The sequence below is a fragment of the Chenopodium quinoa genome, unplaced genomic scaffold (genome assembly GCF_001683475.1).
Source record: "Chenopodium quinoa cultivar QQ74 unplaced genomic scaffold, ASM168347v1, whole genome shotgun sequence".
Classification (NCBI taxonomy): domain Eukaryota; kingdom Viridiplantae; phylum Streptophyta; class Magnoliopsida; order Caryophyllales; family Amaranthaceae; genus Chenopodium; species Chenopodium quinoa.
This window is the reverse complement of record NW_018745650.1, coordinates 5,551,890-5,623,978: the sequence shown is the minus strand read 5'-3', so window position 1 is coordinate 5,623,978 and position 72,089 is coordinate 5,551,890. Positions and strand designations below refer to the sequence as shown.

Sequence of the window (72,089 nt, the reverse complement as noted above, 5' to 3'; positions counted from 1 at the left end):
CAAAAGAGTATAGAACGAATTCACCAATACTCCACGAATTTGTGATGTGCCGAAAATCTAGGGGGACCAAAATTACTTCCACGTGCTTGAGGAGTGCTTCAATGTATGCTAGATGTTGAAAACTTGAAGAGGATTGTGCGAAATAGGGTTTGTTGTGAGGATTTGGGGAAGAATTTTGGGGTTAGGGTTTGCTAGAGAGAGAAAGGGTATGAAAGTGTGAAGGAAGATATAAGGAGATTGGGGAAATAAAGGAGAGATTGGGGAAAAAGTGATTTAAAAGATGCTTATTTCTGAGAATTTCTCGAGCAGCACGACCGTGCTGATTTTGGCACGGTCGTGTTGGCATGGCAGTGTGTTTTAGCTATTTGGCTCAACATATGGCACGGTCGTGCTATATCTGGCACGGCCGTGCTATTTTGCATTTTGGCACGGCCGTGCCAAATTTGACACGGCCGTGCTACTTGGCTGAGTACTTAGCATTTTTTCGCAAAATTTTGACACGGCCGTGCCAAATTTGGCACGGCCGTGTTGGCATGTCAGTAGGATTTTTGAGTTTTGGCACGGCCGTGTCAAATTTGGCACGGCCGTGCTGAATTTTTGCTGAAGAAGGCTTCTGATGGCATGGTCGTGCTGAATCTGGCACAGCCGTGCTGTCTGATGGAACGACCATGCTGTCTGCTGCAGCCTGCAGTCCTTCTTCTTCCTCTAAAACATGCATCACTCCCATCTTTCCGACTTCCAACTAGTCCTTTACCTACACAAAGACATACATATAGCACACGAAAGAGAAGCAAATTAGGAGCTAAACGAATAAAAAGGAAAACAAAAGAAACTACTCTAAGAAAAACCAAGAAAATCGGGTTTCCTCCCGGAAGCGCTAAGTTTAACGTCGATAGCTTGGCGTGGTCACATTCAACACTTGTGACCGCATTTGAATACATCAATCACACCAACATGGGCTCCTTCATAGTATATCTTCAATCTTTGCCCATTTACCACAAAAGACTGCAATCCACTCGAATCATAGAGTTCAACCGCCCCGAAAGGTAGAATCGCCTTGACGGTGAATGGTCCCCTCCATCTTGACATCAACTTACCGGGAAAGAGTTTCATCCTAGAATTGTACAAGAGGACCTTGTCCCCGACATTGAACACCTTTCGCTCAATTTTCCGGTCATGCCACTCCTTGGATCGCGATTTGTAGAGGCTTGCACTATCATACGCATCCATCCGAAGCTCCTCCAACTCATGAAGCTCCAACATCCGTTGCTCCCCCGCGCTTGCTAGATCAAAGTTTATCTTCTTGATTGCCCATTGAGCGCGGTGCTCTAATTCGACCGGAAGGTGACATGCTTTCCCATAGACCAAGCGATATGGGGTAATGCCAATTGGAGTCTTGAAAGCTGTCCGGCATGCCCAAAGTGCATCATCGAGCTTGTCGGACCAATCTTTCCTATTCTTCGCAACTGTCTTCTCAAGAATGGACTTAATCTGTCGGTTGGAGACTTCCGCTTGCCCACTAGTTTGAGGGTGATAGGTCGTCCCGAACCTTTGATGGACTCCATTCTTGCGAAGCATTCTTTGAAAAGCCCCATGCACAAAGTGTGACCTGTTGTCACTTATAACCGCTCTAGGAACCCCGAACCTTGGAAATATGATCTTCTTGAAGAGCTTCACTACCACCTTGTGGTCATTTGTTGGGGAGGCGATTGCTTCCACCCACTTTGACACATAGTCCACTGCCACAAGTATGTATTGGTTCCCACGGGAAGAAGGGAAAGGTCCCATGAAGTCTATGCCCCAAACATCAAAGATTTCAAGTTCAAGTATGGGTTGTTGGGGCATTTCATTCTTCTTAGAAACGTTTCCACTCCTTTAGCACGCATCACATGTCTTCACAAACGCCCACGAGTCTCTAAAGATGTGAGGCCACCATAGGCCACATTGCAAAACCTTTTGAGCCGTCTTGTTAGCCCCCATGTGACCTCCACAAGGATCGGAATGGCACATTCTCAGCACATTATGAGTTTCCTCATTCGGAACACACCTTCTTAGTAGACCGTCCACACCTCTCTTGAACAAGATCGGATCATCCCAAATGTAGTGTCTAGCATCTCTCCTAAGCTTCTTCCTTTGGTTCTTGGTGTACTCGGGAGGGAGCTCCCCACAAGCTAAGTAGTTTACCAAATCCGCGAACCAAGGCAGTCCCTTCTCCTTAATGAGGTACAAGACATCATCCTTCAATTCATCACAAATGGGCACCCCATCATCATCTTGTTGTTCCCTTTCCATGCGTGAAAGGTGATCCGCAACCACATTCTCGGCCCCCTTCTTGTCCCGTATCTCCACATGAAACTGTTGCAAAGAAAGGACCCATCGGAGGAGACGTGGTTTGGACTCCTTTTTCGAAATTAGGTACTTGATAGCGGCATGGTCGGTGTAAACAATTGTCTTCGAACCAATGAGGTAGTCCCAAAACTTTTCAAAAGCATGAACGATGGCTAGGAACTCTTTCTCCGTGGTGGTGTAATTCCTTTGTGCTTCATTCAAGGTCTTTGACATATAGTAGATTACGTGAAGCCTCTTTTCAACTCGTTGCCCAAGAACACCCCCGATAGCCGTATCACTTGCATCACACATCAACTCAAATGGTAGGTCCCATCTTGGTCCTTGCACCATCGGAGCCGAGATCAAAGCCTTCTTGAGTGTGTTGAAAGCATGTAAGCACTCTTCATCAAACTTGAAATCAACTTCCTTTTGCAATAGGGCATTTAAAGGCTTGGCTATGAGAGAGAAGTCCTTTATAAACCGCCTGTAGAAACCCGCATGCCCTAGAAATTGTCTTACCCCTTTTGCATTGACCGGTGGTGGTAGTTTCGCGATGACTTCGACCTTCGCCTTATCCACCTCTATCCCGACATTTGAGATCTTGTCACCAAGGACAATCCCTTCCTCTACCATGAAGTGACATTTCTCCCAGTTGAGGACCAAGTTCACCTTCTCACATCGTTGCAAGCACTTTCCCAAGTTCACTAAGCAATCATCAAAAGACGTGCCTCCAACTGAAAAATCATCCATGAAAACCTCCATCTCGGCTTCCAACATGTCCCCAAAAATGCTCATCATACACCGTTGAAAGGTGCCCGGTGCATTGCATAGTCCAAAAGGCATTCTTCTATAGGCAAATGTACCATATGGACAAGTAAAAGTTGTCTTCTCTTAGTCATCGGGGTTGATAGGTATTTGGAAAAACCGCGAATAACCGTCAAGAAAGCAATAGTACTTGTGCCTAGTTAGTCTTTCGAGCATTTGATCAATAAATGGGAGGGGAAAAATGGTCCTTTTTGGTAGATGCGTTTAGACGTCTATAGTCTATGCACATCCGCCAACCGGTTACTGTTCTAGTTGAGATGAGCTCACCATTTTCATTCTCAACCACAGTCATTCCCCCCTTCTTAGGGACAACATGCACAGGGGAAACCCATCTAGAGCTCGAAATGGGGAAGATGATACCTGCATCAAGGAGTATGGTGATTTCTTTCTTCACCACCTCCCCCATTTGAGGATTGAGTTTCCTCTGCCTCTCTATGGAAGGTCTCGCACCATCCTCGAGAGTTATGTGATGCATACATATAGCAGGGCTAATACCTTTGAGGTTATCAATGGTATAGCCTATGGCACTTTGATGCTCTCTCAATACATCACATAACTTCCGAGTTTGATCTGCATCTAAAGAAGAATTCACGATGACAGGGTAAGTTGAATTGGGACCAAGAAATTCATACCTTAGATGTGTAGGTAGAGGTTTTAATTCTACCTTAGGGGCCTCATTTACCTCTTTTGCAGCGGCTATAGCAAGAGCATACTTGGTTGTGATCTCCATGTGCTTGTGTTCTCCTTCATCTCCGTCAAGAAATTGCTCTTCCATGTCCATGTCCTCCTCGGTATCACTTGGCTCAAGATCATGGTTAGAAGAGAGCAATTATGTATGCATACTAGAAACAATCGAATCAATAGTGTCAATCATCATGCAGTTTTCGGAACTAGAACATGGATATTGCATGCTTTTATTCAAATCAAAATCAAGGACCTCCTCTCCTACCTTTAAAGAAATCTTAGCACTCTTCACATCAATGAGAGCACTTGAGGTAGCTAGGAAAGGTCGTCCAAGAATAATGGGTATATGATTATCCTCATCCATTTCCAAAACCACAAAATCAACAGGTATCACAAATTTCCCAACCCGTAGGGGAACATCCTCCACCTTACCCTTAGGAAATTTGATCGAACGATCAGCTAACTGCAGGGTAATGTTGGTAGGAAGAAGTTCTCCTACCCCTAAACGTTGATATACAAAATATGGCATAAGACTAACACTAGCCCTAAGATCACATAATGCATTATCAATTTTCATTTTATTAATAGCACAAGGGATTGATAAATTACCTGGATCTCCTAATTTAGGAGGCATTTTGTTCATAATATTGCACTACAATTCGTAGTGAGGTTAATAGTTTCCACCCCATCACAAATCCTCCTACCACTCAAAATATCTTTCAAAAACTTAGCATAGTTAGGCATTTGCTTTATAGCATCGGTGAATGGTATGGAAAGGTGAATTTGTTTCAAAGTCTCCAAAAACTTACCAAATTGGACATCTAGCTTGTGTCTCACGAACTTATGGGGGTAAGGAAGTTTTTCCAATAGATTAGGTTCTTTAACTTGTGTACCTTCCTTTTCTTTTGGGACCTCAGTAGTTTTATCATTCTCTCTGGTCCTCTCATCCTCACTTTCTACAACATTATCGGTGATAGGTGGAGTCATAGGTTGACTCTTTGGTGGTATTACATTATCGCTCCCTATCAAAGTCTTTCCACTCCTAGTAGTGATAGCATTCACATAATTTTTAGGGTCAATACCTTGAGGCGGGAGTTTTGAAACTCCAACCCCATCTTTTATAGCACTAGCCAACTGAGAAATCTGGGTTTCAAGCATCTTATTATGTGTCATCACTTCACTAAACTTTTTATCACTGGTGACCATGAAAGTGTTGAACATTTTAGACTGTTCTTCCATCATTTCCTCCAAACTAGCCCTCTGCGGTGGTCCTTGAGCATAGTAATTGTCATTAGGAGCTCGGGAACCACGCACATTAGATTGTTGGGGATTTTGATTTTGGAAGTTCCTGTTACCATTGTTATTCCAGTTTCCCTTGTTATTGGCATTCATTCTTTGATTGTATTGCCCTTGATTACCCTGATTACCTGCATTTTGTTGGTATTGATTTTGATTACCAAAGTTACCATGTTGATTATAGGATCCTTGGGGATTTTGGTCCCTTTGGTTCCTGTTTCCCCACTGGTTTTGCTGTTGGTTATCAAAATTATTACCTTGTTGATTATAATTGTCCCCTCTTCGATTTGGTGGTAAATATCTGTTATTGTCATTCCTAGGTCTATTATGATAAGACAAGGCATTGACTTGTTCATTATCACAATCATTACCATCATTACAATTAGATTGAAATTGGGAATCTAAGTTACAGGCAGAGGTATCATGATCATAGGATCCACAGTTTTCACATGAAGTGCATCCAGCAGGCATATTTTAGGAGTTAGAATTCGTACCTGCTCCCTTAGAATGGGATGGAAGATTTTGATGCGGTGGGGCATCGAGCTTTTCTTTGATAATAGACATCTCCTTCCCTAGATTGGCAATTTGCGATGTCAAATTTCCAATTGCGTTGAGGTGATCCACCGAATAGACCGCTCCTCCACTCTTGCTCGTAGCTTCCCGCTCTCCATCTTGCCAATCCATGTGGTGTCGTACCACATCTTCTATGATATCAATGACTTCTGCTTCGGTTTTGTTCATAATGAGGCCACCTGCTCCCGCATCCAAACTGGTCTTCCCTTAAGGACTCAATCCTCCATAGAATATCTGTAGCACCTGGTATGTTGGAATTCCGTGGTGCGGGCACTCTCTTTGGTACTCCTTGTACCTTTCCCATGCTTCGTAGATTGACTCCCCACTCCTTTGCCGAAATCCTTGGATCAAAGCTCTAGCATCGGCCGTCTTCTTTTGAGAATAGAATCTCCCCAAAAATACCGTCGTGACATCATCCCAAGTGTGTAGAGTGTTTGGTTTAACCTCCTTCTCTAACCATTCGAGGGCTCTCCCGATGAGTGAAAATGGGAAAAGCTTTAATCTCACGAACTCTTGATTCACCCCATTGACCTTGATAGTGTTGCAGTACTTCTCAAATTCATTCAGATGAGCCAAAGGGCTCTCATGCTTTGCACCACTAAACTGCCTTCGCTCGATGAGGGTGATCATGGCCGGCCGGATCTCGAAGTCATTGGCCTCAGTAGTGGGTGGAGCAATCTCACTTGAAGCTCTATACGCCTCAGGAGTTCCCAACTCCTTAAGGGGTCGTGGTGCTGGCCGATTAGGTCGCTGTGGAATGTCTGTCATTGGAACCTGTTGTGTGTTGTGTTCCTTTCCTTGAGAGTTTGATGACTTTGATCGAGATTTGCGATTTCTCTTCAAAGTTCTTTCGATTTCGGGATCGAAGGGTATTAACTCTCCCTGTTTAGACCTGCGCATACACACTAAACAAACCAGTCAAATAGCAAGGCTACAAGGGTAGCCAAAAGAGAAATCTTTTTGTATTATTTTTTTTATTATGAACTAGACTCAAGAAAGAAAAAAGCAATTAACAAACACCGCTCCCCGGCAACGGCGCCATTTTGACAAGCGTTAAATCGGTCGCTACAATCTAACTCTTAATCAAACAATACTTATACAAACATCCTATAACAAGTATAATGGCAAATAAAGGTTCGGTCCACGAAGAACGGGAGTAACTGCTAATCAATCCTAAAACCTAAGCTAGTTTGAAATCAATGGAAGATGGTGTTCTAAAATACTACTAATAAGATGAAATAATCAATAAACTAAGACACTAGGGAGAACGGGAATCCGCCTAACCATTGGTAACTAAGCAACAAGGAATCACAGAGACAAACGGGATATGCAAAGACTATATGTCTGATCAATATCATGTGGTAGGAAGACAACGAGCAGTACTAAGCTTGGATTTCTCATGCACTTAACATTACTCTATACATAATCAAACCACATTCAACCATGAAATACTCAATTCATAATCTCTTGTTCAAATCAAGAATATCATGCAATCAAATTCAAGATTCTAGGTTAGCTACTCCTATTATAATGAATTAACATGCAATCACATATAATCAATTTAATCACAATCCGTTTATCAAAATCAACCCTCAATTACATAGATTACCTAGGCCGGGTTTCATCCCGAAACCCTAGCTAGGAGACTACTCACACATATTCATAATCAAAGCAATAATGAATTCCAAAAGCATAATAGATCTAAACATGAATTCTGATTAAGGAATAATAAAGCTTGATTAATAAACAAGAATGAATAATACCAATTGTATTGATGCGAATCAATGACAAAGTTTGGAACTTTGATATCCGATGTCAATGAATAATACAAAGAATCCCAACGAATCTTGCTTCGAATCAATCCGGAAAACTACGATTAACTAGATCAAATATATGGAATCTCAACTACGGAAGTGCTCTCTATCTCTCTACAAAGTCTCTCTGAAAAATACGTCTCTAATCTCTCTCCAAATCTGTCTAGAAACAACCCTTATAATTGGGCCTTTTATATGTCTTCTAATTCGGAAAGTTGAATGCACGACCCTTCTTGAATCAGCACGGCCGTGCTAGAAGTGGCACGGCCGTGCAAACATGGCAGTAGCTGATCCGCAATATCTTCAATTTTGGCACGGCCGTGCTGAATTTGGCACGGCCGTGCTAATGCCTGGCACGGGCATGGAAATTGGTTGACACGGGCACTGGCCTGACTTGGCACGGCCGTGCTTAATCTGGCACGGCCGTGCTGATGCATGGAAAATGGAACGGCTGTGCTTCATCTCTGCACGGCCGTGTTGCCTGGTCAGAATTGCTGGGGCTGCCTGGCACGGGCGTGCCAAGTGTGGAACGGCCGTACTACTTGTGCTTCTTGTGTAAACTCTTGAAAAACCCCTTAGTTCCTCGTATACGACCAAGGTTGGCTCGATCACGTACCAATGGCTCGGGATCCGACTAAACTCGGTCAATTATACCTGAAAACACATCAAAAACAACCCGAAACCCGTGAAGCACGTAATACAAGGGATATAAGCATAACAAGGCAATAAACGACCAAAACGGTCCTAAATACGTCCAAAAACATCCTATTATATGCTCTAAAGCGCGCCCTAAAGTGCGCTTATCACCACCTTGTGTAGTTTTCTTTAAACCCACGACGAATTAAATAATCTTTAATATCATCTATATCACGATACCCCCTCGAATTATTACAGTCATAACAAGGACAAAGAATAATATTTGATTTATTCTTTGCTTGGTATTTTATGGAAACACTACTAAACTCTTCAATTCCTTGTAAAAATCTCGTAGAATTTTGTTGTGCATACATCCAATTTCGATCCATTTTCAACCACTAAATAGCAAAAATAATTTTAAGATAATGTGTATATTTTCTAACATATATATTTCCTTAACCATAAACAAGATTATAAGGGACAAAACATTTTCATTCAAAGTTTATCTCGTGTAAATGCAATGACATGATCCAATCAGGTCCTTATCACTCCAACCTAACACATTCTTGAATGTCCTATATCCCACTAGTAACTACTTGTTAAAGCTTTAGTTCTAAAGAAAAGCCGGTAGCATTTTCCTATAGTTCTCCAAGCACACGATGTATATAATCGAATATCTACATATGTACCCAAAGAAAGATCGGGAAATAGCGAGCCATGATCTTCTAAGACCCAAAAGTAGTTCAAGTAGTTACAACCTAAATGAGATAGAACATTCAAGAACAGTCCCAAACCGGGGACTATTCAAGACTTACTCCTAATGAGTAGGCCCTGAACGGGTATCTAGGCTAATGATGCAAATATTATTGCAATTCCAATCAATTAAATAACAAGTAGAAATCCAATACAATTCAAAATCATTACACCAACCACAAACAATAAGTTATAACTACAAAGAATGGTTAGAGTATATACCACAAGTGAAGACAATGTCGTATGCATACTACCACCTCAATCGTTTGTCCACAATGACTAACTTATGAAACTTCACGAATTCATTTTCGCATAATTGAGAAATCTGCCATATAAATTTACATATAATAAACCAACAAAATCCAATCATACTAAAAATTAGTTTCTAATAAACTAACATCATTTCTGAAATTTAACTAAGTTCTTGTTCAAGTTAAATGCTACATTCTATCTACTTTGAAAATATTGAAGATAAAAACAAGAAGCAATCTTACCTTGGATAAAAACAACTTCACAAATTCACCAATGTTGAGCTGTCAAACTTCAATTATTTTTGTTGTAATTTTCTCGAATTTCCTAGGATTTTTTTTGGAGCGAAATTTATCAAGTTTTCATTCGAAAATTTCAGTGATTGGTCGAATATGGGACCGGAGTTTTTGCTTGAGTTTTCTGCGGTTTTCAGGGTTCAAATTCCTGGGGTTTTGGGTCGATTATTTTGCTCGAAATAGGGGATTTATGCTTGGATTTGCTCAATTTTTCTAGGGTTTTAAGGGTTCAAAATTTTTAGGGTTTTTTATTTAATTTTTTGCTCGAAAATGGGGGTTTATTGCTCAGATTTGCTGGCGATTTTGGGTGTTGAATTTGCTAGGAAATGGGGGATTTTTTGGTCGAATTTGTTAGATTTTAGGGTCAAATTTGTAGGTATTTTTCTATAGAAATTCGTTGGGAAGGTAGGAGTAGCGAGATTTTTTTTGTTTTATTTTTATTTTTTTTAAAGGGTGGAAGCAAGGTTGAAATTCTGAATACTAACCTAAATACAATAGAGTTATTTGCATCGCTTATTTAATAATATGTGACGCAAATAACTAAAGTGTAATGTTGTAGATTATCTATATGTGTCGCTCATTAACTAAAGAAGTGACGCAATTTAGTCACTAACTCATTTGCGTTGTCACTTGCTAGTAAATGAGTGACGCAAATAAGATTATTATATGCGTCGTTCTAATAAATAAAAGCGAGCAAATAAAAGAAAGCTGAAATATATCTGACTTTTGCAACGCTTCTTAGCTAATGTTCGACGCAAATGACTTTTAATGAAGCTAAAATATAACATTTGCTTCGTTAGTTTCTATGAGTGACGCAAAAAAAGCGACGCAAATGAACGTTTTTCTACTAGCTAGTGTGACTTGGTTTATGTTGAATGTGATTAATGACCTCTAAAATAGTTCAAGATTGAATCTTTGTTAGATGATTGATTTGGATCTTGACTTGCTAAAACCCTAAATGAACAAGCTTTGAATTTTAATAATTTTGGAAATCGATTTGAGATTCATGTTGTTCATGTTTATGTTCGAATGTTGCTCTTCATTAGATGATTGAAATATTCAAACATGATTGAGTCCTAATTGAATAAATTATTTTTCATTGGATGGTTGATTAATTTATTTAATTAGTTTGTCAAAATCATAATTAATTTAATCATTGGATGAGTTGATTTAATTATGTAACATGCCCTAAAATTTTGATTGAATCAAAATGACCTAAAATTATTAAAGAATGGTTCTTGAAAATAATTTTGGTTGTTGCACTTAATTTGGATTAATTTAGTTGGACCTAAAATTAATTCAAAATTGCTTAATTTTAATTCTAACTTGGATTTGGAATTAAAAATTATCCCACAAATTTTTCTCAGGATCAAAATCCCAAGACTTGCACGAATATCGAAGCTCAGAGCTTTGATAAAGCTCTCTCGGCTAGCAAGGGCTGCTAGGGCCGAAAGAGAGGTGTGCAGTGTGTGTGCGAGTGATGGTGCGGCGAGGAGGGTATGCAGCCAAGCTAGTAGCTTGCGTGCGCTGCGTGCAAGCTAGGGCTGCTAGGCGGCGCCCAGCAACAACAGCAACATGCTTGCTTGCGGTGCGTACTAGCCAGGGCTGCTAGCAGCGCACAGCGCATGCATGTACGCAAGATGCTGGGCTGTTATGCAACACTAGACTGAGCACAAGCAAGGCTACTCGACTAGGCAGCCTAGCAACACCTCGGGCTTTGGCTTGGGAGCTAGTGCCTCGGGTTTACTTGCGTCGAGGGTTTTGCCTCGAGTTTTGCGGTTTTGTTTAAAACGAGGCTAGGCCTTGGTTTTTCACATGATTGCGTAATTTTGACAAAATTGACCAAATGTGCTTAATTAAATTTAATTGGATTGATTTAATTAAGATAGATGTGGGTTTTAGTGGGAGTGTCGTTAATCGGTTTTGAGCGTCCAAAGCTTTAATTATGCTTGTTATTGCGTTAGTTCACATAATTGGTTAACAACTCAACTAGTTGTAATTAGGCGTGTTACTCGGATTAACCACCTAAGTTAGTAACTAGTGCGCGTTTTAATACATAGTTTTGTATTATTGCTCGTATTGTTTGTAAAATATAATGGGTGAATGGAATATTATAAATTTTCTTATGCAGGTTTTTACAGAAGTGACTAGTATGGCCTAACTACGATAGTAAATACGGACTGCGTTCCGTTATGTATTTTTGTAAATCTAAATACGGACTGTGTGCCGTTAAGTATTTTTGTACTTAGTTTATTTAGATTACTCCTAGTTTCTAGTACTTGCATGCTTAATGATGAAGTCTTAAGACGGTGTTTCTTTGAAGATGGAGTCAAAAGGTGCCAAGGTGTCTTTGAAGATTGAAAATTGGATGCTTCAAGATAATTTTCAAGGGGTCATGCTAGTTCATTATGCATTTATATATATCTATTTATGTTGCTTATATATCTTAATATTTAGATGCATGCTTTTAGGATTTCTAGTGTTGAATGATTAGTTAAGTTCACTTAAATCAAACCAACATAGAAACCCTAAGTCTCAAAGAAAATTAAGTTAAAATTTCCATTACAAAATCACAACTTACGAAAACTTCGAAAGCTGTTGATGGGTTCTGCTAAAGTAAGGCATCATCACTTTCTTAGGGAATTAAGGTACGCTGATGGCATCATCCAAAGCAAGGCATCACATACACGTCAGTTTTGGTTATACTCAACAATATCAGTGAGGAGTCCTTAGATGTTGTGGCAAACGAGATAATCGTCAAGAAGACATTAGATGCGATGACTTATCAACCAAGAGTAGTTTGAACTATTAGCAATTGGGTTTCTTACCTTGAAATAATAAGTGTTAAGACAAGCTAAAGCATGCTTAATCACTTATTGATTTTTGGGATCTTGGAATCATTTTATTCAAGCATATGGGACAAATTCAAAATTGAATAAAGCATTAATAAGTCGATTAATATTGCTAGTTTGCTTGTATTTCAAAGCTTATTATGTTATCTTGATAAATGGTTATACTTTGCACATATATTTTATAGAATTCTAAATCGAATTATAAATGTTTTAATGATTGGTAAAAGGAAATAATTTGAGAATGGTTCTCAAATAAAGAAACAAAAGGCATTTCTAAAATACAACTTCTCATAAATGACTTTTACGGCTAAGTCCAAAAGGACGGTTGGACATCATGTATTTAAAATGCTAGGTAGTTTTAATAAACATGAAGTATTGAGTTGAAAACTCAATTTATCAATAGTTGACAACCAACATATCTTATCGCTTCATACACCAATGAGTAGGACTCATTGATGTAGTTATTCAAGTACGAATTAAAGGAAAAGATGGATCTTTTTTTTTTTTTTACGGTGCATTAGATGCTTAATTATGCCTAACAAAGTGGTGCTACATCAGCTGTAAAGTCATCTACTTTGTTTAAAGACCTTATAAAGCTAAGGCTAGAACAAATAATGGTTATTGTGTTCCATAACAAGCAAACATTTTGTTTACTCATAGAAAGACTCACATTTAAAGTAAAAGAACAATAGTTGTTGATTTTATTTGAATGACATGGTTGTTTAAGCCATGAGTAAAAAATGTTTGATTATAAACAACATTTCCCTAACATAAACTCACAAGGTTCAAGTCATGGACATGATTTATGTTCCGACTATCTTTAGCAATTTTACATCAACAAGAACATACTTAAGGCTCTATTAGATAGACACTTGAAAGTTGATCGATTCAGAGTCGTTCTAATAACAAGCAAGTCTTACTTGTTGAAACCAACAAAGAAAGGAGCTATTGTGCTTGGTATAGACAATTGAGTCCAAAAGCTAAAGAGGATTCCATTGCTTCAATGTTTTCACAAGAATTTAAATGAATATGGATATATTCATCAAATGTGAACAAACTAGATCTTGAGTAGCTCAAAAGTTCAGTGAAGTATAGAATGGACTTGGCAAGATATCAAAACGTCTAGATTAGATCGAGCGATATTTGCTGGAGCCAAGAGTGACCATCCCAAGGTTATGAAATTGGAATTTCGTAATCAGCTCCACAAAGAATATAGTATGTCTTGACCTCGAAGCCATTTGTAAATTACTCGGACGATGATGGATCACATCCCTTCCTATAAAGTTCTTAAGGATATGCACCAATGACTAATGTTACACTAAACAAAATTGTCGAAGCTAAGAAAAGACACCTATAGACATCTGATTGTGTCTCCCCAAAAACCAAACCCAGTGATGAGTACATTTCATGTCTTTGATTGACGAGTGCGGTAAAGATTTGAAGAGTCTCGCAAAGTCTCCATAAGCCTTGACCATATTTCTAAACCTACCTAAAATGTTTTAATCCAAAATCATTCATTTCGTGTCCTTCCCAAAAACATTCATTCGTATCCTTAAAATCATTCATTTAGTGCCTAAATTATAACAAACTACAAACCAGATTATTTTGGTCTATGTTCCCAGTCCAATTATTGTTTAGTTGGATGCAACATGAAAAGAGCTTTCCGACGATATATTATAAGCTTAGGTTCGACTTAAAACGAATAAGTTGTGGCCAAAATACTAAACCGAGCCCAAACCGAGCCTAGGTCCACCTTAGGTACGACCTAATGACTATATGGAGTCCAAATATCTTATTTAGGCCCTATATGATCATATTCCTAATCCTAAATCAGTTAGGAACTTGTAGAATCCTCTAGAAGGTTCTAATCTATCCTTTCCGAAAAGATAAAGACCAAAGAAATTCAAGATTGAATAAAACTTCTCATAAAATAATCCTTGTTCTATTCGAATACGAAGACGTTATGATATCTTTTGCAAACATAATTCCATTAGAAATCAAACTCTATAAGACTTTATTATCCTTTATAACCAGCGCGCAACGTCAGGACCATCGCACTGCGGCAGTCCTGACTCGGCGTGACAGCACCCAGCGCGGCGTGACAGTTTTTTTTATCGTCCAAACTCTCTTTTTTCCTTATAAATAGAGGTCGTTTTCCCCGTTTTAAAAATCAGTCACAATCATCAACAACCATCAAGAATTAGCTACAATTAGCATCATCAATTCCCACGAATTCGAGAGAATTCTCAATTCCAATGCTCTTAGCCAAAACACCCTAAAACAAACACAATACTTCCTTTGCGTGATTCGAATACTCCAAACCATACTCGTCATTGCCTTCGACCTCAGCGTGAAAGGATGATAGTTCTGAGGGTTTGGTCCCAAATTATATTTCAATTCAAATTTGATTTATTTACTTTATTGATTTAACTTTCTTAAAGTTTACTAACATGTGTATTATTTTAATAGCAAGAAGGTTGAGGCATCAAAGTAAGTAATTCAATTACCCTTCTTATTATTCTTATAATTTTGGAGTAGAAATCATGTTTACACTACAAAAAAATAGACATTTAGCAACAGATCAAATCCATTACTAGATTGTACTTTTCTATTGCTAAATATAGGTAGCGACAGATTTTGAAACGGAATTAATCCGTTGGCAAAACTGTTGTCGTTAAATGAGACTAGCGACGTTGTATTTGTTTTCCGTTGTTGAGCTTAGCAACGGATTTTTATTTCGGTCACTGGTTTTAGCAACGGATTATTTTTATCTGTCGCTTGTATTAGCAACTAGGGGTGTACACAAAATGGTCCGGACTTGAAAACTGACCTGAACCGGACCTGTTTGGACCGGACCGGAATCAGTTCAGTGAATTCAGGTCCGGTCCAGGTCCTTAAAAATCCATGATTCCGGTTTTCCGGTTCGGTTCAGGTAAAACTCGGAATTTTTAGGTCCGGAGCTGAAACCGATGAAGCTGCTTTTTTTTATTTTATTTAACAGGTCCATATCTGGTCTAAACAGGTCCATATCAGGTCTAAACGGGTTCATATCGGGTCTAAACATGTCCGTAAACAAGTCTAGACAGGTCCATGAACAGTCTAATAGGTTTTTTACTAAAATTTTTTAAAAAAACGAAACAAATTAATAATCAGGTCTGTTCAGGAACCCGGACCGACCCTGTTGACAGGATAAAGTCGTATATCCTAATCAAAAGAATTACCTAAGTCCTCTAACTAAAGTAAATAGGGAAGTAGGGTCGAATCCACAAGGAAACAAGTCTTTCTATTCCTAAATAATTAATATAATCTAAACTATTTAGTAACGGAATTATTTATGTGAAAATTAAACTAAGGTGAATATATAAACTTAAGCAAATTAAACTAGGGAGAAATCAATAAATCAAAGCCTAGGGTATAGGTTCACTAATAAATAATATTCCAGGGTAAAGCATAACAATATTTTATCAATGCATCAATTAATCAGATCATAAAGGGTTTTTGCTACGTATTACAATCACGGAATTAATCTACCGGTATTTAATCGCATCTCTTGAATCTTGAATCAACCATTTATAAATTAATCTGCCTATTGAAACTAAGCCTAAACATCAATTTTCAACTCTCGAATCTCGAATCAACATTGCATAACTCATACAATTAAACCAGGTCTAATCTAATTGCATAGCATTAAATCAATCAATAGGAAATCAATCAAGCATTGACAATCAACAATAATAAATTACCCCTTCATATTATTTATGGATCCCCACAAACCCTAGAAATAAAACTACTCACACATATTTAAATCTAAGCTAAGCAAAGCAAATAAACAAGACATGAATAATCAAGCAATTAAATTACTGAAAATAAAATGGAAAGGAATCGTTACCAAAATAAACGGAAATATGAAATTGCATAAACAATGAAGGACATCAATGAAAATCTCGCTTAGCAAAGCATACTTATATACATAAGCTTAAAACCAAAATCTGGAATTTAACTAATGAAGGACATCAATGAAAATCTCGCTTAGCAAAGCATACTTATATACATAAGCTGAAAATCCTAAGACTAATCGAAGTGAAAGAAACGCTAATCACCCTTAGAAACACGCGCCCGGTCGGGCCCGCCTTTAGCTGGGAGAGTGCTTCGCTCGCGCCAGATCGGGCGCGCCTTCGGGCGAAGGACACTTCTCTTCTATATGCCTCTCCCGGCCGGGCGCGCCACAGGGCGAGGGCTACCCGGTCAGGCGAGCTTCCAGGCAACTTGGACATCTCAATTGGGCTCTTAACTAGCCTAATCCAAATTTCCTCTTGGGTCTTTGAGAATTGGTCCAATGTCTTGAACTCTTCTTCTTCACCGAGCCCTTAATCACCGGTTTGATTGCTCTAATGCGGTCTTGGGCTATGGAATATGGTTATATGAACGCGCTCCTACTCCAATGCTCGTAGTGGCTCAAACGAATCCGGGAAAATGCTCCAAATCCGCAATTTCCTATAAAACAATACCAAATCTACGAAAACACTAGAAAATGCTTATTAGTAATAAAAGTGGCTCCGTAGAGCCAAAAAATACTCCAAAATATGACCAAGGGACAGGGGTAAATCACTATATAAAATAGGCATATCACCTGTTGATTCAGGCCCGGTCTCTGGTCCTTAAAAATCATTGATTTAGGTCCCGTTCTAGTCCATTTTTGGACCGGTGTATAGCCCTATTAGCAACGAAAAAAAAAATTCGTCTCTAAATTTAGCAAGGAAAAAAAATCGGTCTCTAAATTTAGTAACGGAAAAAATTATTTTTTGTCTAAAACTAGATGCTATTCGATTCGACCTCACTCGGGTCAACCCGACTCGGCTTTGCATGTAAAGCTCCTTGAATCCCCAATCTCAAGTATAGCAATAGGTAGGAGTCGAACCCGTGACCTCAAAGTCACATAGTGAAACTCTTACCAACTATACCAAATATTATTTGTTTACTTCTACGCACATAATTGATAATAAGTGAAAGAAGTATTAGAGACGGAATTTAAAACCCGTCTCTAGTTTAGAAACAGATTTTCAAATCCATCTCTAGTTTAGAGACAAATTTGAAAATTTGTTTCTAGTTTAGAGACGGATTTTAGTTTACATAATTCGTCTCTAAAGTAATTTGTGCAAAAAAAAATTAAAAAATTCGCCTCTAAAGTAATATTTACATAGTTAGTTTCAAAAATGATTTAGAGACGGAATTAAAAATCCGTCGCTCATATTAGCAACGAAAAAAAATAAAAATATATTCGTCTCTAATTTAGCAACGGAAAAAAAATCCGTTCTAAATTTAGCAACAGAAAAAAAATCCGTTTCTAATATAACAACGGAAAAAAATAATAATTTAGAGACCGATTTTCAATTCCGTTTCTAATTTACAGACGGATTTTTTTTAATTCCATCTCTAATTTAGAAACGAATTTTTTAATTTTGTTTCTAAATTAATTTAGAAACGGATTTTTTAATTCCGTCTCTAATTTAGAAACGGATTGAATTCTGTCGCTAGAATTCCGTTTCTATATGGACATTTTTTTTGTAGTGTTGGGGTGTTATTTTGATTTCTAGAATCATGTTTAGGACAACTCTTTGGTTTTGTTATTAGTGACATGCTAGGATTTGTTATTAATCCATTTAGTATCATGCCTAGGATCTTACTACTAACAATGTTTTGATGATGTTCTTATGATGATGATTGTTATAATAATCATATGTTGCTTGATTATCTATGATGTATTGTTATTGCTTGATCACGCCACTTTTCGTAGGTTTAAATGGAATTTGTACTTCAAATCACGCCTAATAAGATAATTAATAATTTGATTTAGACTTAATATGATTTTAATTCAGGTGATCACCAATATTAGATTTGATTGTGCATTATTAATCAACTAACATAGAATAAACAGGCTTAGGAATAATTTGATGTATGTATGTTGATCGAAAAGCGCGCATGAATATCAATAAGAATAAAGTAGAGGCCTATTTAGGGCAGGTTTGGCTTCTCTTAGGTCAAATTCGTACCATTATCCCCGAACATCCAGTCATGGTTCTAGACCACTATGGAGTTAGCAATTTCTGTGATTGTGAATGGGGTGTAACCTTCACAGTCGTGAACGGTTTACAAGTTCCTAAAACTTGTTGGTGACTCTTTTTCTCTAGCTTCTTTTCTTTGGAGCGCCGCCATGCTTAAAAATATGACCCACATATAGGGCGGTGAAAAATTCCCTACAACACCATATTCAGTTATGGATATAAATAGTTTCTAGCGTCTTTTCACGTATATGTCTAGGGCTTTTAGGCTCAGTGAGAGCTCATTGGCTCAGCAAGGGCTAAGGTAGCTCAAGTGGGAGCTAAAAGTTTGTTTCGCAACAAAGACAATATACATGTCTCGTTGGAAGCATTCAAGTGAGACTTGGGGCATTACTTCCACAGCCAAATTGAGAACATAGTACTTGTTGCTCTAAGTGGTGTATGTCTTTCTGGAAAAGGAACACATTTCGAAAACGACAAGTAAGAGGAAAATGAACTCGATGACCATCAAGACAAAAAACAAACGAAAACTGAATCTCGGAAGACTTCAGAAGGGTTTCATGAGAATGATTAATCAAGAATACTCAAAGGACTTTATAAGTGCCCTAAGAGAATTCATTACTCACAAAACTTTAGAAGTTTTGGAGTAAGATCAAAATAATCAAAGGGATTTAGAAGCGCCTTGAAACTCGATGTTTGATGCAATTACTCTGTATAGGTATAGAATTCACCAAAGGTTTGGATTGAATCATATGAAGTTTTTATTAAGTTAGGAATGAACCTAAGACTTGCAAGCATATTATTTACTATTGGATTGTAAAGGAATAGTGTCTTGTAAGATAGCTACGATAAATCCAAATTCGGAAAATTGTTAGCGGCCACAAAATCCGAAATAGACTCCATGTTTTTGAAAATCAGGTTTGGAACTTGATTAATTTGCATGAAGGGTAAAGACCCATAGATTGCAAATAATTTTTCAAGGAGAAAACTAACAAATATGGAAATGTATATGCATACATAGCTAGATTGGTTGAAAAGGTTACAATTAAATTCACGGCGTTGATTTTAATAAAACTTATTCACTAATCGGAATGCTTAAGTCTTTTCGTGATTATTCTAGCAAAAATTTGCGCATATGAAATATGGCAAAATAGATATCAAAACCGCCTTCCTAAAATGGAATTTTAGAGGAGACTATGGATATAGTCTGATCTAAGGATTTTGTTAATCTAAATAATGCTAGATTTGAAAGCAAACTCAAGAAATCCATTGGTGGATTGAGAGAAGCACGTAGGAATTGGAATGTATTTTCTTATAAAGTTTGGTTTATTGAGAAACATAGAAATTCTTTTAGATAAGTAGTTTAGTGGGAGCAAAAGTGGATTTTGTAAGGTCCAATGTAAAGTTTACATCAAATGCTAAATGTTTAGATTTGAAAGTATTTTTCTAATGATGGACCAAGCTAAGGCGATACTTAGTACATAGTGGGAATTAAAATCTATTGGATAGAGTTAATGAAATATTTGAACGAGTAAAGGAAATTTACCATGCTAAACATGAAAGACTTGAAAAGGCTTTCAACCCATGTGTATGAATTTAAGTAATTGTTTGAACTATGTATAAGCTAGGCTAATACTAAGTCAAACATGAAAGACTCTAATAGAGACTTTCAACCGTATCACATAGAAAACAGTTTAGCGAGACTCAGTGAAACTGGATGAGCTAAAAGTCACATGAGTGGGATCAAATTGGGAGTAGTTCTGGAATGAAATCCATCATGTATTCTACGATATGGAATCGTCACATGACTTGTATGCTTAGAGCATGATAAGTATAAGGTACCAATTGACCTAAATCTAAGTAATGGATCGTTAGATGGTGATCAAGAATGTCCAAAGTACTTGGTTAAGCAAGAGGATGAGTTATTGATGCATGGAAATAAATATAATTTGAGTATTGATGTTGCAAGCACAAACATTAACAAGGATTAGATCCTTAATAAGGAAGCCATTTATAAGCACGAGCTTAGATGCGTCGTGGCTTGAGAATGGCAACATGGACTTACGTCCATATGTAATGTGCCAAAATTTAAGGTAAAATTCCATGATCACGAATGATTAGGGTATCCCAAATCATTGTGAATTTGTTGGAGTAAAATCCAAGCAAAGCATCATTAGGAAGTCTACTAAAGTATATGTTGAGAGCATTATTGCCTTAGAGGATATAAAAGGGAAGTTGTCCAATGAATAGTTCGTTGTTGAACATTGATGATTGTAGGTTGCCAAGTTAAAGGTCTCAAATCGTGAAAATGAGTGGGAGCCATCACTTGGGCAATAAATCCTAGATCACATGTAATCCATAACACACTCGAATTTTATCGTCTTATTATGAAAGCGTTCGATAATGAAGATGCTAAGATTTGCAAAGTGATAATACCTAAACCTGTGCAATAAGTGAACCACAACATTCATAATTGCACAAAAGAAATCAAGCATATTAGATATGGGTGTGATTTCTATAAATAAATGTTATTAGATTATTTAATATATCATTAGATTAGTCACAATGTACATTTTCGTAACATAATTTTGTTATAATTTTACTCTTCGATGGTTACAGATATTAATGGTCAAATTTACATCTCGGCAAATGTTCCTTTCAAAGTGATTCATTAAAAAAAAAACAACAGGAGTATTAGATTATTTAACATAATAATTTAAAATTAGACTATTATTCAAAGTAATAATAAAAAAAAAATTCCTCCCTAAAATATGAGAGATTTTTGGGCAAAGTGTTTAATGAAATGGAGGAAGGATAAATAGGGTCCCGATATATTATTTCGCCCCTGGGCCCTAAAATATCAGAAATAGCCCTGCACGTCATGTAGTTGACGAAAAATAGAATTAGTATGACATGTAAAGTCAGCGAAAATTATTCATATGTATAAAATAATTATAACTTTAAAAAAATAATTATAACATTAAAAAAATACCTTATATATTATTAAAATTTACATTATACAATTGATTTCAAAAAGTAGTTCAAAACACGATCAATTTATGGTATATTTAAATAAATTAAAAGAAAAACTTCGCGATTAAATGTGATTGTTATATATATTGTACATTGCTGTTTAGTAAATCCCAAAATTACTACTAATTATTATTAAATGATCATTAATTCATACATAGTACAATAAATTGAAATTATATAAATATCATTTTACTAATGTCGACATTAATTATGCATTAGCATGACGGGTTAGGCGTCAATTAAGTAATTCAACAAAAAAAAAAATTATTATTATTATTATTGTTGTTGTTGTTATTACTATTATTACTATTATTACTGTCATTATTATTATTACTATTACTATTATGATTATTATTATTATTATTATTATTATTATTATTACTATTATTATTACTTTTATTATTGTCATTATTATTATTATTATTACTAATATTCTTATTATTATTACTATTATTATTATTACTTTTATTATTGTTACTGTTATTATTATTACTATTATTATTATTATTATTATTATTATTATTATTATTATTATTATTATTATTATTACTACTACTACTACTACTACTACTACTACTACTACTAATTGTCATTATTATTATTATTGTCATTATTATTACTATTATTATTACTATTATTATTACTATTATTATTAATAATAATAATTGTTATTATTATTATTATTGTTATTATTGTTATTAATATTGTTAATATTTTATTATTATTATTATTATTATTGTTATTATTATTATTAATATTGTTAATATTTTATTATTATTATTAGTATTATTATTGTTATTATTATTAATAATATTGTTAATATTTTATTATTATTATTATTATTATTATTAATATCATTGTCGTGATTATTATTATTATTATTATTATTATTATTATTATTATTATTATTATTATTATTATTATTATTATTATTATTATTATTATTATTATCTCGAAAAAGACAAAGTCATACAACCTACAAAAAATTAGTGGGAAGCCGAGATTCAATCTGGGCCCTCACTCCTCTAGCTATAGCAAATCCTATTCTAGTGAAGATATGAGCAGCAACACGTGCCCTAATGTCTTGAGTCTTCGAGATCGTTTGGATCCGCTTCAGCAATGCAACCGCCTCCTTCTCTAATTCCCCAAGTGTAGAGAAAAAGAAAGGAGGGAAACCATATCCAATTGCCCGACAACTAGATTCGTACTTGACCCGCTTCCGATGAGCTACATCAGCCACAACCCGTCCAGGAACAAAGTTAGATAAACCAGATTGTGTCAAAAGAGAAGACCCTGTCAAGTCAATACAGACATCGCGACCACGATCCCAAGAATAAAGTAACACATCTGCAGGTCTGAGAGGCCCGTCGTTCCCTCCAGGCAACCCAATGCCAACCTCCTTTCTAGCTGAAATCCCAGATCGATAACAAACATCAACAAGGGTATCCCGCACAACATTATGGCGAAGTTTAATACCCATTATACCAGCACACGACACCGCGTGATCACCGAAAAAATCCCCAGTAAAAACCCTTGAACAAGAAGAGCACGGCGTTGAGACAGAGAACAATGGAACACCCAACCAGTAGCACAACACACATCGGTAAGTCTTTGCGTTCATCGTCTGACGCAACCCTGAAATAGGAACCGCCCGAAAGCCAAGTAGAGGTGTGATCTCCCTGCTGCGATTTCCACTATGCTGATTGACGAGGAGATAAATAAAGGTGGATTCTGCAAAATCGGTATCTTTGTAAAATATATATCTACCAATTTCATCATGAGTTTAGGGGCAGCGACCTCACTAGGATTACTCAAAATGTTAGACTCCACCGTTCTATTGAACAAGCTCAACGCATCCTCAAAGGCTCAACCAAGGCTAACAATGCCAGCATGCCGTAGAAGCCTTGTCTGCAACCCATCGGACTGTAACCGCGAAGCAAGAAAAGCATAATGACGAACATCACCTGCGGAATAAACACCTAGCCTGCCATATGATAAAGGCCAGGTGGCAAGCCGCCACTGTCAATCGCCAAACCCAGTCCCTGAAGCGGCAACAATACGCTCCAAGGAAGATCGAAGAGCCTCGTCGAATGTGCGCTGAGCCACCTCAAAAGTACTAGGGGGACAAATACGCAAAGCAAAGTACAGTTTAGAAACTCCAGTACAATCCCTAAACTCCAGTACAAACGTTGTGACCACGATCTCAGGAATAAAGTAACACATCTTCAAGTCTGAGGGCTCCGTCGTTCCCTCCAGACAACCCAATGTCAACCTCCTTTTTACCGAAATCCTAGATCGGTAGCAAATATCAACAAGGGTATCCAAAACAACATTATGCCAATGTTTAATACCTACAATACTAGCACATGACACCGCCTGATCACCGAAAATATCCCCAGTAAAAGCCCTTAAACAAGCAAAGCACGGCGTCGGGACAGAGAACAATGGAATACCCAACCGATAGCGCAACACACATTGGTATGTCTTTGCGTTCATCGTCTAACCCAGGCCCTAAATAGGGACCGCCCGAAGCCAAGCAGATGTGTGATCTCCCTACTACGATTTCCACAATGCTAATTGTCGAGGAGATAAAGATAAAAAAGGAGGATTATGCAAAAGCGGTAACCTTTGTGAAAATATATCTACCAAATTCTTCATGAGTTTAGGGGCAGCGACCTCACTAAGATTAGTTAAAATTTCAGACTCCACCGTTCCATTAAACAGACTCAACGCATCTTCAAAGGCTCGACCAAGACCAACAATGCCAGCATGCCGTAGGAGCTTTATCTGCAACCCAACGGACTGTAAACGAGAAGCAAGAAAAGCATAATGACGAACATCACCTGCGGAATAAACATCAAGCCCTCCTAACGCAAATGGTAAGGTGGCAAGCCGCCACTGCCAATCGCCAAACCCAGACCTCAAGTAGTAACAATACGCTCCAAGGAAGATCGAAGAGCCCCGTCGAATGTGCACTGAGCAGCATCAAAAGTACTAGGAGGGCAAGTATGCAAAGCAAAGTAGAGTTTAGAAACTCCAGTACATGCCCTAAGTAATAATAACTCACACTGAGGATCATCAAGCTTAGCAACCATATCCATTAGCGCAATGGTCTTAGTCACCATCTGCATCACAAGCTAACCACTAAAAGTGAAACTAGAACTAGCAAGACCACCAAGCAACTTAACACCATGCAAAGGTCGAGCAATATTAGGGGGAAAGACACGCACAAGCCTACGTCGAGGGTCTTCTCTAGGCTGGAAAAATTCAATTTTTCCACGTTGAGATGTAACCCAAAACGAGGCCCTTCCTCCATAATCAACTGGAGAACCTTCCCCACCACCAAAGTGTCACCAATAATAGTGTCATCATCCAAATACCATGCCTGAAGACATACCTCAAAAGCATCTCTGATTTTACACACCAGGGGTTGCAAAACTAAAGCAAAAAGCAGAGAACCAAGGGAATCACCCTGATGCACCCCCTAAGACAATCATAAGGTGTGTCTCCATAATACAATCTAGCTGATTAGAGTAGCAAAATTCAACCCATCGCGAAATGGTTGGACAACGACGACGAACTTCACGTAACATGACCGCACGATCATCAAGATTGAAGGCATTTTGAAAATCCACTAACAACATTGATAGACCCGCATCAATAACGCGTTCCTCAATCAACCGATTCACAACATGGAGACTAGCCTCACCGCTTACGGAAACCCCAACACCAAACTGAAGACCATCAAAATAACTTCCCAAAGATTGGCCAACCATAACAGCACCAACCTTCGAAACAAGACGCCGCCAAATAGTACCCACAACTATAGGACGAATACCGCCATCGGGCTTAACAAGAGGAGTGAGAGGAGAACTAGCAATATACTCTCCCAGTTCCATAGGACATCTGCCAGCTAGAAAAAAATTAACCACCGCAGTAATAGAATCAACTAACTCATCTGAAATCACCACAGCAGCACCACTCAAGCAATCCATAAGGTGTTGAGCATGTAAACCATCCCTACCACATGATGTGCCACGTGGACAACTCTTAATCTGATCCAAAACAACAGCAGAAGTAGCAACAAGATGAAGGTGATCAACAGGTATATCAGGCAAGGATGGAGCTAGAAAAGAAGGGTGTTTTGACTGTATAAGAGTGGCCTCATTATAAGGAGCAACACCAGAAGAAGAAAGAACCCAGACACTGCTTAATATTACGCTCTTCCAAATCAAGGTCCTCATCAAAATCTCTCAATGGAGGGGACTCAGTCGCCAAAGTTTCTCGCTAAAGCAGCATACTACCACCCAGCTCACTCCAAGTACGAATAGCATTAGCAATGCTCTCTTGTTGCCGTAGCCGCTTACCAGCAAATGTGCGCTTGCGATTACTCCTTAGCGTAATGGTTTTAAGGATACAAAGAGGCAACACGAGAAGATTAATCCAGCAAGAGACGTCGTTAGTGTTGCAAATCACTTTATCAAGCGCGTCTTTCAAAACCCGAGAAAAACCCAAACGACATTTAGGAGGGATAGATTTCTAAGTGCTAAGACGTTTAGAAAGCAACCTGTCAAGGAGAGAGACGGTAAAACCACAATCTGGTTCTTGCACCCAGGACTGGGTACATCAGAATTGAGTTGCGATATAGCAAGATCATAGATCACAAACCGAACAACACCATCTCCAACATCAGGTGGATCCACTAAATCAAAACCTGGACCATGACGACATTTAGAACGAAGAGAATGCGTCTTAAAACAAACCCCACAAAGCCAAATCCCCATACGGCAGAAAGTCAACTCAACCTCATTAAAAACAGCCTAGTCCGAGGTTAGAGATTATCGAGTAACTACTTGAGTATCTGCCCGACAATGACGATCACGAAGATGTGTGATCAAAGAGTTCTTAGTAAGCCCATTCCCCCCGCCATCTTGACACCCATTAAGACCCACGAAAGGACAATGAAAACGCTCCATATTAGAAGGCATTAGAGAGCAAAAAGGAAACTCGCGGAAGTCCAAAAATCGCGGAATCGAAAGCCGAGGAATAAGCCAACAAACAACCAGAAAGAACATTCACGGAATGCTGCCCCGGAGAAGAAGAAAGCTTGCCGAAACTAAAGCCAATAAACCTGCCTGAAAAGTCGCCTGTAAAAGCACCCCCACACACTTGAAAAGTAAGCCAAAACCTTCCCGAAACTGATCAAAAACCAGTCGCTAACTGCCCTGAAACTGACCAAAATCTGCCGCCTGATAATAGTCAGTAATTATGCCTGAAAACACACACGAATCACGCCTGAAAACACAGCAGAATAACGCCTAAATTTCGCACTTGAACCGCACCAAATTCACACCAAAACTGCACCCTAAACAACCCTTTAATATCACCTGAAATCAGCACCCAAAACAGCACCAAAAAGTGCATGCAGCAAAATGCACCAAAAGACGAGATAATGGCCATTAATAACACCTGAAAAACGCCCCCAAACGCCACTGATCGCTGCTGGAAAGACTACACAAAACGCAGCCAAACCAGAAAAAGAAACACACGGTGTAGCAATAACAGGACTGCAAATACGCCTGAAACACCGCCTAAACGCCGCCTGAAATACCGCAACTAACCCCTGCATTACCGCCGAACACCAGGCTTACCAAACGCCAATATTACGCCGAAAAATCGGCCCTAAACACGCCCAGAAATAGCTTGAAAATAGACAAGGGCTTACCTAAACACGCCAACCTTACGCCGGAAAATCGAGCCTAAACACGCCCAGAAATTTCGCCTGAAACAACCCTAAATACGCTAGACAAACTGCCTGCAATCCGCTTGAAATTCGCCAGAAAATGACAGTCTTTCGTCTGACCTGAACCTACGCCGGAGACGCCCCTAACCTGCCGAAAAAAAAGACGTGGAAGCTACAATGCTCTCATTATCATTATCATTATTATCATTATTATCATTATCATTATTATCATTATTATTGTTATTATTATTGTTGTTATTGTTATTATTATTGTTGTTATTATTATTATTATTATTATTATTATTATTATTATTTAATTTTTTTTAATAACAACAATAAGTAATAATAACAAGTATCTGATCTAACCTTATCGTTTCTGATCTAATCAGATCTAAACTTATTTTTTCTAAAATAAGTTGAACTAAACAAGGCCTTATTTACACGACTTTTTTTTATCATTATTATTTCTCTATTCTATAAACAATCAAATATATCCCTACTAACTATATTATATTATATAATTGTCATTTTGGCCCCTATTCTATAATTTTTCTAAAACTTTGTATCTTTCTTATAGTTGCGATTATTATGAAACGGAAGTAGTAACTAATTTTTAAAAAGAAAAATTGGCCGCGACAATACCAACTATGATAAAGGTGCATGTAGCATCACAACCTTTTAAGGGTGTCGTCCACAACACAAACTATGTAATTGGGTGCACATATTAGCATAAATGACACTAAAGTTCTATGGAATAAGTGGAATCTTCATTATTTTATAATTGTTTAATCATTTTTTAAATTTATATGATTTTCCATCATGCGTGACTAAATTAGCCTTCCCTTCTATTTTTATTTTTCCTTTCATTTAAGCATTTCTTAACCTCCACCATTTAAGCAGATTCCTTCAAAAAAAATTGTGCTATTATTTTCCTTCGTTCGCTTCTTCAATTACTTTTTTTCTAATATCGATCTCACATGATTGACTTAGTTTCATTTCCCTCTCCACTTAGTGAAATACTAAATTGATAAATAAATAAAAATCATTTGAAAACCTTTATTCTACCAGATTTCAGGATACATAAGTAACTTTCTAATACCAAGCCCCACAAAATTATTCAAAATACTTAATTCAAACAACAATATTAGAATTGGATTTTAGGATATGCCAAATTGATTTTCTGATTTTTGATGTACAACACTTCAAATGTGGAGGTTGAGAGAGAATAATTTAAAGGGAAAAAAATAAATTATAATGGAAGAGGAAACTAAGTCAATCATATGAGATGTAAAAAAAAGTGATTAAAGAAAAAAACGATAGAAAATAATGGCGAAAACTTTTTGAAATAATTCAATTTAATGGTGGAAATTGAATAGTGTTTAAAGTAAAATAATTAATGGAAGAGAAGACTAACTAGTTACGTGAGATGGAAAATTAAGTAGAATGGAATTAAAAATATATATACATAAGTAAAAAAGAATTAAAAATATTTAAGATTCCAATTTCTGAAGAAATCTAAGTTATGCAAATGTCATTTATGTTGTTGTGTATGTGCACCTAAATGCATAGTTTGTGATGTTGAGTGCACCCTCGAAAGGTTGTGTTGCTACACGCACTTTCATCATACTTGGTGCTATTGCGGCCAATTTTTCCTTTTTAAAACGATAATACTTTACAAATATATTTATTGAGTGATCATTAACTCATGATTATTAAATTAAAATAACATAGATATATCTTACTAATAAAACTATATTTTCTCTCGTATAGAGTATAATTTTATAACTTATATTGCTCTTACATAACTGATTAGGGGATTTTTTCCTGCCACGTGGACCACTCAGGCGCTACCACGTGTCATCCACGTGGACCAACCAAAGCCTGCCACGTGTCACCTCGTGAGAGGTCCAAGGTTGACCAATCTGGCAACGACACGTGGCAGGCAGATAGCCCAACAGGAAATTGGCCTCAAACGGCCCAAATTCCTAGGCAAAGCCCAGTCATTTCTAGGTTTACCGAAACCTAGTATTGGGCACGTTTTCTAACACCCTATAAAAGGAAGATGTTTTCCCTCGGGAACACAATTAATTTTCACATACACATTAACTCACAATCAGAGAAAGTCAGACACCTGACACCTCGAACTGAGCAATTACACATTGCAGATACTCTCTTGGAATCCAAGAGAGACTTTACTTTCCGCACTTTACTCCTCAAACACGTTCTAACTTGATCGTCGGAGGTGGAGCTCCCACCCACAGGAGTCTCCTTTGTTTTGCAAGTACAGGTGTCCAGAGGTCGGTCTTGGAATTGTAACTCTCCCGCAGGACATAAAAAAACCCCGAAACGTTTGGCGCCATATGTGGGGAGAGTACTTCTAAGAAGACTTCACAAGAACCTGTACCGCCCTTAAACGAGAAACAACCCTTGGATGAAGCCCAGGTCGTTTCAGACCAAGATACGGATGACGACTATGATGTCGCCACCCACACGGCCCCTGACGGGTCCCTCAGAATACGACGCATCCGTCCCACCGAAAGGAGGGAAAAAACACCGACCAGGTAGGGCCTAATGAAACAGTTGGCCAGCTGGCTGGACAGCTATAAGTGGCCGAAGGATCCACCCCCATCACTAGAAACGAGCTCATGACAAGTTTCAATGGGGAGATAAAGGATCTTATTGATAAACGGACGGTTGTCCCTACCAAGGAACAGTTGGCCAAAAAGCGCTCTCATTCTAAGAGGAATAAGCCGGTCAAAGACTGAGAGGCCAGTCCTTACCCTTAACCAAGGGAGGGACAAAAGCCCTTGATAAACTTGGCCAGACTTCGGTTCCCTGAGCCAGGGAAGAGGAAGGCCATCCGACATGTACAGCCGGATGGTTCCAAGAAAACATATTCCGATGCTCGGATGTTAATCCAGCAAAAGAAGAATATGCAACTGTCAGAATCCGCCTCAACGCCAAACTTCAATTACAACTTTCAGAATACCTCAATGACGTATTCTCAATCAAACCGAGAAGACTAGACAGGCGGCATGTCCGCCCAATCTAGTCCTCAGATGTTCCAAGCGGCCCCGTATGCGCCTTAGCAGCCATACATGCCGTATGGACAACCATATATGCAGCCTACCCTCTTCGAGGGGGGGGGGGGCAGGCGGCACATAACGTCCAGCCCTTAGACTGGCAGCTCCGACTGCTAAGACTTGGAGAACAACCCACTGCATTCTCCAAGGAAATAACAGAGGTTACACAGCCGGCCAAGGTGAAAAATGTGTTGGTAGGTACTTATGATGGTACCACCAACCTAGAAGACCACCTAATGGCATACACCAACCTTATGTATCTTCAAGGGTTGGATGATGCCACATGGTGTAGATGCTTCCCGGCCACATTGAAGGGCGTCGCCCAGCAATGGTTCGACAACCTGTCAGCCGGATGTATCAATAACTTCAAGACGCTTGCATACTTGTTCGCGTCAAACTTCTCAATGAATATCCTTGCAAAGAAAACAAGTCTTAACTTGGGAGCCATACAACATGGAGGAAAGAGGGGCTACGCTCATATATCAGGCGGTTCAATCTGATGAGGATTTAGATTTAAGGGCTGTCTGATGAGGTAGCTTACACAGACTTTTTTAAAGGTTTGAAGGACGGGTCGGCCTTCAAGTTCGACCTTATCAGAAAGAAGGTAGCTACCCTCCAAGAGGCACTGATGGAGGCAGACGCCTATATACAGGCGACCGAGCTCTGTAACATCAGTAAGCAGTCAGACTCAAAGAGGTCTGACAAGAGAGAGATTTGGCCATCACAGCCGGCTAAGAAAGAAGAAAAGAAAAGAAAAGAATGGGTGGCTGATACTACTGAACAGCCATCCCAAAAGAAAAAGAAAGAAGCAAAGATGTACTCCCCAAAGTACGATTTCAATAAAGACAGTTACTCCATCCTCATGGAGATTAAGGACCGGGTCTCTATTGAGAAGTCGGCCCCTATGAAAGGTTCCGCCAAAAATCGGAACAAAAACAAATACTACCACTACGATGAGGATATTAGCCATGACACCAACGAATGCTATAGCCATAAGCGTCTGTTGGACCTCCTTGCTGACAAAGGGGTACTTAAGTCCTATGTTTTGAGGTCCAAAGTTACCTTACAAACCAACACTAGGAAGCCGTCCAAAAAGAATCCCCACTATGCTAATAGTTCGGATACCGATGAAACTTCGATCTATACAATAGCAGACGGCTTTGCTGGAGGCGGCCCTACCATCCGGGGTAATAAAAACTATGTCAGGCAACTCGATGTCACTCATTTGACGAGGGACAGGCGTCCATGGACTCTTTCCCTGAAGTCGTTATTACTGAGGATGACAAGAGAAAAATCAAAAGGCCGCATGATGATCATGTAGTCATCGAATGCAAAGTGGCCAACCAAAGAGTTAGCCAGATCCTCGTTGACACTGGGAGTTCGTCTGATCTCATCAGTCACAAGTGTCTGACAAAACTCAAGTACAAGCCTGAGAGTATGCACCAGGTCTCTCATCCCTTAGTGGGATTTGGGGGTGGTGTATTCGGTAGGTTGAATAGACTTACCCATTTTTCTGGGTGAAAAAGGGGAAGGACGCCACATGGTGGTCCGATTCTTAGTTGTTGAAGAGCTGACGGCCTATAACATGATTTTGGGGCGCCCCACCCTAAATGAATCCAAGGCTGTTATCATTCCTTCTCTTATGCTTCTCAAGTTTGAGAAGGATGATGGAACAGTCGGCTCCCTTCGAGGAGACCAGAAGATGGCCAGGGAGTGTTACCTCTCTGATGTCAAACCCATTATGGTCGTAGCCAGCCCTAGTGGAAAAACTATTGACCTTGACCAAGTCAAGGAAGTCGCGTCTGCTGCAATAGCAGCCGGCAAAAAGAGAAAGGCCAACCAAATAGTAGCCGAGAAAAAAGACAAGCAATAGCAATCACTGACCGGTCAGAGGCCGGATGAACTCCGTCCCCAGCCGGCTGGTGAACACATGAACATCGTTTTAGATGACTCTCGTCTTGACCAAACTGTTAAGGTTAGGACGAGCGCTTTTGCTGAACTCGGTGCAGACTTGCACCACTTGTTAAAAGAATTCAAAGACATCTTTTCCTTTGAGATGGACGAGATGCCAGGCATCAACCCGGATCTAGCCGTCCACAAGCTTGGTATGGATCCCAAAAAGAAGCCCGTAAGGCAAAAGAAGAGGAACCATGGTGAGGAAAGAAGCCAGGCGGCAGCTGCCGAGGTGAAAAAATTGTTAGATGCTGGGTTCATTCGGCATTGCTACTTCCCTGATTGGGTTGCCAATGTTGTGCTTGTAAAGAAGCCGAATGGAACCTGGCGCATGTGTGTTGACTACACAGACTTGAACATGGCATGTCCGAAGGATAGCAATCCTCTCCCAAAGATCGACAGTCTGGTCGAATCTATAGCCGGCCATGCCTTGATGAGCTTCATGGACGCCTATTCAGGCTTTCACCAGATACCCTTGTGGAAGAAAGATCAAGAAAAGACAGCATTCGTCACTGATCAGGGGTTATTCTGCTATACTGTGATGTCGTTTGGTTTGAAGAATGCGCCTGCTACCTTCTAGAGAATGATTAATACAGTCTTCGTTAATCAAATCGGAAGGAATGTGGAGGCGTACATTGATGATATGATAGTCAAATCCAAACTTCAGACGGACCATCTTACAGATCTCCGAGAAACATTCGCCACACTCAGTCGGCACCAGGTTGTGCTCAATCCCAAGAAATGTGTTTTTGGTGTTGAGTCTGGGAAGTTTCTCGGATTCCTGATTGATCAAAGGGGGATAGAGGCGAACCCGGAAAAAATACAGGCGGTCATAGACATGCAGTCGCCCCGCACTGTAAAGGAAGTTCAAAAATTAACAGGTTATCTGGCGGCATTGGGGAGATTCCTCAGTCGGTCAGGCGACAAGTGCCTCTATTTCTTCCAAACAATTAAGAAGAAGACTATGTTTGAATGAGGGGCGGATGTAGAGGCGGCCTTCCAAAAGTTAAAGGAACACTTGCACTCTTTGCCAAGGCTCGTCAGCCCTTTGTCAAAGGAAGTGTTATACATGTACTTGGCCGTCTCTGATCATGCTCTCATTGTCGTTCTCCTTGATGAAAGAGATGGCTGCCAGCTCCCCGTCTATTTCATCAGCCATGTCCTGAAAAATGCTGAGTTACGGTACCCCATGGTTGAAAATTTTGGCCTAGCCCTCTTCATGGCAGTTAAGAAGCTGAAACCTTACTTCTTGGCACATCCGGTCGTGGTCTACACTGACCAACCAATCAAGCGGCCACTGACAACCATGGAATCATCTGGCCGAATGATTAAATGGGCGATTGAAATGCAAAGCCTAAAAATTACTTTTGAGCCAAGGAAAGCAGTGAAGGGGCAAGCACTTGCCGACTTCATTGTTGAAATGACTAGGCCAGCTGATCTAGAAAATCCTGACCAAGTCAGAAAAGTATATATGGACAGGAGCTCCACAACGAACGGCTGTGGTGCAGGCGTCATATGTCAGTCTCTTGAGGGAGACAAGTATGAGTATGCACTACGTTTCAAGTTCCAAGCCTCAAACAATGAGGTAGAATACGAAGCCCTACTAGCCGGAATCCGCATGTGTAAGGCGGCTGGGGCAAAGAAAGTGGACGTCTGTTCAGATTCACAATTGATTGTTAGCCAATACTATGGTGACTATGAAGCCACACATCCGACTATGATCAAGTATCTACAGGCGGTCAAAGAAGAGGCTGGGACACTTGAAGAATTCCACCTGAGTCAATTGCCTAGGTCCGAGAATAACCAGGCGGATGCCCTCTCCAAATCGGCATCATCCGCCTCTTGTGACACACCAAGGTCTGTTTTCTGGGAAGTGATGGAAAAAAGAAGCATTGAGGAGGAACCTATTGGAGTCCTAGATCGAAGCTCAACCTAGATGGATGGCATCTGGGCATACTTAACAGACGGCACCCTGCCGGATACTTACCCAGAGATGATCATAATGAAAAAGCGTGCGCCCAACTTCGAAATTCATAAAGGGGAACTTTTCAAGAAAGGCTATCTTCAACCTCTTTTGAAGTGTGTTACCCTAGAAAAGGGCCGAGACGTCCTCGAAGATTTGCATTCAGGGTTTTGTGCCTCTCACATAGGCCGCAGGACCCCAGCAAAGAGAGCCAGGCGGCAAGGCTACTTCTGGCCTACCCTAGAAGCAGACGCCATGAAGATGGTGAAAAAATGTGACAAGTGTCAAAGGTTTGGCAAGCTCATCCATCGTCCGGCAACTAACCTGGCGGCTATCTATAGCCCAGTACCATTCGCCAAATGGGGCATGGACATTCTAGGTCCGTATACACCTGCTACAGGCGGACGGAGGTATATTTTGGTTGTTGTAGACTACTTCACAAAATAGATAGAGGCGAGGGCAGTCAAAGGCATTAAAACAAAAGATGTTATCTCCTTCATTTGGAGATATGTCATCACCCGGTATGGGGTACCCATGTCTATGGTCTTTTACAATAGTCCTCAATTTGAGACGCCTGCTCTCAAGAACTGGTTGGGAGACCAGGGGATCTCTCACTGCTTCGCATCAGTCGGCCGCCCCCAAGCAAACAGCCAGGTTGAAGCCTTCAACAAGTTAATCTCTGATGGCATCAAAAAAAAATTGAAAGAGCTGGCGGCCTATGGGCTGATGAGCTACCGCATGATCTGTGGGCCATCAGGACGACTGAAAAAGGGGCGGCTGGTGAAACCCCATTTTTCATGGTTAATGGAGCAGAGGTTGTTCTGCCTATTGAGCACTATGAGCCGACTCTTCGAGTCATGCTTTATGACGAAGAGGCTAACTGGAAGGCCATGCGGCTAGCATTGGATTCACTTCCAGAATGCAGGGGCAATGCAGCCTTACGCCATGAGATCTACCGTTTGAGAATGACGAGAGCTTACAATAAAAAAGTGCACAAGCGACCCCTAAAAGTAGTAGACTTTGTGTTACGGAAAATGGAAGTAGTCGGTAGGGCCAACGAACAGGGACAGTTGACTCCTAACTGGGATGGCCTCTACCGAATCTATGAAGAAGTTAGAGGCGGCACCTACCGCCTGGAAACACCAGACGGCAGACAGCTAGCCAGAACTTGGAACGTAGACAAGTTGAAGAAGTACTACTTCTGAGATTTGTAAATTATTTGTATATGAAAGCATATCAATAAAATTTGCAATTTATTTTTCAGTTTTTTGCAAGTCTCGTGGGGCAAGCCGCCTGTACAATACACAGTCGACCTTATTTCTTTCAATCACTTACTCTCACATGAGTAAAAATGTTAAGTCTAGACAACTTAGCAAACTATTCTTTTCTGAACAACCTAATGAGGCCTAAGGCCGGATCATCCTTATAAAATTAAACTAATACGTATATCCCAAACTTGAGCAGGCGCCCGGCGACATCCATCCGGGTGAATTCGTGGTAAAGAGCATCTCCCATTTGGGTGGCACATTGCTCTATAAACCTACAACATACGGCCTTACCGAATGCCTCAAAGACAACCTCGCAGTCGTTTGACATGAGACAAAGATAAACGTACCGCTTACTTTAAACAAGCAGTAGACAGTTAAAATCTAAGTCAGAAACCGCCTGCTATTGCTTGGGACAAAACAGTCGGCCTAATTTGAGTAGATAGCTAAGCAAAACTTGGCAAAAAAAAGAGGTACCATGCGGCCAAAGTCGTCTGTTTCTTCTACTCACTCAAATCAAAGTGACAGAGATGGATTAACCCCAAGGGTTAACTCATAGTCACTCTAGCAAACTTGGGATGGAACCTAAACGGTGCGAACCAAACCGCCTGTTTTTTGGTAAACAGACGGCACTCGGCCACTATTCCTCTAAAAGGTTTGCATGCTCTAAAACTTTGTAAATAGAGAAAACAACATGCGGCCACAGCCGACTGTTTCTTCTGTTTACTCAAGTTTTAGTGACGGAGACAGATTAACCTCAAACGGTTAACTTATAGTCATCCAACCAGCCTATAATGGAACCCAAAAGGTACGAATGAAGCCGCCTGTCCTTTTAATAAACAGACCGCATTCGGCCACTAGTCCTATTTAGGTAGCTAAAACTATTAAAGCTACTGCCTGACAGCGAACAGGCAGTTGCTACTTTGATTAAAAATATCCAATTTGGCGCCTGTTCTGTACAGGTACCAAACAAACGGAATATTTACAATCAATAAAATAAACTAAGTACAAAACTTAGTTGCAAAGCGTGACTCATTTACAGAACTATATTGAGGCCGAGAGCCGGATAATGCTGAGTGTATGGCCGTTTGTCCAATGGCCGCCTGTCCGCCTGGTTTGGGGCAATCACCATAATGATTGATTGACCTAGAAATCAGTCATACTCTTTAAAGTATCAAAGATTTCCAAGTCAATCCATCAACCTTAGAAAACCAGGCGCACAGCCGGCCAGGGGTAAGAACAGTCGGTATACCAAAACAATCGGCATTTTGAAAAATTTGCATTCACACAAAAAGGCAAGCTACACTTAGCAAAATTCATGAAAAGCAATAGCAAAAATTCAAAATTTGGAGAAACCGGCAAAAACGGCCGGATGATTAATATAAACAGTCGGCCAGGAGACCGACAGAAATGTTGAAAATCAAAATTGTCAAAGAACCACGACCCCTTGGTCGGGTAATAATACAAATTAAGCGGCACACAGGCCGAAGAAAGTTGACTTATAAGAAAACGGGAGTTCAAGCAGTTGGAGGAGGACGTTTAGTGTCAGCAACCGCTTCCTTTGGATCCTCAATCGACGGTTGTCCTTTCTCAGCATCCGCCTCCTATTGTGGTTGTTCTCCGTCAGCATCCGCCTCCTCCTCCTCCTTGTCATCCTCTTCTTGGTCCGATCCGACTCCCCGGAAGTGGAGTTAAACGCCTCATCCTTCGCATCTTCCTTGCCATCTGCCTGCTTAATGATCTTCTTGTTGAATTGATCAGTACAGACGGCGAATTGGCTTTCCCATTTTTCATAGCCGAACTCTAGGAAGAGGACCGCCCAGGTCATCTTCATGATGGCGCTGCAGTCGTCCATCATGTCCTGAACAATGGCCATCTTCTCCTCGCCAGCTTTCTCATTAAGCTTTGGGTAAGCTCAGCCTCTTGATTCTGCAGGCGGCCCTTAAGTTTATTTACCCGCTTGTGGAGTCCCTCGGCTTCCTTGTCCGCCACCTTGAGAGGCGCCAGCTCAGCTTTGAGGTCCTTTACAGACTTCTCCAACTCCAAGATCTTCTACCTGGCCGCCTCTAAGTCCTTCTTGACCTGCAAAGTGGCGGACGCCTGGTAATACAGTATGTTAGTGGTCAAAATCTCGTTTTGAGCTATCTGGAACATAGCTTTATCAGAACCAGAGGCGGCCATGGCCTTCGCAGCTTTTACTTCTTTGTTCTTTTCGATGATGGGTTTGCGGAGACCATACACTCGTAGCATAGACTGCACTCGGCCAAAAAACAGACATCAGTTACAGGCGGCTAGGAAAACAAATATGCAACAAGTCAAGAAATTCCACCAAGTATACCTCAGCAAGAAGAGCCAAGATGGTTTCTAAGTCAAGGGTGTCGATTCCCTTGACAGCTTCCCTCTCCTCGAGGGGGATGACCCTTAGCATGGACTTGGTGTGTTGAACCAGGTCCGGCTCTTGAGGGGCATCTGCTAAGTAGACCCTGATTAATATGCGGCATAAAAACAGAAAGCATGCCGACTAATTTCAGAGGAGCCGGCTGCTTGATGAAACTTGGGAGATTTGAACAAATTATACCTCTTGCCGCCTCCTTCTCTCTTGGAGGCCGGCTGCCCCCGGGGAAAGCCACAGTTCTTCCCCCGCTTTGGGGAGTCTTTCCTTGCCGTTCGGGCGTATGTCTCTGGGCGTTGCCAGGAGTTGACACATCCCCAGTCGTCTGTTTCCTGACCTTGGGATCCGGCTGGGTAGAGGAGGAAGGTCTAATTAAGTCGCTCTGCAACACAATTCATTGAGTCAGAAAAAGGCGATAGATATAAAAATAAATTGTGCCAAGTTAAAGTAGCTCACCCTGGGTGCCTGTTTGGAAGGCGACTCCTCAGTGGACCGCTTGCCTAGAATGGCCGCGCGGTATTGGGCGGCTGCCTTCTTGGAGGCCGAGATTTTTTCCATAGCTTTATCTGCAAAAGATAAATCAAATGGTTACACGCTGAATCAACCAAGTCTTTCAAGACACTCTAACAGGCGGTCCAATACCTCTCGGCATCTCCCCGCTAAGGCCGTAGGCGGCCAGATATGTCCCATCATATAACCAGTTATACTTTGGGATGTAATTTGGAGGATGAACTCCCTCACCCTAGTCTCGGGGTTCGCCTGTATATCAACTTTAAAGAGCTCTCGGTCTAGGATCTCTTCCTTTACTCTTTATGAACAGGCGGCAAATCAGATCCGCCTGTCAAGTAAGGTGAATCCCTGTTCCACCTATTGAACTTCTTGTTCCTGACCTTGTCAGAGTGAGAGACTATGTAGAAGGTGTTCCTCCAATCCTTCCACTTGTTCTCCTTCCCCATGGTCATCATGTAGCCCTTGTGGCTAGTCAGCTGGAACCAGCCGGTCCCGCTTGTTTTTAGGGTCCGACTAAGATAGTTCATGTGAGCGAATGCTTAGAAGTTAGGCTATACTTCATGCATCTCACAACCGGCCATATAGCCTAAAATATTGAACCACGAGTTTGGGGCCAATTGCCAGACTCCCAACTAGTACTCGTCTAAAATCCTCTCCACAACCAGATCTAGAGGAAATCTCAAGACAGCCTTAATGGCCGCTTCATAACAGCCAAAACACTCGTCCCGGTAGCTGGCCGCCTCTGGCCAGACTACGGTATCCTCGGCATCCGGCACTGTAAGAATGTAACCATGACTCATTACGTGGTCAGCCCTAAAACTACCAATCTTTTCAGACATGGCCCTCCGCCTGCCTTTGGGAACATGGCAATAGTAAGGGGCATACATGTCTCTTTGGGTTTCAGCCGGCTCTGCCCAGCCCTTTCCCTTTTCTACAGAATGACTTTCTCTCGCCGCATGTAGCCGAGAGTGCTTCTCCTCAGAGTCGTTAGAGTACCGACTGGAGGTGTTGGGCTCAGAGTCATTGCTCAAGCTCTTAGGCAAAGCAGACGCCTGCCCGGATAGATCAATGATAAGAGGGTCATTCTGTACCTCCTCCCTTGATTCTGCCAAAATAGAATCACTCGGGGTGCTTGGGGCGCCTGGTGGCACGTCCGAGATCTCGCTTATGGGCGCATAGAATGAGGAGCCGTATGAATTTGTTATCCTTGTCGTTCTCTTTGTTCTGGCCATGGTGTCCAACACAGACACATAGACAGTCGGACACTGGGCAGTTTGCAAAGGATGGTCCAGCATGGGGCAGGCGACACTCCTAGTTCTAGATTCAGCCGTCCCCAGTGACCGGCTGATCACTGACCTAGGTCGTGCCGTGTGCTTTTGGGCTACCATTTTTGAAAAAAGAAAAACAAACAGAGAAAGTGCAAAAGAAAACAGGCGATTACCTTAAGGTAAAGATGTTTGAAAACTCTTGAACAATTGTGCAGCTGAAGGAGCAGGTGGTCTGAGATCAGGCGGTCAGGTAGCAATCGTCTAAATTGTCAGAGCTTAAGTCCAAAGTTCTGTTTAAAAAAGTTTCTAGAATGTCCAAATGATTTGGACATCCCCTATTTATAGGGGGAGAATTTCAAGGGTTAAAAAAAAAGGGTAAAAACCGTTAGCCAGTCAGAGCGTGGCATCTGTCATAGGTGCCACGTGGCAAGCCACGTCACCCTTGTGAGGGGCAAATGATTAGGGGATTTTTCCCCACCACATGGACCACTTAGGTGCTGCCACGGGTCATCCACGTGGACCAACCAGAGCCCGCCACGTGTCACCTTGTGAGAGATCCAAGGTGGACCAATCTGGCCACGACACGTGGCAGGCAGATAGCCCAACAGGAAACTGACCTAAATGGCCCAAATTCCTAGGCAAAGCCCAGTCAGTCCTAGGTTTACTGAAACCTAGTAATGGACATGTTTTCCAACACCCTATAAAAGGGAGATGTTTCCCCTCTGGAACACAATTAATTTTCACATACACATTAACTCACAATCAGAGAAAGTCAGACACCTGACACCTCGAACTGAGCAATTACACATTGCAGATACTCTCTTGGAATCCAAGAGAGATTTTACTTTCCGCACTTTACTCCTGAAACACGTTCTAACTTGATCGTCGGAGGCGGAGCTCCCACCCATAGGAGTCTCCGTTGTTTTGCAGATACAGGCGGCGTCCAGAGGTCGGTCTTGGAATTGTAACTCTCCCACAGGACATCAAAAAACCCCTAAATAATAACGTCAAATTATCATAAATCAAAAGATATATTTTCCTTTTAAAGAATATAATCGATTTATATCAATAATACGTATTTATATTTGACATTGGAGACAAACTCATTCAACAATAATGCCCAGGCACAAAACTATCAGTACTTGATAATGTCATTCGTCAAACGAACAAACGAAAAAGTTACGAAGTACGTTATATTTAAGGTGATACTATAACGAGCTCAATCCGAGCCACCTGTCAATCATGGCAAGCGATTCTCGAGGCTTATACTCTGGCGCAGTGTGCCCTCCTCCCTACACAAAAGTAAATACGTTACAACAACTTTTACAGTTGGCTAGCTACATACATTGTGTAGCAAGTCATCGTGGAGGTAACTTCGTTACCGTTATAAGAGTTACTCGGTTAGTGTTATATGGGTTATTTCGTCAGTATTATAATGGTTATTGGGTAAGTATTACAAGGGTTGCTTGATTAGTATTATAGGAATTGCTTTGCTCTTATACAAGTGGCCATATGGTGTGGGTAGTTGCACACAAAATATGCTGATTTTGTAGATGGTAAAAAACTAACTTTCTATATTACTAACACACACACACAAAAAGAAAAAGTAAAATTTTACACAAAAAGCAATTAGTACTACATAGACCTGGTAAATGGGTCGTTCTAGTCAGGTCATTTTGGACAGGGTCGATTTTGGATCAAAAAATATTCAGGTCGGGTACATGTCAAGTCAATTTGAATCAGATCAGGTAATTTATCAGGTCAATACGTCAGGTTAAGTTCGAATCAGGTCAAGTTCGGGTCGGGTCAACTTTCAAATCCAGTTGTCAAGTCAAGTTCGAGTCGAATCAATTCGGATCAGGTCAGTAGTGTGATGCTCACAATGTGGTGCTACAATTATTCATTGAAACCTCAATTTACATCTTAATTTATAAGTTAAAACATCTACTCATATCCTTACATTTTTAAAAGTATGAGTCACTCTTATAAATAGTGTTGAGACGATTATGCCTATAAAAATGCTTATTTATGTATTTACCCCTTTTAAAATTATGGCCACAATTTTATGAATAGTGTTAAGACGATTATGTCCCTAAAATGTTTATTTACATATTTGCCCTCATTAACGTCAATTTTTTTTTAGAAACTCTTAAGAAATAGTGTGTGGTCATTTATACCCCTAAAAATATTTGTTTTCATATTTTCCCTTATTAACAGTACTAACAACTAAATTTATAACATAACGCCAACGGTGCTTTTTCTATGTGGTTGGCCACACCGTGTGGCCGGGGTTATTTATTCAAGGGTTACTTATTCAGGAGTTACTCAACCAGTGAAGGGTTAGTTACTTATTCAGGGGTTACTCAATCGGTCATGGGCTACTTATAGGGGTTATTTATTTAAAGGTTACTCAGTCGGTCATGGGTTACTTATAGTAAGGAACCCTGACCACATGGTGTGGCTAGACACATATAAAAATTTAAGTGACGCCAAATCGAAAGAATTTCCCGAATATGGCTAGTTATGACACGCGCATCGCGCGCGTTAGCCGCCTAGTGATACTTGGAAAAAAAAAAAAAAAAAAAAAAAAAAAAAAAAAAAAAAAAAACCTCTTTAGTTTAAGTTAGGCCTTGTTTTGTTCACCTAATTTAAGTTGATCTGATCTGATCTGAACTGATATTTTCTGATCTGATCTGATCTGAACTTATATTTTCTGATCTGATCTGATCTAAACTTATTTTTTTTTATCTGATCTGATCTGAACTTATATTTTCTTATTTGATCTGATCTGAACTTATTTTTTCTGATCTGAACTTTTCTTTTTCTGATTTGATCTAATCAGAACTTATTTTTTCTGATTTGAACTTATTTTAATTATTTCAATATTCTACTTTTAATGTTAATCAATATTAATGTTAATTATTATTGTTATGATTATTATTACTATTATTATTATTATTATTTATTATTATTATTATTATTATTATTATTATTATTATTATTACAAATATTTTAAATAAACCTATAAGTATTAAAATTACTAGATAGTATAAGGTAATACAATTGGAATATTTGATAATTTTATTATTTACAGTATCCCACTTCATAAATGAATATTTTTTTATAAGAAATTATTAAAATGGGGATCCTAAAAAATCTAAATTACAGATGAAATTTATCATAGCTTTTTTCTACATAGAAAAAAGGAGATTTGACTTGTTTTTAAATACCTTAATTCTTAAATAATAATATGGATTTATGATGTATCGGATTTGATTTTATCGTTTGTTTGAACTAGCAACATTTTCTATGTTACTTTGTACTAATTTTAATTGTAGTAATGCGTAGCTATTATTATTGAAAACCTTATACGTATATTCCCTTCGATTTTAAATACCTTCTCCATTTTTACATGTGGGGAGTTTTAGGAGAAATTGGTAAACGTAATAATATATGGAAGGGGTAAGTGGAAGAATAAAAAATTGTATAAAGCAAAAGTATTTGAGTGAGGTGCCAAAAAAAAAAAGTGACAGCACAACATATTGGCCATATTTCAAGGTATTAAGAAACATTATTATTATCTTGCATTGTCATTATATTATTTTATGAATGTGCAATATATAATCACTTATAAAATATATCTTTAAATGTTTATGAACTATTAGGATTGTGTTGGAGCATTGGATGGGACTCATATAAATGCAGTTGTAAGCGATGATGATGGTGTGGCATATCGAGGGCGTTCTGGAAAAAAAACATGGAATGTTTTGGCTGCTTGTTCCTTTGATAGACTTTTCACGTTTATCAATGTTGGATTTGAAGGTAGTGCTCATGATATTACTGTATGGAACCATTGCTTAACCGTACCAGAATTTCGATTTCCCCATCCACCTCCAGGTATAATTTAGAATAGTGTATGTTTTTACTCCATACATGACGCTATACTAATATGCCGTATAACTTTATTTTGTAACAGGGAAATATTATCTAGTAGATTCTGGATATCCGAATACCGTTGGATATTTGAGTCCAATAAAAGATAAAGATATTAGAACCCATATGCCCGAATTTCGAAATGGTCCACCACCTCAAGGCATACTTGAACTTTTTAATTATCTTCACTCTTCACTTCGAACAACGATCGAGAGATGTTTTAGATAATTTAAATCTCGATGGAAAATATTGACAATGATGCCAAATATGGACACTAAACATCAATTGACAATTATGGTTGCTACATTCACACTTCACAATTTTATTCGATTACATGAGTTGGATATACCCATTGATAGTGGTATAGAAATCGAACCAAGAGCAGATTATGATTTGTTTAACGAGAATCGTAAAGCTGTAATGAATGAAGTACAACTTAATATAGCGAAGGAAATTTGGAACTTCTTGTAATGAAAATTATATTTGTAAACGTTTATGATTTGGAGTTATAATGAAATTTTAATTATTATCGTTTATCATTTGTGCTATTTATTATTATTATTATTATTATTATTATTATTAATAATAATAATAACCATCATAATAATAATAATAATAATAATAATAATAATTTTTATAATAATAATAATAATAATAATAATAATAATTTTTATAATAATAATAATAATAATAATAATAATAATAATTTTTATAATAATAATAATAATAATAATAAAAATCGGGTCGGTTCAGATCAATTTTGGGTCGGGTCATTTCTGATTAATTTCGAGTCAGGTATAGTTGGGTCAGGTCACTTATGGTATTGAGTCACATTTAGGTCAACTCCACTTTTGATCGAGTAAATTCGGGTTCAGGCCATTTTGGGTCAATCTACGGGTCGACTCATTCGGTCGGGTCGGGATTGGCAGGTCTAGTGCTACATATGTTATAGGAAACAAAAGTACGAGTAACATAAAAATAATTACCTTAATGGTAGCAAACGTTAAGCGATAAGGAAAGCGTAAATATTCCGTAACATATCTGCAAAATGGTTTAAAGATGACTTAAATATGATTAGTTTTGATGATAAAGGATGATCATGTAAACGTGAACAACCATGAGTAATGCACTTATATAGTTATATATGCCCCCATGCCATTTTTAAAATTAAAATTCATCAAGAGTTTCATTAATGTTGGCATAAATTCCCTATATGGATTATTTCATACTAATATTTGTCTTTGTAAAATCCATGATGTACTTTATTTAAGATATGGAGAAGAACTCTACTGAATCTGAATTAGCTACTGTACTTGGTACCACGTACATTTGTCATACTACACTACTACCCTAATTAAAATATTCAATTAAAATATTTACTGTAAAATATTATTTCCGTGATATATTATTAGCAATGTTTGACATAAAGTGTGGGTGAAAAATATCTAATCGTTGTAAATAATGGTAATATATGGAGTACTCCATACTTCCATATTCTATAATTTGGAGAGTAGGAGATTTAAAGATGAGGATATACTCCATAGTCTATAATTTGGAGAGTAGGAGATTTAAAGATGAGGAAACTCACCCTGCTACTTGTCCATCAACGAACCATGGTCTCCAATGCATGTCCGTTGAGAGATCTAATTGCTTGATCCAATCTTGTGAGTCCACATATGATATTGATTTATCTTGGTCTCCACTATAATGTACACAAGAAATTCATATCCAAAACCAATCTAATATTTATTTATATAAATAAAATAGGCATTTTTTGGGAGCATTCAGCGCGCCACATAAGCAGGTATTATTTCGACCAATGAAAAATTAGATTTATATTTTATTTTAGAATTTAAAAATTCATTTGCCACATAAACAAAATTAACAAATGAGATTTAAGAATTAAGATTCAATTTCCACGTAGCTAAAACACGACGAATAGTGATTGAGGATTTGAATAATTAAAAAGGCAAAAAAAAATATCTTTTGATATTAAAGATTTTATACAAATATCCAATAAATATAATATATAACGGATTTTTGAATTTTATTTTACTTTTAATTAATTTAAGTGTCATCAACAAATGAAATTGCAATTTTTAATTACATTAAAATTAAATTTATACTTCGTACATTTCTAATAAAAATTTAATCACAATATTATATGGATTCATATACTAAAGATTTAAAAATTAAAAAAAAAACTTAGACTTTTAAATAAATAAATAAAAATAAAAACAAACCCTTAGACTTTAAGTAAAAAAAATAAAAAAAAATAAAAAAAAACTTTATTTCCTCGATTTATGTACTAAAAGAAATTAGAATAAAAATAAAAATATTATAGAGATCATAGGTCAAAATAATTATATATATATATATATATATATATATATATATATATATATATATATAAAAGTGTATTGCACGGGCTTAAATCTAGTAATTAAAATAAGTTTGGAAAATTCTCAAGTTTCATCCATTTTCTTTTAATTCCGCATTCCTTTTTGTTCAATACAAAATAGTTAAAGGATAATTTCCAAATCAGTCTCTCCAAGTAGATTATTAATTCGTATTTATATCAAAAGGCTTTTATATTATTTTGATTTTTTAAGAATTTATTTTAGTGGATAAGTTGATTGTACGTTAAAAAGGTAAAATAGTAAATATTATTTCAATTTAATAAAATTAACTTTAGTTTAGTAAAAGTAATCAATTCTCATAATCTGCCATTGTGGCTCTGAAAAAACACACACACACAAAAAAAAAAAAAAAAAAAAAAACCGCCAACCTGTATATCAATGCTCGAAGAAAATATTTTGCGAAACTTTTATGATAGCTTATACTGCTTTGAACACTGTTCGTATACATGGATAAGCTGCGATTACATCTAACCCAATAATCAACCATCCCCTGCTTAATACGAAGTATCAAATAGTTAGGTTATTAGCTTGGTAATTCAAAAATCTACGGAGCATAATACAATTTAAAAATCACAAAATCAAAATTAATTGAAATAAAGAAATTATACCCTATTCTCTTCATCTTATATTTACTAAATTTAATTTAATTATTTTTTATTAAACTTAAATTATTTTAACTGATTAAAACTTATTTCTCCTAGTTATATTATATTTGTTCATTATTTTTTGCGAGCTTAACTTTATTTGTTGAACTTATTTTTAGTGAACTAAAATATTTTTTATATTGAACTAATATTATATTTACTGAAATTAAATTATTTTGACTTAATATTATTTGATGCAAAGAAAATCGAATCTTACTCTTACACTTAAAAATGATTGACATGTCATTTGTAAGTTGTTATCAAAACTTTCTATTGTTTTTTTTTAAAAATTATTATTCTAACATAGATTACAAAATATACATTATAGTGTTCTCCGAATATTAAAAAAAATCCCAAAAACAATACTTACAGTTACATTGTTGGATGTAAGTCTCTCATTGTTTAAACAAAAAAAAAAAAAAAAAAAAAAAAAAAAAAAAAAAAAAAGAGCTAATCACCCAAAAAGGCTATGATGTTAGAATATTTTGTTAATAATATAACAGAGAGTGGATAGTTTATAAACCTTTGGCTATTTCCAAATGATTTGCAATAACTCCTACTTGTTTCAAAGAATATTTTGTTTCGATGATTTGGCTATTTCTACTGTTTTGGATGATTAGTCTTTGTTTTTCCTACACCATACTACAATATTTTTATATCTAAGATCGATCGTAACATACCAATTAACACCAATAAGGCAATAATTTGATGTGTTTGTGTGTTTTAATGATGCTGAGGGTTGTTATATGATAAAGAGAACTTGTAAATATTCATATCAAACGTTGAAAGTTGAAAGCATACCTCTCGAATGTGAAGTGCCTCTTGGACTTGTATATCATTTGCCCATGTGTAGGAGGGCATATAATGGGTATTCTATCATTCATAAAATAGTATAAATAAAGGTTTATACATCAAAGCTAGCAGAATCAAGGAAAAGTGTAAACCATCATAGCTACACCAAACTACAAAGAGAATACTACTCCGTTCCATACAAATTTTTTTACGATTGCAAAACTTCAATTCACATGTTGAGATGGTCTTTTAACATGGTATCAAGAGTTAGTGTGACACAAAGGTTACGAGGTCAAAAAAATTCTCATCGGCCCCCCCTCCCCTCCCCAGTTAGCTTTTAAGTGGAACAATTTGTGCTAGGTATGAGGGTGTTCATGCCGCATCCACACTTTAAGTACAAAACGGTCTCATGTGATGGGGCGTGATAGAGTATATAAATTGATCATAAACTTCAACTATCAGCTTAATCTTTTGATTGAGTTGATTTTCTAACCCTTTTTTATTTTGGTTAGCTTGTAACATTCTGATTCATGCTATCTTTGGCAAACACCTTTTACTCTACCCGGCCACAACAATATCCACTTTCTTTTTCTATATATATTCATTTTTTTTTTCTTACACTCGTCCAATTTCCTACACACTCTCAATTATATCACCCACATTTTTTACACGCACTCACAAGTCACCACGGCACCACATCAACACTCACTATCTTATTTTTTTGAATGTTTGTGCAAATCATAAACGTTATGATTAAACGCAAACAAATGTAGTATCCAATTATAAGATACAAAGAATGGTAAGAATAATTAAATACCCGACATTTTTGTTTGCCACGGAGAAAATTTAGAGGATCATCGTTTGTATGATTTCGTGTTGGAACCTCTTTTTTGGGCTTAGGAGATACAAACGTGCACTTGTGTTCTAAGATATGCGGTGAGCAGATGAGATCGCTTTCCTGCATATACGTAGTACTAAATCATTAGCTAATTTACTTCAGAAAATAAGAAGAAAGTAATAAGAATTAAAGGGTGATTAGTAAAGTAATTATTTGAAGGAAGATTAAAGGTTACTTAAAACATAAGACTTTTATGACGACTTACTTCTGATATAGCTTGAACTGACTTCAAGCACTTTGTATTGTTAGCATCTATATTTGTAAATTCATTGTTGCAATTTGTTTTGGCAGACTGTGGAATAAATCGACAAAAGTATACAAATTAGTAAATGCGACAATATGTAATACTCCCTATTGACTTTTTTTAGTCTTCCAAAGAAATTTCAAACAAGAACGTACTTTAGAGATGGGGAGTGCTAATGTGGTATCTGATATTGCCATTAAGACTCCAATGGTACCAAATATGATTCTAATATTACCATTGGAATTTAAAGTTTCACATAAAATGACAAAAATACCCCGTGTTGTATGATGCTCATATAACATGGGTATATACGCAGAATCCCTCCTAACACTTATTAGAAAATTAAAATTGATGTTAAAAAAAAAAATTTACCTCATAAAGCTCATCAGAAAGTAGTGATACACGATGCATGTACTTAGGTCCTGCATTTTTACTTACGTGATCATCTGTTAATGGGTTTCCAAGTATATATCCCTAAGTCCAATAAATATTATATGGACGGAAAAATAAAATTAATAAACAAAACAAAGCTATGAAATAATAAAAAAATATTCAGAATGACTTGAAAAAAATTCTTTTCTGTATCGATAATTTGACTTACAGTATACTTGATATAGCTTAGCAATGTAGAATGACGGAAGTAATTGCTAGTTACTTTGAATATTAAGTATATTGCACGTAAGATCATGAGTTTAAGATATCTTGTCTAAATTTAAACATTTACTAAAGGTGAATTCTAAAATGATACACATCATTATCTGGTATAATGTTTTCCCACCATTTTTTTTCTTTCAAATTTTTATTCTTATTAACATTTTGTTTACTAAATCTAAACAAATCTTAAATTATCATTTCATGATTGAATCTAATAATACCTTGATACATAATAATTCAAAAAATGTCTATTATGGAGTATTTCATTACCTATCGATCAATAAGGAAATTAATTTTTATTGAATAAATAAACTAAGGTTTGGAAAAAAACAAAAGTTTGAACAAATAATTAATTAAAATTAAAAGTTTAGTCAACAATACAAAAAATATATATAAAAACTAATATCATAAATTTTGAAAACTACAATTTTTATGTTCTTAAATTAAGTTAATCTTATTTTGTCAAGCATAATCACACTATTAAATTTGCACACAATTTTGACACAATCAACTACTCCGTATTATTATTATGAAGAAATGCGAGACAAATCATGTGCCAATTGATTTTTAATTAAAATGAACTTTTAATTATTTAAAAAAAAATTATCTTGGTAATATATTTGCATACACTAGATCTAAGCTTAGCTAGTTTGAAGAAGAGAGAGAAAAAAAAATTAGAAATTCCCTTTACCATGTACGTAGTAACTTGATTCTTGAATCATTTGACTAAATATTGCAAAAATGGGAAAAATAAAAGGACTTAGTCATGAAAGTTATTTAATTACATGTCCAAAACATGCATGGCATGCATCAGTTTTGAGAACTTACATTCAAATTCATTTTCGGTATGAGTCTATTTTTGTTCCCTACAAAATAAAGGATGGAGATAGATATAATTCAGGATTTAGGATTTTCTTCATCACAAACCGGTAGTACGTATGTAAAAACAAGTGAAGAATGCATGATGACAAACAAATTTAATTCAGAGTTCAGGTTGTTAAATAAATACGCAATAGTTCTTAATTAATTGTGTTTTTGTATTATTATTATTATTATTATTATCAACGAATTCTGTTGTGGAATTGTAAATTGTTTCTTTTTCAACCCTCCTTCTTCGGTGATCCCTCCCTTTTCCTTCATTGCTCGAATTTTTGGTCAATTTTGCCAAGTAAAGGATTCGCTGTAGAGCAGAAGATTCGTGACGCCAATTTGTAGAGTGCTCTTCAATGGAGGTTGAAGGTCAAAGGGTTAAAGTGAAGATATGAGAGAGAAAGGAAAGGGGGGTTTTAGTTTAGCTGAGGTAACGGGTAATTCTCTGTTTCTCATTGTGAGAAAAAAGTTTTGTTTCTCATGGGGTATGAGTCAAGATTTGGGGCTCCCACTTATGACACATACGCGATCCCTACCAATGAAAAATATCACATTATTTTCCAAAATGTCATTATGAGAAACAAAAGTGTTTCTCAAAATGAGAAACTGGGGCTCCCTCCTCAGGTAACCATGGGTTAGAGGAGATTTAATTTTCTTTTTTTGACCTGAACTAAATTAAACTAAACATAAGTCCAAAAGAACAGACCTGAACTAAATTAAACTAAACACAAGTCCAAAAGAACTACAGGACCTAAGTTATAATAATAATAATAATAATAATAATAATAATAATAATAATAATAATAATAATAATAATAATAATAATAATAATAATAATAATATTAAGATTACCATTTAGAATCTCGTTGACAACAATAGGAACAATCTTGCCTGAGTATGAGTCTCCTGATATGTACAAAGAATTTGTTTTGAATTTAGAATGTTCCAAAAGCCACTGCGTTCATGTAAATAAGCTATATATTACACATGTTTTTATATCAAGTACTGAGTAATATTTTGATACACGGATTGTAAAATGTAAAACTGAAAAGAGCATTTTTTTTTCTTATAAACACATAAAAATGAAGAGTGAAGGAGAAGAAGGGATGAACACTAATATATAACAGTAATCCACATAAAGAAGAATCTAATTTACTTAAAAGAAGCACAATTATAAGATCCTCTTTTTTCTTTCTTTATATATCCCTCGTATCACATGATTTTTCTTTTTTCTTTCTCTTTAATTCTGTCATCTCCAAAAATTCCGTAAGAATTTGTATTTTTACAAATGGTGCCTCTTATAAAATGGAAGAAGTATTAAAAATAAGTGGGCTTATAGCCAATTACCTGATAGAGATACAAGATAATTATCTTTTGATATTATCTTTATCTCATAGTTGTGAGGATAATTAGTTATTCTACCTAGCTGTAAACTTATCTCCTTATTTTTTGTATATTGTTACTATCTTTTATACTCTTTGTATAGCTCTCTCATTGTATAAATTTAGGTTGTACACTCTGTTTAATTCATTCAATACAATTATAATCATCTTATATTACCAAACACTCCCTCACTCATTTCTCTAATTATTGCAGTTATGCAAGTGGTTAGGCTATCACTAATTTTAAGAAAAAAAATGTACCCCTAATTCCTAAATGGAAGAGTTTTGGACAAAATGTTCCAAGAGGTACACACTACAGAAGGAGAGTTTAGTAAAAATAAAAATAAACAAGCGGATTGGACACTTGGACGTACTGTGTAAAATTGTTGCAATGATTGTGAAACTTGTCAGAATAAAAGGTGATGTAATGATAATTAAAAAAAAGGAAATATGAAGGATACTATATTTGAATACTGTTTTAGTGAACACCAAAAAATGTAACTACAATGATTAATAATATCAAAATTCACTAACCTTTCTCAAAAATTCATATACATGTTTTGATTGTAATATGTCATCACTGTAGTATGCGTCTGGGGTTGTTCCATATGAGAACCCAGTGCCAACCGGAGAATCTAGAAATATAATGCTAGCTACCTAAACAATGCCGCAATAAGCAATGGTCAAAATAATGCGTTAGCAAATGTAAAAGTTAATATATAATGTATATTAATAGAAGTAGGGCAATCGAGATAATATTGAAGAATTTTATTCCCAAAAAATGTATTGAAGAATAGGATTTTATGTAAAACTCCTCCATTATTTTTAAATTGTTCCATATTGATTTTCTTACACTATTTATTCTTCTTAATTTAACTATATATCTCGATTAATATTTTAAATGAAAATTTATTATGTAATACGGAGTATTTAACTAGATTTATAATAATGTGTCTGTATTTTTTAAATATTAGTTTTCATTTTACAAATTTACCTCAAGCTTGATAATAAGATGTAATGGTCCATACCTTAAAAATTGTGAAAGATGATATGATACAAACAAAAAAAGGAAATACAAGAAGCAAAATATTTTTTTTGGTCAAAACACCCTATTAACCAACATCTCTCACAGGTTAGTCAAGTCAGCTACATAGGTCATCGCTTAAGAGTGAAAGGGGAAGTAAGAAATTCCCTACCAATGTTTAGTTGGTTTGAACGGATATGCAATGCAAATTAAAGCAACAATAGGTTTTTTTTTTTTTTTCTTCAGAAACAACACTAGTCTTATTGTGATAAATCCTTAAACCCAAGGAATAAATAATTTAATTTACCTTTGTCCATGAATATGGATTTAGCTGAAATTGTGGTATGCTAGCTGAATCAGAAGCACTGTAATTGAATGTTAGTGGACCTGTCAAGTAGTTTAAATGTTTTAAACAACTGAAAGTACCAAAGCATTACATACAAAAGGGGCTGTAAAAGAGAGATAAAACTCCATTTTCATGCATATATAAGAGCAACTCTAATGGTTGCTTTTGGGGACTTGCTTGAAATTTGTATTTTGTATAATTTTTGAGCTAATAGCAAAACTATTGGAGGATAATTCACTAATTAGCTTTAAAAAAAATATATGATAAAATATTAATTAATTAAAAAATAAAGTTGAAAAAACTAAATCACAACTAGCTTACCATTTTGGAGTAAAAATAAGCTAGAAAAATTATAACTAAAAAAGATGATGCGACAATTTAAACTAGAAGATAAAACAGCTTGCTATTAAGTTGCTCTAACTAGTTTATCACCATACAAAAGCTACTAAATCTAAGCTAATTAATACTCCAAATGTTAAATGGTTTTTAAGAAAGTTTATGTGTCATATTATACTATCCCACTCATGCAAGCTCCATTTCCATGTCAGTCCCTCATTCTAAAAAAATTAATAAATAAATAATAAGATATGAGTAATATAAGAATAGTCGCTATAACTTTAATCAAGTAATCTTTGAAATAGTAAGTTAGAACTTAACTACTAATCAACTAATCTAATATATTGTCTGAACTTATTTAACGTTATTCGAGTTTATTTGAACTTATTAATAGATCTTAATTTGAATAACTCGTATAGGTCGTATTAACTCTTGTGATAAGTCGTTTGAACTTATTTTCAATATCATAAAATTTATCTAGCTTATCTAAATTCATTTTCTTAGAATATATACAAGTAAGGTGAATAAAACAACACTTACAATTAATTTAGTGTATTAATTTATGCATTGCACAAAATTAAAACCTATCAAAAAAAATAAAGGAGCAAGAAGATAATAACGACACAACTATTATGAATAATATTGTTATTTTTGTAATCATATTTTTAAATGAAAGATACCTACCAATTTCATAAACAAGGCCAGAGAAAGCAGAGCAACCAGGACCTCCAGTGAGCCAAAGCAGAAGAGGGTCTTCTTCTACATTTCTTTCTGATTCTATGAAGTAATAGAATAATTGCACTTCCTCTGATTTTCCAACCCCTATATATCTGCCTCATAATAAATAACCAACAAAAAAAAAAAACGTTTTTCAACTTGTTATTAGCATACTTTGTCTAATCGTTCTATAACAGTGCTTCTAGGAAGAAATGTTAGAGACGGAGAGAACATATAATAAACAAACTAATATCGTATGATAATATATCTGACCCGGTTTCGAGGGTGAAAGGTAGATTGCCAGGATAACCAGGTAGAGACTTGATAATCTTGGGTTGTGATTGAGAAAAAGAGATTAAAGTTGAGATCAAGATTAGCTGCAAAATTTGAATTTTGTGTAAGTTAATCATGTTTGTTTTGGTGGATACCAGAGAAACAATTCGAAGTAGAAACTTTTAGTGAATAAAAAAAAAAGTGGGTAGATTGTTTGATTAATCTGCTTAACAACTCTTATGTTTAGATTATTAAATTCTGATTCGATACCTAATCACATGTTTAATGTTCATCCGTTGACTAGTTTATTTGGCGATTGATTTATTTAGCGTGTTAAAGTGGAAAAAGGTCGGGGAAACGGCTTAGTGTTGGTATTGATAATAACCACATATATATACACAATACACCACAAGACCTAGCTTGCCTAAAACTCCTAATAAGATAAACTTAACAAATATACAATATTAACATATATAAACCAAACCGACTCTAATGCTCCCCCTCAAGTTGCAACATGCAAATCGCAAATGCCCAACTTGTGTAACAAAAAACCAAACTGTTGCCGTCCAAGAGCCTTGGTAAGAATATCTGCCAACTGATGATTAGTCAAAACATATGAAGTAGAAATAATATTACCCTTAAACAACTCATCATGAACAAAATGACAATCTACCTCAATATGCTTCGTATGTTCATGAAACACCGGATACTTAGCTATATGCAGGGCCGACTGACTATCACAAAACAACTGCATAGGTTTTGAATGATTGACTCCAAGAACAAACAACAACTACTTCAACCATTTCAACTCACAAGTAGTGAATGCCATAGACCGGTACTCGGCTTCAGCCAAGGATTTTGAAACTGTAGGTTGTTTCTTAGTCATCCAAGAAACAGGAGAACGACCTAAGAACACAAAATAACCAGACAAAGAACGACGAGTCAAGGGACACGCGCCCTATCACTGTCACAAAACGCCGTCAAGCGTAAATCCTTCATAGGTCGTAACAAGATGCCTTGTCCCGGACTACCCTTAAGGTAGCGCAAGACACGAATGGTCGCATCCCAATGAGAAACCTGCGGTTCACTCAAAAACTATACCAAAACATGCATTGAATAACTCAACTCTGGTCGAGTGACCGACAAATATATCAATCGTCCAACCAACCGACGATACTGTTTCGGTTGAGCGAACGGCTCACCGGAAGCATGTGCAAGTCGATGATTCTGCTCCATCGGAGTGTCAATGGGTTTGCAACCCAACATACCTGCCTCAGTCAAAATATGCAAAGCGTACTTTCGTTGAGAAAGAAAGATACCCTTCGGACTACGTGCAACCTCAATGCCTAAGAAATACTTAAGCACACCCAAATCCTTCATATAGAAGCATTTGCACAAATAGGCCTTAAACTGAACCATAGCATCATGAGAGGAGCCTGCAATAATCAAATCATCGACATAGACAAGTACATGCAAAGAGACACTGCCCTATACGTAGCTAAACAGAGAGTAATTAGCATATGAGTTTTTAAACCCAAAACCTCGCGGAGCACTAGACAACTTCGAAAACCAATGTCTCGGGGCTTGTTTCAAGCCATATAGAGACTTCCGCAACATGCAAACTTTGCCAGGTACCGGAGTACCGTACCCTGGAGGAAACTGCATATACACCTCTTCATCCAAATCACCATGAAGAAATGCATTATGAACATTCATCTGATGTAACTCCCAATTCAAAGATACAGCAACAGCAAGAAAAAGATGTACCGTTCCCATCTTTACAATAGGAGCAAACGCTTCATTGTAATCAACACCGAGACGTTCCACCTTCGACTTGTCGGTGTTCTTGATTTTGTACACCCAACCACTACCAATCGCCCTCTTGCCGGGAGGAAGATCCTCAACAGTCCATGTGTCATTACGCTTTAAAGCGTCAATCTCATCTTGCATTGCCTTACGCCAACCGACATCTTTAACTGCCTCTTTAAAAGAAGACGGTTCCTTTCCCTTAGTGATCGTCGCCAAAAAACACTTGTGTCTCATAGAAAAACAATTATATTCAACATGACAAGCTATAGGGAAAGGTTTACCTGAAGAACGAGATTGAGGAGGGACAATAGTTGAAGGAGTGGGGTCTATATTTTCAGTGATGACAGTATTAGTGACATAATGACGGTGCCACGAAGGTGGACGTTTCTCACGATGACCACGACCAAGTTCCTCCGACGACGAAGAAGAACTCCCCCTCAAATTCAAAGGCATGATGGCAATATCCTCATCAACAATTTCGTGCTCAACTACACTATCTGAGCTAGCACTCGCATCATGAGCCAAACCAAGACCACGAGACAACGAATGCGAAGACTCGGACCGGCCGAGGACTGCACCACCACCCGTGCCTGACTGCTGCGCGGGGTTGTGCTGTGGGTGGCCGAGGGCAGGCTGACCTGCTAGGCTGCTATACTGCTGCGGCTGGCCTGCTACGTTGCTATGCTGTTGTAGCTGCCCTGTAGTGCTGCTGATCAAGCCTGCGGGCGCTGGGTTCCCTGCGGGCTGATCAGTAGCCGAGGGCTGGCTGCTCGACAGATCCCGCGGGCGCAGGTCTTCCCTACGGGCGGATAGGAACTTTGAGAAGGGGGCTTCACCCGCGGGACAGTCACGCGGGGTAGGCTGCGGATGTGCTGTCGTACCATCATCCTCCCATATCGGAGGTTGAGAAAGATATTTTTCCCACAATAATCTTCGCTTATCCGGAAGAGACTCAAGATAAGGGAATTTATCTTCGAAAATTTGCACATCCCGACTGATAAAAAACTCATTGGTATCCAAGTCATAGAGACGCCAACCCTTCTTTCCATGCGGAATCCAACAAAAATACATTTTCGAGTACGTGAATCAAACTTGTCTAATCCGAGGTCGATTTGCAGCATAACAAAGACAACCAAAGACCCGGAGACTATCATAAGACGGCTTTTGACCAAACAAAGACTCATGAGGGGTTTTTCCTTTAAGAACCGGTGTTGGAGTACGGTTAATGAGATGAACCGTAGTCATGACACACTCACCCCAAAAATACTTGGGCAACTTTGCTTGAAACCAAATAGCACGCTTATCCAAGTGAATCGTAAGTATGCATATATGCATGCACATATCCAAATGCATGTTTGATGTGGGGAGCAAAAGTCCATGACCTTCATTTCAGGATGTGTAAGCAATACTTAAATTTAATTTTTGTCAAAATCAAGGGAGTTTGAGAATTGAGATTTAGGATAAGATTGGCTAAAAATGAAAGAAAAATAATAAAGTGGGGCCAACATGAAAGGAAATAAGCCAGATTTAAAGGAGAGCCCGACAAAGAGCATCTTTATGCATGGGTGTTTGCATATTATCATTCATCTTTCCCCTTTCGAAGTCAAGATTAATTTCTGTTTAGTTGAACTTATTTTTCTTATCTAAACTTATTTGATCTGGTTTAGTTTGATCTGATCTGATCTGATCTTATTGTCTGATTTGATCAAACTTTGACCTTAAGTGTACGATAATCTATAAGGAAAAAATGTATCAAGTGGGATCTTGTTAGATTCGTAATAATGTGAATTTTATTAATATATAATTTTCATAATTATTTTCATTACGAAATTAAAGATATTTAACGATAAAAAATTGCACATAAAACGATAATCTGATCTGAACTGAATTTATTTTTTCTGATCTGATATGATCTGAACTTATTTTTTCTGATCTGATTTGATCTGAACTAGTTTTTTCTGAAATAAGTAAAAATAAGTTGAACTAAATAAGGCCTAAGTCATTCTATTCTTCCTTCTTTTATTTTCTCCCCTTAACAAATTCAGAGCCCCTTAACTAATTCCATTCCAATAATATTGTAACATGGGAAAGTATAAAAGATGTAAAAATGTGGATAAAAGGTGGATGGCCTGAATAACAAAAATCGTGTGAATTACTCATAAAATTTACGTAAGTGATAAAATAATTTAGAAAATGTACGTGAAGGTAATTGAGTAATTGTAGTGTGAAAAAAGATATTAATCGAATTGGGAGATCTCAAAAGTACCTTTCAACTAGGCTTTGCTTTGCTCCCACACTTGACAACAATCTCTCCAACTTCTTAGTGAAACCATCAACTCTCAAACAAAAATATTGCAATATTTATGAAACTTCTAAACAAGATAAGCTTTGTACTCTTTGATCCACTAATAATATTCATGTTTGGTTTGCAAACACATATTAAGTACTCCATAACTTAGCAAGACGGGTAAATATCTTTGTTAAAGAGTGTATCAAACGAATAGTACTCTGTATATAGTTTGACTAAAAGAAAGTTAGTGAATAAGAGGACTCACATAACATATACATAAAATGAAGTAATATAACGAGAAAGAGTTAACCCATAAAAAAAATCCACATTACATTAGTTGAGATAACCAACGACCAATGAGGGTGAAATGTCAGAACATTTTTGCAGTTTTTTTTTGAGCAGGTAAGGAGAAGGGTCTTACTAGATCGGAATACTTCACATGTCAAATTAAAAATAAGGGATTCATCGCCCCAAATAACCTCCAATAGAATTTGATTCCACGACTTCATGGTTATAAAATGAAGAATATTCCAATAGACTAAATGTTGCTTTTATTTGATTGAATTTTCACATAATAAGTGAATGATTATGCAGTGTACAAGTAGTAGCTTAGGAGTGTTGTACTGTAGTTGTAGTGGTGAAGTGCGGTTGTTTGCTACAGTATGTGTGATCACGCACTCTCGCACTACTGTCACTGAGGTTATTGTCAGCGCAACTCACGCTTCTTTATTTTCTCTCCATCTTTATTTATGCTTACTTCTCTCCTCGTGCTACTTCCTGCGTGCTCCTGCCCTTTGCCTCCTTGCATTTCCTCTTTGCTTGGCTTTCCAACACAACTATTCCTATTTCCTACCCCCCTCTCTTAATATGCGGTCAAACTATGCCTCTCATCATTTTGTACACTAGCTTAATTAGCATCATCATTCGTTTATAGTCTCGACTAATAATAATTCATCATATTCGTAATATGATGTACGACATCTAGTTTTGAATTTTGCCTAATATTGTATAATTTGGTTTTTTTCACCAAATTAAAAATCTACAATAGATTAATTTAAGATTTCACGAAACAAAATTGGTTTTTTTTTTTTTTTTTTTTTTTTCTCTCAGAAGGAGTTGTTTAGAAGTGTATGGCGAGTGTGCATCTACAACTCACAACCATCAATCTCATTTTTCACACATTTTGGACTTCCTCTTAGTAAGGTTTACTAGTAAAATTGCGTACTTCGTATGTCTTTTTAGTTAATACATTCAGATATATATATTTATATATTTTTTTATGTAATGTTCACAAATTAAATTTTCGAAAAATTTGCAAATTGCAACCATTTAAAAGAAATGCAAATTGCAGCCCAAAAGTTGTTATAAATTGTAAATTGCAACCTACTTCAATTTTTTCATCGGTTTGCATATCGAAAAATGTTCGGTTAAGGTTTTAGCGGCCATTTTAGTCCGTCAGGTTCCAAATTGAGCTCGGAATTGACAAAAAATTAATGTAAGTACCTCGTTTTTACATCAAAAAATAGTTGCCCACAAATCGATACATTTTTGTTACGTAAAACGAGATACTTACGTTATTTTTTTGCTAATTCCGAGCTCAATTCGGGTCCTTAAGGGCTAATGGCCTGTAAAACCTTAACAAAATATTTTTCAACACGCAAACCAATGAAATAGTTGGGTTGCAATTTACTATTTATAAGAACTTTTGAGCTGCAATTTGCAATTTTTAATTAAATGGCTGCAATTTACAAAATACAAACTTTAAATGGCTGCAATTAACAAATTTTCCTAAATTTTCATATCTTTTTGTAAGGAAATGTTATTGTATTACCTTTTGAATAATGTCTAATTTCAAAATATTAATATTTTAATATATTTATTAGATATAATTGAAGTTGTATGTTTACAAAAACATATTTAAAATATGACCATGTTTACGTTCAACTCTACCATTCTGCTGAGCCGTGTCAACACACGACGTTTGATGCAAAATGCCCTTCTTTTCAAAGAACGTCCCCAAGCTAAGAAACTCTTGACCATTATCACTACGAACCACCTTTATCTTCCGGCCAAATTGAGTCTTTGCCATAGCACAAAACTCACGGATCAACTATGAAGCTTGATATTTACCAACCATCAAAAATACCCAAGTAGCACGAGAACAATAGTCAGGATATAACGTGCATCACAACTAGAAACAATCTTATTTAGACCCCAAGCAAACAATGAATTAAATAAAAAAATTCAGATGCTTTATTCATACTAAACGGAAAAGAGTTTCAGGGTTGCTTCCCCATAAAACAAATGTCATAATCAAAAGAACAACCAGAATTACTGCTATGACTACTATAACTACTAGAAACTCCCGAAAGAGAGCTCACAACTTGCACTGATAGATGCTCGAGACGCCTATGCCATAACAAACTTGCTTTTGAAATAACCACTTTGTTCGCCTGCAGATTCCAAGCACGAATCGGACGAAAAATATAAACCCCATCATATTGTACCCCCGCTCCAATCAGGTTTCTCAAATTGTGGTCCTGAATAATGCATAGATTGTCAGTGAACATAATAAAATAGCATTGTTTTTCTAACAGTTGAGACACAGATAACAAGTTGCATTTAAGAGCAGGAACATATAAATCTTTATCAAGAGTTAAATTATCAGACAAAATAACTCTTCCTTCCTTCGTAGCCGTTGGCTCTTCCCATTGGGTAAACCAACAGGCGAGGAAATATCATGTAAATCAATGAAAAGATCAATACTACCAGACATGTGATTGGAAGCTCCAATGTCAATTAGCCACTCAATAGAATTATACGCACCAAGTTTAGTGCCATCCGACGAAGAACCAGACTTAGCACCCTTTACAACAGACATGAGATCCTTCCATTGAGCTTTAGAAATCGTAGGAACACTCCCACGATCAAAATCAGAGACCGGCTCATTAGAACCACGAGAACTACCAGCAGCACCAACAAACTCACTCTTGGCTCTACCAGATGACTGCCACCACGACCCCCACCCGGAAAGCCATGAAGCTCATAACAATGGCCTTGTCATGACCAAACTTCTTACAATAAGTACACTCCTTCTATTCGGACGTTCAACCGGAAGCCGTACTTGTTGCATTAAAACCAATAGTCGCAGAAGAAGAAGAGGTCTCATGTGCCTCAGACACTGATTGCTTACGCTCATCAGCAACAACCTTAGCATAAGTAGCATTCATAGTAGGCAAAGGACAACTCATCTACAAAGTAGAGACAACAGAACCAAACATTTTAGGATCCAAACCAAGACAAATTTGATGCAACAACTCATTCTCATGCAACTTAGCATATTCTTTCGCAGCGGAACAAGTACAAGCAGGCAATTTCACATAACTAGACAAAAAATTTTGCAATTTATTCAATCACCATAATAAATTGCAACAGAACGACCTCTCTGCTTACAATCAGCTATATCATGCTTAAGTTCAAAAATACGGGGACCGTTACCAAGAGAATAACGATCACGTAAATCATCCCACATAGTTTTAGCATCATCAGGAATAATAACAGTAGAACGAATACTAGCATCAAGAGTATTATAAATCAAAGCAACAACAGTAGAATTAACAATACCCCACTGACGATAATCCGCATGCTTGGAATCGGGCTTGACAATAGAACCATCAACAAACCCGAGCTTGCTCTTGGAACGAAGGTTGTTGCGAATCGATCTTAACCACTCTTCATAGTTATCGACGGTAAGCAACACCAGGAAAATCACCAACTGAGATCCTTCGCTGGGATGAAGGTAATAGTCGGTGAATGGCTCGTACTTGGGAGGTGGAGGAGGAGGACTGTCGCCTTCACCCATCTCACAGAATTACGAGCACAAAACTCAACACAAACAACACCAAACGGCACCACACGACACACACAACACAGCACGCAACACTAGCGCACAAAACACAAACCACGCACTACACACACCACGCAGCACCACACAATGCGCGCACACACAACACACAAACTGCACAGCACACACACACGTACCACACAATAGCAGCACACCTCTGCGGAGCACACCACAACAGCACACCATAAGAGCAGTGCACCACAACAGCAGCACACCTACAGAGCACCACAACCTTCAACACATGCACACCACAGAGCAGCGCACCTCAACACGCACCACGCAACACAGCGCAACAGATAACCAACACAATTAGGGTTCGGAAAAACCCTAAATTAATGAATTAATCATGTAGAAAATTAAAAAAAAAATTTGAAGCCCTAATCTCACTTGAAAATTGCGGAATTAATTTAATTTGATGAACAAACCAAGATCGAAAAAAAAAATTAAAAAAAAAATTCTCTAGAAATTAGAGAGGCTTTGATACCATGTTAAAGTGGAGAAAGGTTGGAGAAAACGGTTTAGCCTTTGTATTGATAATAACCACATATATATATACACAAGACCTAACTTGCCTAAAACTCCTAATAAGATAAACTTGACAAATATACAACATTAACATATATAAACCAAACCGACTCTAATATAGCGATTTGTATATTAATAATACTCCCTTTGTTTCCATTTTTTTGCCCCATTGCAAATAAATGGGTCAAACTTCAAAAACTTTGACTATAAATTCTCATTAATCAACAAGAGATAATATAGGTCCATGTGGAGTCTTATTAGAACCGTCTCATTTATATTTTATAAATATTCTGTATCAAGTTTTTATAATTTTTACACATATGGAAATGAAGTTATATACGTTTTAAACATGTCTTGGAGACTGTGAAAAGGCAAATGAAACAAAAAGTAGGGACAAAGGGAGTACTCCCTCCGTCCCAATATATAGTTCATGTTTGTGTTTTTTCACGGTATTTAAGAAATGAGAAGAGAAAGTGGATGAAGTATATAAAAAAGGTGAAATGTACAATTATAGACAAAAGTTAGAGAGAAGAAAGTGAATGAAGTACATAAAAAAAATTAAAAAAAAAGGTGAAAAGTACAATTATAGACAAAAGTTAGAGACCGAAAGTAGAAAAAAGTACAAGTCAATTGGAAAATTCAAAGGTAATTTAAGAAGTACAATAAATAAATTTAAAAATGATCTTTACACACTATCCAAAAATAGAAAAAGAAACAACATTTTGGATTTTCAAAACAAGAAAATAGGAATTATAATATGGTCCGAAGGGAGTATATGATTAGCTAAAGAAATTAGTGCAAGTGTTAAGTAACACATGTAGTCTGACTTTTTTTTTTTTTTTTTTTTTTTTTTTTTTTTTTTTTGGAAGAGTAGTCTGACTAGTTTATTCCGTATTTCGCCCGTTTTTGCTTCAAGAAAAAAAAGTGTTAACACAAATACACAATGTAGTCTGACTTTTTGACGAAACGCTTTGATTGAGTAAATTTATAAAGTAATGTTAACTTCAATCAATTTGGGGAAAAATGAATCGAAAAATGAAGACTCAGATTTTTGTTATCATTAAATGAGAATTAAATTACACGGAGTAACAGACTAACAGGTAAGAAGCCTTAAATAGGCTTTATTAAACCAAACAGAATTTACATCTTGTGAGGCCCACCTATAACAAACTTTCTGAACTTATTGCTGACTGTGCTTGCTGATGTGCCAACGCACCAATATTCTTCACAAGTAATGTTGTCCTTATCTGCAAGGATATGATGACTGACAATTTTTTATAAAGTAACTAGTGTTTGACCCAGGCTTGTTTCGGGTGATATTTTAAATAATTTTATTTTAACATTAGACGCTTTAAAAGTCTTGTTAACTTTTATATTGTGGGTAAATTAGAATACAATGGCAAAAATAACTTATTTTGGATTTATTTTGTTTTTTTCTACATTCTAATACTTGTATTTATATAAAAATGTGAATTAATAGAGCATGATTAATTTCTAGCTAAGATGATAATACACGTTTTCATTCAAAGAGGTTTTGGGTTTGAATCTCTTTGTATGCATTTTTAATTTAGATCATTGAATGATGATGTGGCATGATGTTAAAGGTCGTTGAATGATGATGTGGCGTACTACTTGTGTGAGAAAGGATACACGTGGCACATACATAAATTTAGAAACGCTTTTTAATATATAGTATAGATAGATTTGTATTCCCTTGGTTTTTTTTTGAAGTGCTTTATTGAGTTGTGCACGACGTTTTAGGCAAAAGAGTAAAGTAACATATACTTCCTCCGTTTCTTTATAGTTTTAACACACACTTTATCACGGTATTTAAGAAATGTAGACCTCACATAATATCACTAGTAGAAAAAAGGAAATCGGCACCGCACTTTTGGCACCGGTTTTTGAAAACCGGTGGGAAAGAAATGGGCGGGATTGGGAATATAGACTTTTGGCACCGGTTCCTATTAAACCGGTGGGGATTTATACTTTTCGCACCGGTTCAAACCGGTGCCAATTGAAAAAGAGAAAAAAAAAAGGGGGAGAAAGGGATTTGGCACCGGTTCGGTTCAAACCGGTGCGCATTTTAAAAAAAAAAAAACCTGGGCTTCTCGTATTTCTTCTTCTTCTTTTCTTTCCCCTGTTTTTTCAACTTGTTTTTTTCCCTCGTTCTCACCTTCTCTTCCAGGCCACCACCTCCGAATTCCCACCTTCTCCATTGAAGCCGTTTTTGAGCTCTCTCACTCCATTGAAGCAGCTGCATGCACCTCCTTCTCTCTCCATATCTCTCCTCCATTGAACTCGTGCTCTCAATTCTCCATTGAAGCGCATTTTGAGTTTTCTCACCTCCACTGAAGCAGCTTTGAGGTAAGATTTGGGCCATTGTGGTGTTCTTAAAATACCGAATTCCTTCGCAACCTAGGGTTTGTCGTTGATTTGGTTTTCAATTTTGTAATTTTAGGGTTCTGGTTATCTAGGGCTTGTCTTTGTTTTTTTTCTATTGGTTGAGTTGGGTGCTTGGTCTAATTGCTCTATCTTTAGTATTGTTGTTATCTGTGTTTGTGTGTACATAGTCTTAGCGTAGAATATCACTAAAGATACATATAATTTATATACAAGTAAAACTCTTCTAGTTCCAAGTTCAGTCCGTATAGCAGAGGTGTTTTGTAATAGTCGGCCCGGTAAGTTTACTTGTGATTAAATTCTTTTCAACAGGAGCAGCAGGAAACCTTGTCTATGAACATTTACTCTGCATCTTTGCAGGAAGTTTGAACATGTGTATATGTATTTTTACATAGATTTTTTTAATTGCTTAGGTTTTCCTTCTGAATCTCTGCTTGAAGCAGAGTAATTTTGTACTTGTATCTAAGATTAAACCCTAGATAAATCATGCAACTTTATTATTATTATTATTATTTTCAACGGGAGCAGCAGGAAACCTTGCCTAAGATTAAAATTTGCTAAATGGTTCAATTTAGTAGTCTTATTATGTATACTTTTTGTACAGTGTCTCAATCTGCATTGGTTTTTTGGAGCAAGAGTGTTGTGACGGTGCAGAGATCAAGGTACCTTGCTTATTTTTTTCATTGTTCCTTTATTGAGATTATGAATGGATGTGAATAGAAAATCATGCAACTTTATGCTATTTGACAATTATTTTTGGTTAAATCACTCTTAATAAACATGCTATTTGAAATGCTTGCATCATCATATGCCTAGATACCCGTTCAAGGCTTTCTCACTAGGAGAAAGTCTTGAATAGTCCCCGGTTGGGACTGTTCTTGAACGTTTACTCTCACTTAGGTGGTGAATGTATGTCTTTATTTTCGATTTTAAGGAACATCTTGGCTTAGCATTTCCTCACCCTGTTCTCTGGGTACATATGTGGGTAAGTAATTACCTACATTGTGTACTTGGAGAACTGGGAGGAAATGCTGCCGGATTTTCCTTAAAATTGGAAAGTCGACATACATTCACTAGTGAGATTACACGTTCAAGGATGGGTTAGGTTGGAGTGATAAGGACCCTTTGGAAGCATATATGCATTTTTTAATCTATATGAATGTTATATGCATGGTGTGTGTTTGATTTTGATTTACATATATAATAGATGTAGCAATTATACATTATTCATAATATGTTGCTATGTTTAGAGACAATTTACTTAATGGAGAAGGATCGTGGCTGGATGTATGGTAGACGTGATACATTGGAATTCTTTGATGGGGTTCAAGAGTTTTGCGAGAGAGCTTCATCTTATCAGCCCAGAATGGGTGTCGATTGGCTCTACAGTCCTTGTGTTGATTGTAATAATGTGAAGGTGGTCAATAGTGTTGAAATCATTAGAGATCATGTAATTTGTCATGGGTTTAGGCTTAAATACCATGTGTGGATTTGGCACGGTGAAGAAAGAGAGTACAATGGGGATGTTGATGGGAATGATGTGCATGACAGAAGCAATGAGATTCGTGTGGACAAGGAATACTGGAATGATGAACATATTATTGATAATGGTGATAAGGATGGATTTGAGGATAATCAGGTGGATAAGGTCGAGGATGAAGGGGTGGATGAGATGATGCGTGGTGTTGAAGGTGACGTGTTTGAGTCATTATCGGAGGCTTCTAAAAAGCCTTTGTATCCTGGATGCAAAAAATACTCCAAACTATCAGCCATGCTAACACTTTTTAATATTAAGTCGAAGCATGGGTGGACGGACAATAGTTTTACTTCTTTGTTGACCGCGTTAAGTGAGATGTTGCCTGACGGGAATGAAATTCCTAAGTCTTACTATTACGCAAAGAAGCTCATGTGTCCATTTGGTTTGGAGTATAAGAAGATACATGCATGTCCTAATGATTGTATTCTTTATCGAAATGAATATGAACAATTGGAGGAGTGTCCACGATGCAAGAAGTCGCGCTACAAGCGCATGAGTTGCAATGCTGGTACGAAGGGACCTCCTGCTAAGGTGTTTTGGTATATTCCCATTATTCCAAGGTTTAAGCGTCTATTCTCAACACCAAAAGACGCTAAAAACTTGAGGTGGCATGCAGAGAGAAGAAAGAAGAACAGAATGCTGAAGCATCCAGCAGACTCCCCGCAATGGAAGAACATTGATATGAAGTTTGGGGAATTTGGTGATGAAGTCAGAAATTTAAGGCTTGGATTGTGCACGGACGGGATGAATCCATTTGGCACTCTTAGTACCTAACACAGCACATGGCCAGTACTTTTAGTGATCTACAATTTGCCTCCTTGGTTGTGCATGAAGCGGAAATACGTAATGCTTTCACTTTTGATAACGGGGCCAAGGCAACCTGGAAACGAAGTAGATGTTTATCTTGCACCACTTGTTGACGATTTGAGAAAGATATGGAAAGAAGGGGTTCCCGTTTTTTATGCTCATAAGAATGAGATGTTCACATTGCATGCAGCTCTTATGTGGACCGTTAATGATTTTCCTGCATATGGCAACTTGTCTGGGTAAAAGAACAAAGGAAAAAAAAGCATGCCCCATTTGTATTGATGACACACCAAGCATTCGCCTTGATCATTCTCACAAAGAGATGTACGTGCCCGGACCAGAAGGTTGCTCAGGCGCGATCACCCATACCGTAGGCAGAAAAAGGCTTTCGATGGGACAGTGGAAGAGGGGACTGCGCCTAGGCCGTTGACTGGTGGGGAGATTTATGCTCGAGTTAAGGGTATAAGAACAGTATTTGGGAAAACAGAAAAAGCTGCGAACTCAACTGCTCTCTTTAAAGAAGAATCAATCTTTTGGAAGCTTCCGTACTGGAAAGAACATGACGTTAGGCACTGTCTTGATGTAATGCATATAGAGAAGAATGTGTGTGATGCTCTTGTGGGAACGTTGATGAATATTCAAGGCAAAACAAAGGACGGTAAGGGTGCACGGTTAGATTTGAAAAAGATGGGGGTTCATCCAGAATTGTGGGCTCAGGAAAAGGTTAGAAAGGGAAAGGAACAGGAAACAGAAAAATGAAATGAGTTCGAAAAAAGGAAAGGGGAAGAGCAAGGAAAAGGGAAAGGCCAGGGATGCGCCGAAGAAGAAATATAAGGGAAAAGCCAAGGATGACAAGGCTTATTTACCTCCGGCTTGCTACACATTGTCAAGGGTAGAAAAAGGAATGTTTTGTGCATGTCTGTACGGCATTAAGGTTCCATCAGGGTACGCATCTAACATGAAAAGATTTGTATCCTTAAATAGAGAATTGAAGCTGACAAGTATGAGATCCCATGATTGTCATGTTCTGATGCAAGTATTCCTACCAATTGCAATACGTGGTATTTTACCAAAGCACGTGAGGGAAGCTATTACAAGCCTCTGTTCATTTTTCAATACAATATGCAGCAAAGTGCTTGATCCTTGTACACTTGATGCTTTACAGGTGGATGTGGTTGTGACTTTGTGCAAATTTGAGATGTACTTCCCACCCTCATTTTTTGACATAATGGTGTATCTTATTCTTCATTTGGTGCGTGAGATTAAGTTGTGCGGTCCAGTGTTCATGAGGTGGTGCTATCCTTTTGAAAGACACATGGGTACATTGTAATATATGGTAAGGAATCGGGCTCACCCGGAAGGAAGTATGATTCAAGGGATCGTGGGTGAAGATATTGGTAATTTTGTGGCTGACTATATAGCCGTTGCTGAATCTATTGGTCTTCCTACTTCTCGACACGAAGGGAGACATGATGGTCAGGGCACAATTGGGTCCAAACAAATGTCACCTGACCGAGATAAGTTCTTACAAGCACACTTATATGTGTTGCACCATGTTGCAGATGTTCACCCATACTTAGATGAGCCCATGGCTAGTTTGCGTGATGAATTCCCATCGAAAGGTGAAAGGGCATTGATATAGTTGCATAATAAGAGGTTTGTGAGTTGGTTTCGTGATCGAGTGATGGGTAGAATGGATGAGAGTGTCACTGATACAGTAAGGTGGCTTGCTTATGGTCCTAAGGATGATGTTCACTCATTTGAGGGATATGACATAAATGGGTACACTTTTTGGACTGAGTGTCAAGATTTGAAATCTTCCTCGACCCAAAACAGTGGTGTAACACTTGTGGCATCGTCAAGGGAGTTTGCAAGTGCTAAGGATAAATCACCCGTTGATGTAGAGTTGTCATACTATGGTCGAATTCAAGAAATATGGGAGCTTGATTATTGTAACTTCACGGTTGCTCTTTTCCAGTGTAAGTGGGTTGATAATATCAGGCGTAACGTCAAATATAATGACTTTACTCTTGTAGATCTTGGCCATCTGAATGATAGTGCGGAACCATTCATCCTTGCATCTCAAGCTAAGCAAGTGTTTTACGTAACTGACCTAGCCGATTCAAAATGGTTTATTGTGCTAGCCGGAAAAAGAAGAATCCTAGGCATTGGAGATGTCGAGGATAAGGAAGAATATGATGCGTTTGATGACTCGACACCTTTCACTGTTCCTAGACCTGTTGTAACAAATGACATAGACGACCAAGCCAATTATATGCGATCAGACCACAACGAAGGAATATTAGATTGAGGTAATATTTTTCAGCAATTTTGAAATTATAGGCGTTGAAAGTATTATTAAATCACAGTTTAGGTGAAAATGAATGAAAGTGTTAACTTAATTGCCCATTTTTCACATTTTCTTTTAAATGAATGAAGTAACGTTTAAAACATTTGAAATACGGAATAAAAACGACCTACACTTGCCCATTTTGTATGTTGATTTGTATTATAATTCAGCAATTTATATTTGATTATAACTTTACCTTACAAATTTATTTATATTACAATTAATAACGTGTTATGTTTGTAATGGCAGGTGTTTACATCTCAAGGCGGACGATCAGCCGTATTTATGTCGAGGATGTAGAGGATGATGATGATAATTTCTCTGACGATGATGGCGAGCTGTATGATGTGAACAAGGAGCCTGATTTGGGTGAGGCAGAAGATCAGGCTCAGGATGAGTTGGAGCGTAGCCTTGATGACTTTAAGATTTCAGCTGAACAAGCGCCTCCTATCGACAATGCAGTTTCTAAGACGGTTGGTGAGAATCCTACTTCCCACACTCAAAGCCAAGGACAAAGTGGAGGGGGGGGGGGTGAAGGCACCAGCTAAGAAAAAGGCGAGGGGTCCGACGACAAGTTTCAAGAAACCCGTCGGTTCCATGGCCCTGGAGTATGACGAGGCAGGCCAACCTACAGGAAAATGGCGTCGTCAATATGTTGTTCACGTTGGCATTTGTGCGCGCAAAATCCCCATTACTCTTGGTTGGCGGGATGTATCTCCAGGCTTGATTGACACATTTTGGAATGATACAAGGGCAAGTGTTTTGTTTGCACACAATTATAAATACCTTCACTTTATTGTTATTTAAAAGGGAAAACTAATAATCGCTTTTATTTGTGCTTGCAGAGTGTGTTTAACATTCCTAATGATGCCGCCAAGCGAAGGGTGTTTGAATCTTTACTGGCGGAAAGATTCAGAGGCTTCAAGACCACCTTAGTTTGTATGTGGATCACAAAGACAAGGGTGAGAAAACCAAAGAACAAGAAAAGAGGTGGCAATGATGATGAAGTCATCGAGGAAAAGCAACTCCCATGGCAAAAATGGTCAAGCGTATCGAAGGATTATTGGGAAGCTTTCGTTCTTCAAAAAAGTAAAAAGGAAGCAATTGTAAGTTTAAGTAAATCTGATGACAATTATATAATATATTAACTCTTTTTTAAGTAATGATACTAACATGTCTAATTATGTAGGAATTGAGGGAGCAAAATTCCAAAAATGCATTGCAGAGGCAATACACCCATCGTATGGGGTGTAAGACATTTGGTGAATGGAGGGAAACGTGGGTGAAGGAGGGAGTATACCCCACTGCTCTTCTAGGGTTCTCCAAAGAAGCCTCTGATTCCACGACCACTACGTTGGTGAGTCGTGCTGGCGATTTCATTTGTTCTCTGCATTCGCGTGACAAGAAAACCGGAAAATGGGTCATCAACGTTCCGGAAACCAAATAAATGGCAGATAAACTCGTAAGCAACTATGAACTAGTGAACTTTATGAAGCTTTTGCATAAATATCACTTTACAAAAACATTAACTATATTCAGGTTGCCTTTTTGTTTTCGCTACAGCTTGAGTATACTGAAGAACTGGTTGAAGGCAAGCTCGTCCTAGCAAAAGAGAAGGACCCTTTCACCTTGGCTTTGGGAAAGCCCTACCATCCAGGACGGGTATTAGATGCGGGAGGGACCTTGCTAGGATGGGAAAAGGTGATCGGTCCAGAATATAACAAATTAGGAAGATCTCGAGCAAGTGTGAACTCCCCACATGACTTGGATGCCACGGTGGCATCAATTAAGGAACAAGTGCGCAACGAGATGCAAGAAGAATTCAATGCTTGGGCGAAGCAACTGAACTTGCCGGGCTTGCCTTTCCCCTCGACTACACCGGTCGACTCATGTAGTCACCCACAAGGACAAGGAGAAGATGAGATACATGGAGACGATGATGAGATACATGGAGACGATGATGAGGTAGTTTCATATCTATTAGTTTTGGCATATTAAGTTACATGAGATCTAAGGTGGCATTATTAACTTACCATTGCAGGTTCGTACTCCTACACATGCGGACTCGAGGGAGCTTCATAATCCAACACCGATTGACTTTCCAGATTTACACGTAATTTGTTTAGTTCTTTGTAAATGTTCTCGGTTATGTTGGAGGTGTTTGAGAGAGTGACCATAGTCGTACTATTGTCTGCTACAGTGTGCGCTGGGTGATAGTATTAATTACTATCGAATTGACAAACGTTGACTTGATAAGATAGCTCGATAAATATAGAGAAAAAATGACTTTTAATTGCATTTTAATTTTAAACTAATCTCTCACTAGGATAGTCAGCTCTAAATCAGCTTGTTTTAA

The 72,089-nt window shown here is 37.5% G+C and overlaps 1 protein-coding gene across 3 annotated transcripts; it reads right to left on the bottom strand.

The window, feature by feature from the left end:
* Positions 1 to 40,616: 40,616 nt before the first annotated feature.
* LOC110716913 (serine carboxypeptidase-like 1) lies at positions 40,617 to 54,473 on the bottom strand. Of its 3 annotated transcripts, XM_021895563.1 has the most exons (14): positions 54,109 to 54,472; positions 53,803 to 53,948; positions 52,744 to 52,823; positions 51,947 to 52,069; positions 50,883 to 50,985; positions 49,989 to 50,026; positions 48,879 to 48,980; positions 48,468 to 48,554; positions 48,182 to 48,322; positions 47,374 to 47,445; positions 46,297 to 46,418; positions 45,097 to 45,210; positions 44,495 to 44,549; positions 40,617 to 40,867 (listed from the first exon to the last, which is right to left on the bottom strand). In XM_021895563.1, the coding sequence occupies exons 1-14, from the start codon at positions 54,243 to 54,245 to the stop codon at positions 40,784 to 40,786; spliced, it is 1,404 nt and encodes a 467-aa protein (XP_021751255.1). In that variant the 5' UTR covers positions 54,246 to 54,472; the 3' UTR covers positions 40,617 to 40,783. The 3 variants fall into 3 exon arrangements, with proteins under 3 accessions (XP_021751255.1, XP_021751256.1, XP_021751258.1); XM_021895564.1 differs by lacking the exon at positions 48,468 to 48,554 and having other exon boundaries at positions 54,109 to 54,473; XM_021895566.1 differs by lacking the exon at positions 49,989 to 50,026 and having other exon boundaries at positions 48,879 to 48,928.
* Positions 54,474 to 72,089: the final 17,616 nt, after the last annotated feature.

Excerpts from the sequence above, each read along its gene's own strand:
- LOC110716913 (XM_021895563.1), bottom strand. The coding sequence starts at position 54,245 with ATGATTAACTTACACAAAATTCAAATTTTGCAGCTAATCTTGATCTCA. Across the intron at positions 50,986-51,946 it reads TATATGAATTTTTGAGAAAG|TGGCTTTTGGAACATTCTAA; the intron begins GTTAGTGAATTT and ends ACATGAACGCAG. Across the intron at positions 47,446-48,181 it reads GTGGCAAACAAAAATGTCGG|AATACCCATTATATGCCCTC; the intron begins GTATTTAATTAT and ends TATGAATGATAG.